Source organism: Talpa europaea (genome assembly GCF_964194135.1).
Source record: "Talpa europaea genome assembly, chromosome: 2".
NCBI classification, from domain to species: Eukaryota; Metazoa; Chordata; class Mammalia; order Eulipotyphla; family Talpidae; genus Talpa; species Talpa europaea.
In genome coordinates this window covers 73,600,997-73,673,085 of record NC_140068.1, presented here as the reverse complement: position 1 = coordinate 73,673,085, position 72,089 = coordinate 73,600,997, and positions in this window count along the sequence as shown.

Sequence of the window (72,089 nt, the reverse complement as noted above, 5' to 3'; positions counted from 1 at the left end):
CTGGTTGGTTTAATGATTTTTTTTTTTAGCTCAATGGAAAATTGCATGAAAATGAATTTGAATAAAGCCTGGGACAGCTAAAGAAACCTTATGTTCTGTTAATATTTCCACCTTCAGTTAATATATTGGCTTTCTCTTGGAAGCTCAATATCCATTGCATATTTCTCCTAACAGTAATTGGGGCAAGTAAAGGGTAAGTAGAATAACAACTTACATACTGGGGAAAATGAGAAAGAAGAAAGATACTTCATAGAGATTACTGTCTTCAGCTGAAACATAAAACCATTTCTCCTTAAGCTACTTTGTAGGTGATATGCATGCTTTTATTTTTACTGCCATTTGCCTTGAAATATTCCACAGTATACAAATGAGCTCAGCATAAATGATAAATATATTAGTACAATATCCCATGTGTAAGATGAAAATATCAGGTCATTTCCCCTGGGAAGTTAATTTGTACTACTTCTGATGAAAAGCTGCTCATCCTCCTTATTACAACATGGTTATTTTATAACACTTTAATACAAATGCTTGACCTTTAGAAAACTAGTTCTTTTGGAGAAAATCCCAGATGTGCATACACTTAGAACCAATGCTGAATATTTTGTGTTGCCAGATCACTAATTAAATTCCAGCACATAACCTTTTTCCTACTGAAATGCAACATTTAGTAAATTATTTTATAATTATGCAAACATTGTTTTGTATAGCTTTTGCATTTTAATGAGTTTGGGGGAAATCACAATTTAGAGTGGAATCAGAATCTGAAAAACATAATGTACTATAGCCTAAGAGTTGTCATCCAACCATATATATCAAGAGCAAAGGTCCACTGGAAAAGGGTAGGAGAAACTAACTGAACAGTGTTTGCAGTGATATTGGGACAGGGCAACTTACAAGAGTGAAGCCCGTATCCTCCAGTAGTTGACTCAGTAGCACATACCCACGCCAGAATTTTTGAAGAATGACTCTGAACTAGATAAGGGGTCACACACAGTTGGTATCCAGAAGAGAGAGTTATTATTGGAGAACTAGAAGAGTAAGGGTGCATAGTGATGATCATTGGCTTCAGCCTGAGGCTCCCAATTTGGAGCCTAAACCAGGCAGATAGAACCAAGTCAATCACATGTATCTCTTTATTGAAGAGACTATTATTTGTAGCCTGAGGTTGTGATATTTCAAACACCTGCCTTCTACCACTGGGGGCCAAAACTAAGACAACTGAAGTTTTATTCAAACCAGAGTTTAATTACTTGGATTTTTTTTTTTTTTGCACTTAGAGGAACTTGGGTATAGACCGGAGGTATGGGGGAATTTTCCTATTACCTCCCTTCAGTTGTTTCATCAGCCGCTCTGGTATCTACTAGCAATATTCTGCATTTGGGAAATTTATAAAAACTAATTTCTCTTCTCTATGCTTTTAAGATAAAAAATAATCAACAGTACTGAAGATACTATCTTAACGATGATGGAAATTAATAACCAAAGAATAAACAAAAGTCTTATCTTAAGAAAATCCTGCTGACTCAGATAGATTTGAAAATCAAGCCCAAAATGCCAGTCTATTTAGGAAAAAAAAAATGCAAATAAGAAAACTGCATCTCAAATTCTTAGGATACAGGACAAATAATACCCAGAGTAAAAATCCATAGACCCAAACTTTCCATTATTGATAATAAGGAAAACAATTATTTAATTAAGAGTTAAAGAGACAAAATTAAAAAAAAACATTGTAAACTTTAGTAAAGCTAAAGAAAGGAATTATTTCATTAAATATATAAAACACTAAATAAATGCTGGAAGAAAACTTGATAATGGATGATAACATGAAGAATTATTTCTTTGAAAATAAAAATGATAATATAAAACTAGTTAGTCTGGTTGAAAATACAAGAGCAGATGTATATGTATAAACATAATTTTAAAATAAACATTAATTCAGATAAATTATACTGCCAACTGAAATTTAAATGCCAATGCTATTAATGATCTCAAGTAATATAGAACTGTAAATTAACTTACTTAAGCCAAAAGGGTGTTGAAAAGAACTAACCTTCCTCAGAGTAATAAGTTAAAATATGTACTTGCTGATTGTCAGTAAACCCATTTTAGTTTTAATATTTCAGAGTATATAGTAAGAAAGTGTTTCAATGATTTTGCATAAGTAAAAAAAATAAAACCAAACTTCTAAAACCATATATAAAAGACTAATATTATGCATGCACATGTGTATAAATGTATATATAATGCATAATATCATTTATATATGCTAGTCTTTAAAACTATAAAAGTGAATGTCCCTCTCTTAAATGAATATTATGCCATATTATTACTTCCTCTCCTATTCCTAATCTGCTTTAAATTAGAAACATTCTACCTTATTTATCATCTCATAGAAATAGCCCAACAGCATATTGAATGATAACATCATCTAAATTATCATAAATTTCAGGAATAAAGAAAGGATATCGGTCTACTATCACTGTTAGTATTTTACTTTCTTGTAGAATTTTCACCAATGGTCTTAAATGACACTATAAAAACCAATTAAGTAAATTAGGGGAAAAATTACCTGTGTTATGATCAGATAATGTGATTATCTCCTTGGAAACAATAAGTGAAACTTCATTTAAATTATAAAGAACTATGAGAAATAAAAACAAAGACAAATGTCCTAATGGAAGATGACAGACTAAACAATTATTTCTAACAGAAAATTTCACTTTGTCAATACTCAACCTTTTTCACTACTCTATGAGATGGAAATCAAAATGAGATGTAACTTGCAATCAGATTTGAAAAAAAAAACTTTTAATAATTCATATGGTGAATGTATAAAAAAGTAGAACTCTTACATCCTGCTGAAAGGTATGTAAAGGAGAACTTGGTTGTACCAAAAACAAGCAAAATAAACAAAAACACACAAACAGTCCATATGTATGAATATTCCCCAATACAGCAATTCTACTTCACATTCAGTGTTTTCTTTTAAATCAATATTTGTAAAAGTGAGGAAATCTGCAGTGATGTTCACACTTATGTGTAAGCAAAACAAATTTATAAAGCTATGTACATGAACTCTAACATCAATCTTCTATAATGGAGGTTATTCTCCTGAAATCAGTAGGCAGTAGATGAAAATAAGTATATTTTTGGTGTTCACCGTTGAGAATTCAGGGATGGTTATTCTGTCTTCCAGAATGTTGAGCACTCAGGACATAGGTCTGCTCCCTTGTGATTTGTCATCAGGATCTACTAAAGGAATTATGCTGTTTGGGAGACCAGGCCCATTCTTGTAAGGTGCTGAATTCTCAGAGCACTGAAGCAGTATGGTCCTGTCCCTTCACAGATTATAAATCTGTACTAGCTGAGTGACTTAAGAGTCCCCAAAATACTACTATGATGAAAAGTGATGAAACTTAGTTTTGTGACATCCCACATGACTTGAAAACCCTAGCAGATACAAAAAGTTGATGGAATTTTTGTGAAGGGGGTTGTGTGTGTATGCATTTTCATGATATTATGAACATATCAGGCAAGAAATAGAGTACTTTAGGCACAAACTAACCTGAAATGTCTTATTGAAGAAAAGACATGTTTGGCTGGGTATTTACCCATGAGGGGTTGGGTAAATTTGGAAACTTTTACCTATTATTTCCCTTCTCTTTATTGCACACTAATTGTATTGAAGTTCCTTTCCATTAAATTTTGAATCATGGAATTTGATTTTTTTTATTGCCAAGATAATAGATCTTAAAATGATAAGTTTTCTAGCTAACGTGGGGGAGAACTTGCTAGCATCTACTAGGAACTACAAAGCTGTGCAAATCAAATTTACAACACATTAGACTACAGCAGACACGTTTGCTGTACGATATATCTATCACTACAGATGGAAAAACGGCACTAAATCAAGGAGCTCAGCTTCAACTTTCAGATACGAAAGCCTGGTACTAATTGTGCAAAACAAGTCCCTGCTAGATAAAGAAGAGCTTTCTAACCTCTTCCAGTTATTAAGACAACTAAAGAGTAGAAAGAGAACATGGTGATTCAAAACAGGAAATGATGAAATAAAGACAAAGATCTTTTTAAAAATTTAGCTGGCTAGCTTAGAGTTCTTATTTTGACTGTAAAGACTTTTAGTAAATGAGTGCTAAAATGTCTAGATGACACGAAAATTCTCCAAACAAAAAATCAAATTTTGAATCCAGCTCTAAAATATCATAGATAAGGATAACATGGCAATTGCAAAAAGAACAAAGCCTGAAAAAATAATGGTGATGGTACTCAGAGTTTAAAATTTTGGTGAAATTTCAAAATATCAAATTTTAATCACAGAGGGTCCACCTAAATATATAGCCTTACTACATGAGGACATCACCTTCTTATCCAGGGATCAGTGTTTACAGTGAGGCGACCAGGGGAAGGCGGGCAGAGAAGCTGGGAGCCTGGCAGAAACCAAGTTCCCCAGCCCCTGTGAATCTTTACTCTTTTTCTGGGCTCTCTCTGGGGTTCTTACCTCTTCTGTGGTCACTCTTATCCGTCTTCCTGTAGCCATCTCCCGTCTCTGAGTGATGCTGCCCTTATAGCCCTGACCTCTAGGCTCAGGTGTGCACACTTGTGCATGCCCACACCAATAAGCAACATGTCCATGCCCCCAAGTGCCTTTTGCATCAACACTATCAAGGCCACAGGTGATAGCCACAGAGGCTAATGGCATAAAAAGCTGATTAATTCATTTATCCTACAGTTCTCTTCCTAGGAAAGATCAGATTAGATGGATTCCTTATGCTGTAATCATTGGTAGTCTACACTTGAAGTTATTTTACATTTTAGTATCCCCACAAAATCTCTTCATTAATATAACTGAGTGAATTAGAAGAATGGTTCTCAAGTGTGGCTCACAAAGTAGCATCACCCAGACTACTGGTGGGCCCTAGAACTACAGAATGAAAAACATCTGAGTTGGGACAGAAGATCTAAATATTTAACAGGACCTCTGATGAGTCTCAAAAGCACTAAAGCTTGTTATCCTGTGGGCTTCAAGTTATGGAGATGACACCTAACCTAGAAATTTGAGTGAAGAATCAAAATCCCTCAAAAGACAACAGAAAAAACAAACAGGTGATTATACCTGATATGAAGTTACACATTTCTGTGGGAAGCATGTGAGTTCATAGGTGGAGCGGGAGAGGAAGACCCAAGAGGAAAATTAGATGGGGTGTTAACTCTAATAGATGGAAAACGGAGAAAGGAAAAAAAAAAGTTAAACAAAATTAAAGAGAAACCAGGCAGAAGAATAGAAGCTGGGGAGAGGGGAGACACAGATGAAAGGAAAGAAAACTGATGAAGAGGGAGAAACAAGACAGAGGAAGAGAAAGAGGAAGCAAGAGAGGAAAAGGAACATCAATTTTAAACTGTCTGCCAAATATTCTGCTTCCAGTGGGATTAACTCCACATTTAGAAGAAAATCTAAACTGAACTTAAATAACGGGACCCACTTTTCAGCAAATACTATGCATAAGTGTTTTAACTATATGAAAAGTATGTATGTGATACATATTAATTTTCATATATTACTTAACCAAGGTGTTGGGGGTTGTAGGCTTAAAAGCTCAGTCTCTTCCTTGCCTTTTGATGTGGATGGGACATTTTGATCAGAAAAAGGAAACAGAAGAGTAACGATGGGAACCAGGCCTGAGACCTTGGGCAGATAAGGGAACAAAATGGTTGTTATTAAAACTGGGCCATAAAGCTCACCTGTGGCCACTAAAGGCTGATGTAAGTTCTAAGGGAATGCAGGGACTAATCATGGTCTGGCACTGCACTAACAACATGGTCTGGCACTGCACTAACAACATGGTCTGGCACTGCACCAGCACAGATTTGTCTCTTAAATCTTAGAAAGTTACAAGTTCAGAATATAGATAAAAAAAAAAAAAAATCCTTCAAAACTTCCCTCACTGCTACACAAGACACTTTCCTCTTGTCCAGTTTCTCTTGCAGGGTAATCGATGAGTCTGTCTTTTCTACTTTACATACTGTCTCTGGTGAATTATTTTTCCCCCTTAAAGGCCACCGATCTCCCCTACATAACACAATACACATCTTGACATATAAAATGATACATTGCTTATTGATACTGATGGAAGATAAGGGTAGAAAAGCTGGAAAAAAGGTGCCACAAGACCAGAAACCTGGCTCATACATGCCAAGAACTGGAGGGGGGGGTTATAAGGTATTGACAGCGATTAACCCAGCTATAGGAACCAAGATCCTTAGGCACCAATGCCTCAATCACAAAGCACAGACCCAAACGGATATCAGACTGCTGTAGGGGGGTGACAGGAGCACACACCTTAAGGTGAAGATATGGAGATTAAGGGTCATTGAAGAAATCTGGCCCCTTTCAAGTTCTACACATTTTATGCAAAGTCAACAATAAACAAACCACTCCATGAAGGAGTGAGTCCTCCTAAAGAAAAGACTATATCAGTGCAATCTCAGCACTGGCACTGGGCAGCAATCCTCTGCCCACCTGTGCTTTTGCAGGTGCTCCTTTTCGCCAACTCTCCGTCCCTCTGCAGGGCAGCAGCCTGCCTGCCTGCCCATGACTGCACCATGCCGGGTCTTCTCTACACTGACCTCCCTCAGCAGAGCAGTTCTCCTCAAGGCTGCCCACCTGTGACCATGCAGGACTCTCTCTTAGCAAACATGTCCCTTTTGGGACAGCCCTTTCTGCCTGTTTGTGTCTATGCAAGTGTCCTTTCTTCTTCTCCCTTTTATAATAAGCCTGCCCTTTTGGATATAACTAACTTCGCTCCTTGTGGAGAAACTCACCTGGGAACTTGCCAGTGCTGGTAAAAGGGGAGCACTGGTGAAACCTTCCCCAGAGTGAACAGAAGGACCCCGCTCTCTGAACCCAGCAACTCCAAAAACAACATCAGATATTACATGCACACATAGACATATGGATATATACATGTCAAGTGATTATGGATCAAGTATCGAATGACATTTTCTCATAGTAATGGTAGAAATAAGTTAAACTTTATTTCATGTGTAATTCATGTTTAATATTTTCACTGAATTTTATAGGTTATCCTATGTTCTAAAAACAAATGTACATAGAAATACTATTTTAAGGCATATACCTACATTTCAACAACGCTTGCACATTTCATGTTGTTATATTTTTAATAAGAACAGGTCTGAAATGTGAAACGTGAAGTAATGGGACCAACTTTTTAGCAAGCTTACCAGAATTTGTACACTCAAATGTATTTTCATCTTTAAAAAGCTAATCTGGATGGCCATATGTTTATTCCAATGATATCTCTATTTCCTTTTTTGGAACTTATCTTTTTAAATTGCCTCCAAAACCTTCGGCACATTACTTTAAATACCAAATGAGGAAAATATTTTTCATTTTAAGATGGAAATCCAAATAACTTTTTGAATCGGTTTGGATAAATAATATAGTATATAAAACTGCATAAAACTTTTTCTTATTATTTTACTTAGTGTTAGGTATGATTTAAAATTGACAATATTATCTACTTCCTGTGTGGTTTCCATATTGTCTTATATACAATGATTATAATAAAGAAGTGAAATTATTATGAACAGTCATTTTAAGCATAAAATTTGAAGAAACATAAATTTGAATGTTTTATTTATTTGATATAAATTTATATCAAAAATTGCCTTCTTACTATGTAAGGGACTGTGAATTTTGTCCTCTATGACCTTTACAGAGGATACAGTATAATTGTGATTTTATGTGGTTGTTTTTTAAATCCTATTAATGTCAGGGCATTAAACTGACTTTGAAAATACTGAAACCAAGTTTCATTTTTAAACTAAGAAGACATTGGCAGGCAATGTGCTTAGGTAGCTAAATAGGAGGTTGAAGGGCAGTACTGAAGCTTTTTAAGCAAAATTATTGGGAGGTAATTATGGCTGCCTGTTTTTCTTTTCAGAACTTTGACATACACATCATATTCTCAATGATGCAGTCTGGTCTTATTAGCCTAATTTGCATGAGCCAAGACTGTATAGTCAGCAATGTAATTGCCTGAAGATGCAATCCTATTTCCAAGTGAAGAATATTTTTACTTTGTCAAATGAAAAAACAGACTATAATACCAATCATTAGACACATTTGATATATGTTAAATAAAGGTACAAACAGCTTTATCCACTAGAGATTTGATTTCTCAGGAAATACTTGTCTGTAAATCATGGGACATATTTGCAGAAGATACAGCCACTTAAATGTGTACTGGCTGCTCCATTTTTGCAGGGCACAGATAGATCCTCTTCATTTCTGTTTCACAGACAGTTCTTTCATGTCTTTGCAGAAACTACAGTTGTAATTGTGCAAATGGATGAGGCAGAGACCATGAACTGATATACACTGGTTTCCTAAGCAATGTTCACTGAGAATACAGATTCTGTCACTGTAACCATGAGAACAGCTGTATCTAAAACATGCAGAAACAAAAACCCAATTAGTCATATTTATCTCACAGTTAATTAAATACATAGGACAAGAAATATAATAAATATGATTATGGGGTATGCTTTTAAAATATTATTATAGAGAGTATCCATACTTGACAAACAATTTTGCAGGAAAAGTAAAAATAACTTTGGCAATATACATAGCTAGACTCCAGCACAGTTTCTGTATTTAATTGTTATATAATGTAGGGTAACACCATCAACCCTTCTGAACCTAAGACAAGGGAGGTGTGTGTGAATGTGCTTAGTATTTCTGTAAAAATATGAAGTTTCATGCGAGTGCCTGACATCAGCTTTATTGAGCATAGCATGAATGCCCAACATTAGATTTTTGAACACTAAAAAAATCAATTTAAAGACATTAATCTTGAATGAGTGGTTCAAAAAGATGTGGTATAGATGTATATATATATCACACAATAGAATATTAGCCTATGATCAAAAATGTTAAGCTCATGATATTTACAGCAACATGGACAGAGCTGGAAGGGATAGTGCTAAGTAAAATACATCAAAAGGATAAAGATAAATACCAGTTGGTGAATAAACACACTGTCAGAGAGATAACTTGATAAAGACCCAGGCTGAGCCACCTATGAAGTTCCCCTATTTAGAAAGCTCTGGTTGATCCAGGAACTGACCAATTGAATGACCCCATTTTCCTTTTACTGTTGCTTAATTTATGTTCTTGTCTTTTAAATTCACCAACAGAGTAAACATACAAAACCCTAGACACTCCACCCTCAAATCCAATAAAGGCAAAACACAGGGTTTGCATGCTTTTTCTCTATCCCCAAAATTCCAACTTACTGTATGACCACTGACAGGCTGTGTACCCTCCAGACATTGTGGTAATAAAATGTTTATTTCAAAGTTCAAATGAACTTTGTTGAAAGTTCAAATGAACTTTGGTTGTTGCTGAGGTGTCTCCCAATCATTGCAAGAAACACAAGGCCAGGTCTGGAAGCAACATTGGTTCTGATTGGGGAAAGTCTGTGGCGACTATCCAAATAGTGGGTCCCAGGTGAGTGTAAGAGGAATCCCTAACTGATATGGGAGTGCCCCAGGCATTTGTAGCCTATAGCATTACTATTGATTAGTTAATACTGGCACAAAGCAAATTTAAAATACATAATCTATGTCTAGGAAAAACGGGGTTTTAATTAAAATAGTTTCAATTGATATTATGCAATCATTCTTATACACACATATATGCATATATGTGTATATATAGGTGTATGGATGTACATATATATATATATACACACACACATCTTTCTCTCCCTCTCTCTCTCTTTATATATGTATATTTATATATGTATATTTGTACTTCTATGAGACTAACATTGACCTAAAGGAAGTAATTCTGAGGCTAACAAGTGTCTGACTTTACCTCAATGGAGGTGCCCTTTTCTTACCTTAACAGAATGCTATTAATGTTTTATTGAAAATGCTTAAATATCTTAGTTCTCAAGCAGCCTATTATATAAATTCTCCAAAGGCAGGGGCAATAGTTGTTTCACTTACGTTAAATTCATATCATCTTTTTTTTTTTTTAAAGATTTACTTATTTTTATACAAGACCTGGGGTACAGGCCAGAGGTGTGGGAAGGTGAGAGGATTCACAGGGACAGAGCAGGGAACAAACAGGCAGACAACAGAAATACACTCCTGAGGAGAGTAGCGGGCACAACAGGAGAGGTCTGCTTCACCATGTGGGATTCTCACTGGCCGGCTGGGATGGAACCCGCACTGCAGAGGCTGTGGACAGCTTCACAGCACGGCGCGCAGCCCACGGAACCACTGGGGAGGCCAAAATTCATATCATCTTAACATAGTGCCTAGTATGGTCCTCACTAGAATCCAAGAAAATTGTTCAATGTATAGTGATTGAATAAATAATTGAGGTGCTGAAAAGAGACAGTTCTCGAGGGGAATGGGAGACTGATCAGTAGTAGATAAAATTGGATTGAATACAAATAGTCTGGACATTTTTAAGAAAGGAAATATACCTATTTTTATGTGATGAGACAATGAGGCAAAGGAGTATTATGATATAGTCTCTCCATATGTACATACTATTGATACTACAATTACTCTAACTCAGTTTTTCATTGTGATTATTCATCTAAGACATAAATGAAGGACAATACCCGGTATCTTTTTGATTTTTTTTAAAAAGATTCATTTATTTATACAAGAACCGGGGTACAGGCCAGATGTGTGGGAGGGTGAGAGGATTCACCAGAGACAGAGTGGGGAACAGAACAGGCAGACTGATGAAATACACTGCTGAGGGGAGCAGCAGGTAAGACAGGAGAGGTCTGCCTCACCATGTGGGCATCTCTGCGGCCAGCGGGGATCAAACCCACATTGCAGAGGCTGCAGATAGCTTCACAGCGCTGCACTCAACTGCCTGCACCACCAGGGAGGCCCTCTTTTTGATCTTATAAAAATGTTATATTAGTTTGAATTTTTCAATATCTCTATCCTTGAGTGCATGAATGCATCCATGGATTCATTATTTTTATGTTTTTAAGTATATTTGAATATTACATATTCAATAGAATGTCTGAATATATATAAACGTGTGATTTGCATAACTACAAAAAATTGAAAAAGTAAACTACATCACAGTGATAATTTTAGGTCTAAAGTGTTGTGATTTTTCAAGTATCCTTTGCCAGCTATCTGAAGGGCAATTAAGATATTCATATAAACCTGTCAATGAGTTGAGAAGAGCAATGTCATTTCATTTTTTTGTTATTATTAATAAAAATTAGCCTACTGAACTTAAGTCATTATGCTCATAAATTTATAAGATGCTAAGTGTTCAGAGCCAACAAGAATGTTAAAGGTCAATTACTTCAAACATTGTTGTAGTTATAAAAAGTTTAGCCATTTAATGCAATTTAGTGAGGATCACTGAGATTGTTAAGGGAAAACTGTACAGTTGGTGCTTTGATATGGTCAAGGCACTGGACTTGAAGAAGAAATTTTGGTTCTAATTATATTCTGTTATTTATTTCATATCTGTGTCCTAGTTTTCTCTTCTGTAAAATTATCAGTAATACATCTATTTCACAAAAGAGAATTAAGTACATTCATTTCTGGGCAGTAATGTCTCCAACCACATGTATTTGAAATAAAGTTATAGAACACAAATAGTTCCCTCCATGTTGACTTACTCTCATTCATACCAAAAAAAAAAAAAAAAAAAAAAAAACCTGGGTAAACTCTAAAATAATTGTCACATGGCATATGATCAGGCCATGCCATGCCCTATTTAGACAAACTTTTTGGATTAATTAGAAATAGTGGTCTTTCACTTTCAAAAGTACATGGGGGTGGTATGATGAGTTATATGGTGCCCTAGTGCAATGGTGTGCCTTGTGGAAACCATTTTGAATTAAAGATTCAATCTTGTCTTCAGCTGCCATGTTGAGACTTCTAGCTGAAAATTAAATAGCCTAGCTTAGCAACTGAGTAACAATGAAAAACAAAAGATATCTACTTATCACCAAAACAGATTCCACACTGTAGGTCTCTGTCTGAAGACTCTTGTCAACTGATCATGGACAGATAGCTGGATTTAAAAACAACCCAAAATGTTTTGCAACCAATGACCTGAGATCAGACTACTTTCCTACTTGATAATTTAAATTTCCTCTATGACCTGACCCTCATGCAATTACCCCTTGAATGTGCATCTGGATCATGATTTCTATAGTCAAAAAATGTCCTTAGACTCTATTACAACCTTACTAATTTTAGATTAGCAACTTTACCATTTTTAGTCATTCTACTGAAAACTATATAAGAATGCATTATTTGCACTTTTTATGATGGAGAGAAAAATGCCATACTCATAGTCATTTCATTTTTAATTATGATAAATCTAGATTGCTAAATAACAAAATCTTGAAAAAAAGCAATGTTTAATAAGAATGGCATAAAATTCAGAAGATGGCAGAGTAGTATTTGTTTAATTATATATTTTCCTTCACGCTGTATTTTTAAACAAGCTATTATTAGTATTTACAAAAATCTGAAGGAACTTAAATAAAACATGTCTGATGGATTTTCCTTAAAATGATATCTCAAAAACTCATTATTCTTTGTCTTCATATTGTGACATGTATTCATAAATTACATCTAAGGTTTTGTGAAGTTACTTTTATATGCTGAAAGAGGTTAATTCTTCTAAGCTGCAATTATTTTCTATATCTAGAGACCATTCTAAGTAACTTATGGCACTAAAATCCACTTAATTTGGTATCTCAACATGGTTTCTCACCTGTTCATATAGTCTAGTCTTCAATTCAGATTTAGATTTTCTATAATTAAGTTCAGAGATAAGAAGTCTTTCAAAAAAACTTACAAGAAGATAAATTATATCAGAAGCTACACAAATTCCTGAGGATTCCTTCCATATATGGGGGAAATGTCTCTTGTTTTTGAATCTATAGAGAATCAAAAAATCCATGAAGGGAGTCTATTAACACTTTGAAAGTTGATGCAAATGAATGTTGTCATGTATGGATATGTTGTAAAGGGACTGTTTTTAGCTTTCATCAGTGTTTCAATATGGTATTTGATTAAAGAAAAAGATTTAAATGTGTTCATGCAGGCCTAAGATTAGAGTAAAAACTGTAACTTTAAATAGAAATTTCTCTGGAAAATTCTGTGGCCATATATAATATAATATACAATATATCAATACTTACATTGTAACTAATACAACAATATGATTATAGCAATGATTATATTAATAATCAATTTTTATTGATCATTTTTCAAAAAAAACCACTAAACTACACAAAATATGGAATGAGATATTTGCTGTTATTAAAATGTTTATTTGATGAAACAATGTAATGAAATTATAAATCAGCACAATGCATTACCTTTTCTTTTTGGGGTGATTATATAAATAAGTCAGTAAAGACTTTCTGATTTTGGGCCTCCCCAGTGGTGCAGCGGTTGAGCGCTGGGCTGGGAAGCTGCCTGCAGCCTCCACAGCGCTGGTTTGATTCCTGGCCCCAGTGAGGGACCCACATGGCACGCAGACCTCTCTTGCCGCCTGCTGCTCCCCTCAGCAGTGTACTTCGTCAGTCTGCCTGTTCTGCTCCCCGCTCTGGCTCTGATGAATTCTCTCATCCTCCCATGCTTCTGACTGTACCCAGTGCTTGTATAAATAAATAAATAAATAAATAAATAAATAAATAAATAAATAAATAAATAAAATATATATTTTAAGACTTTCTGGTTTCACTTATGTGGAATATAAACAAAAAGCAAATGAACCAAGAAAACACAGCAAAAACAGGCGTAGTCTTGGATAAAAAGGGGTGGTTACCAGAGGGGAATCAGGATTGGGATGGGAGGAATGTGTAGAGGGAGTCAATTTGATAGTGGTGAATGGTACTAGAAATTTGGTAATGGATACAATATGAAGACATATTTTGCAACTTACATAGATTGTAAGCTAATGGTAAATAAATAATAACAAAATAAAATAAATTTTAAAAATATCCTTTCTCTCCAGTAAGTCATGATATTTTTGTAGCAGGTATATAGAAAACAAGATTTAAAAAAAAAAAACTGATTATATATGTGCTTCCTTTCCAAAGTACTTACCTTTATTTATTTTTTTAAATAACTGTGTCACCATTTTAATATTTATTTATTTATTTTTATACAAGAGCTTGGGTATAGGCCAGAGGTGTGGGAAGGTGAGAGGATTCACCAGAGACAGAGCAGGGAGCAGAACGGGCAGAAGGACCGAAGTACACTGCTGAGGGGAGCAGCGGGCTAGACAGGAGAGGTCTGCTGCGCCATGTGGGAATCTCCCTGGGCAGCAGGGAATTGAACCCGCACTGGATTGCTTCACAGTGCTGCGTTCAACCTACTGTGCTACTGGGGAGGCCCAGTATTTACCTTTAAAAAGGACCCTTTTAACCCAAAGATGCAAAAAAACACTTTTGGAATTTAGTCTTTGATGATGAAAACTAAAATGAACCTAATGACCTGGTCTATGTTAAAAAACAAACAAGGGCCTCTCTGGTGGCGCAAGGGGTTAAGCACCACACTATGAACCAATCTGCAGCCTCTGCAGCATGAGTTCCATCCCTGGCCAGCTAGGGAGCAACTCACATGGCACAGCAAACCTCTCCTGTCTAGCCCGCTGCTCCCCTCAGCAGTGTATTTTGCTCAGTCTGCCTGTTCTGTTCCCTACTCTGTCTCTAGTGAATCCTCTCACCCCCCTACATCACTGGCCTGTACCCCAGCTCTTGTATGCATGAATAAATAAATCTTTAAAAAAAACACAAACAAAAAAACTTTAGAAGAAGCAAAATAACATACTTTCTTCTTCATGAAATACTTGCTCTTGGAAAGCAAAAGTGTAAAACAACTAAAACATTTATCTAGACTTACATCTCACTTTAAGAATTTCATGTAGTCACCCCTACAAAGTTTTATTCATGAACACTAAGCAATGCTTATAGTTACATCTCTTACCACATACAACCTGGTTCTAAAGCATATAAATGTCTTCCCATAATTTCTCCCTTGAGATATTAGTAAGATTCTATTATGATGTTGCTTTCCCTTAATGTGGAAATTATATAAACTCAAAGTTCTGCAAAGATGCAAAGCTCAAAAGCTGAGTTTACAAACAGTTCACTACTTTGAGACCAACAGATAGAACTCCATCCAAGTATGAAAGAAACAAGGGGACACTATCAGGTCTGAACACAAGTTTCTTTTCATCAAATTCCCAAATGTTGAGTTAATTTTGTTCCTTAAAAATAAGAAACCGCTTTGGGGATTCTTTGATTATGTGACTGAATTTATTTAGAGTGAAAGGGAACATCTGTGTCATTATTTCCCCTTGTGAGTCCTTAACATGATGTTTAGTGAGGTCCAATAGCTTCGTCATCAGATAACTTAAATGAGTGATGGCTTAGATGTCCAATCTGCATTGGACAAAAGTGTCCTTTGTTACTTTTTCGATATCTTGTAAATACTTTTGTCAGCCTGCATTTGGGACTGACTGCTTTTGGCAAGTCATAGAGATATGACAATTGCACAGTGCTTACATGTTATAAGGGTATCCTCTCAATCCCTTAGGACTGGGCGCTACATATTCCTTTCAATTGTAAGTCATACACATAGCTCTCTAATTGAAATAATTTCTCAAAGGACAATCTGAAATTGCTTTGGCCGCTATGGAGAAATTTTGACATAAACAAGATTGTTCATTTGACAGATGCATTAGAAGCAAAAATAAAATTCTCATGAGTAGAGTCTTAGTCCTGTGTGTCTAATAGAGAGATTACTTGTTTAATGCGCAAGAACCCTTCTTTCATTTTCATACTTTCGGGATTAATGAGTACTAGATTTTTAATTATATGGCTCTATGGAACTGTCAAGAATGTGCGTTAGTATTTAAGCTGTCCATAATAATAACTTGTGTTTGTATGTGAGTGAAATGAAACTTTTTGATTATAAATCTCTCCTATTCTTTGCACAGAGGAGATAAAAATCATGATTTTGTATCTGCCTGAAGCTAGCTCCGTTCCATATCTTCATCTGTGCTGTTTCTTCCTTTTCATTTTGCTTGAGAATTTGAAAAAAAATGAATTGTTTATATATAAATACTGCTTTTATCTACCATTATATGCACATTCTAGAATCATCATTCAGATCAATATTTAAAAATTGAGGGGCAGAGCCTCCCTGGTGGCACAAGTGGTTAAGTGCAGCACTGTGAAGATATCTGCAACCAGAGTTCGATCCCCAGCCAGGTAGATTCACACATGGTGCAGCAGACCTCTCCTGTCTCACCCGCTGCTCCCCTCAGCAGAGTATTTCTGTCACTCTACCTGTTCTGCTCCCCACTCTGTCTCTGGTGAATCCTCTCACCCTCTCATCTCTGCCCTGTACCCCAGTTCTTGTCTACATAATACACAAATTTTTTTTTTTAAATTAAGGGACAGTGAATTGATGAACTATGCTTTACTTATGTTTTCCTTCACTAAAAATTTAACAAAGAAGTAAAAGTTTATTTCCATGTATGGGTTAGTCTTCTAGATGTAAAGAATACTAGACTCTTAGAGCTTTGACATAAACTTCAAAAGTCTTAATTTATTGAATAGACGAACACAGAGGTTTATTTATATTAACAGTAGTTTATGTAATTTCCCCCCAAAAAAATGACTAGAAAAATTAGAATGATTTAACTTTAAATGAAGAATTCTATCATTGTTGACCTATGATTATAAAGACATGTAATTGAAATTAAATATAATTTAAATGATACTACAAATCATGGGACTTCTGTTAGAGGAGGTCATGTGAAGGACATAACCACCTATTGAACCGAGGTGGACACTGTAAATGGGATGTTCCATATCTTCTCCCCTCTCCTAGGAATGCATCTTCTATTTACTTCCAGAATAACAAGTTACTTTAAGCAAATGGCCTTGAGAGAATAATGTGCTAATGAAATCATCTGTAAGGTCTGCAGGACTAAAACCCATTAAGGACTCTATAAATACTTAGGATTCTGGCCAAAATGATGGACATTTACTTTTCTTGAGACCACCCAAGGCAAATCTTTTTTTTTTAGATTTATTTTTATTTATGCACACAAGAACTGGGGTGTAGGCCAGAGGTGTGTGTGTGGGGGGAGGGGCAGTGATAGGATTCACCAGAGACAGAGTGAGGAGCAGAACAGTAGAACAGGCAGCAACAGGAGAGACAGGAGAGGTCTGCTGCACCATGTGGGTTAGCTCCCTGCTTGGGGATAGAACTCATGCTTCAGGGGCTGTGGACAGCTTGATAATACTGAGACTTTAACCCCAGGGGGGTCATTCACCAGGGAGGCCCTAGGCAAATCTCCTAAATTAGTTCCTTTTCTTATTAAACCTGCCATCCACCAATCTAAAGTTGTCTCCCTCTTTCATCGGTTATTTCTTGTCCTCCATGTGTGAGGATCAAGTTCACATATCACCTGGGGAACTCTTATAAACCACATACTTAATGTCATGATACAAATTGCAATTTCCACCTCTTTGGTCACATCAGCACTGTACACTGATATTAAATTGAATGAAGATGCTCGAAAAACTTTTAAGAAAAACATACAGACAGTAGATTCTAAATATAGTTTTAAATTATGCCTGTTCCTTATGGATGGAAATTAGGAATTGAAAATGTTGCTAACTAATATATATTTGATTATATATGTATATCTATGCTTTTCTTGCCTAACATAAAAGTATTCATATTATAATAAAATGTGTGATCATGAAAAAATAAAATAGTTAATACTGTCTGTTTTCTCTGGAGTTCAATAAAACAAATGTTAGTTACTTTTTTAAAGTTGTAATTATTCTAAAATAATACAGAGAAATAGAAATATGTACATAAGATTATTAAATGTGATTTGTTTACTTATTTCCTAAGAGAAAGCTTATGTTTCTTAATAAGCTGATATAGTGAATCACCTATGTGCACCTATGTGCAATTGGCTAAACACATATAAGCATATTAAGCTTAAGCCACATGTTTAAGAATTTTAAAGTCATAATTCCTTGAGCATAATATAATAAAATATCTGAGGAATTTGTAGTCTTTTTGCATATATTTGCAATGCGTCTTTAAAAGACTGTGTTCTGAAGAAAACACTGATTTGTTTAATTTTTTGATAACATTAATTCAATGCTAATAGATTTACATAATAAAAACAACTTGTGAATCTTCACTAAAAAGTCATATGAATGGCCTAACAAATACAAAATTAGCATATGGCTTTGTTTCTATAAAATTAAGAAAATAGGTTATGTCCAGATAAGTTATTGTGTTACATTTCTAAACTCTGGAAAATTCTGAATTATTTTGAGAAAAAAATAATTATTTGGTAAGTTAAGGCCCTAACATTTTGATATATTTTTGTCATTTGCTTGGAAATGTTTTCTAATTTGCACAGTATAAAGTAAGATGAAGATAAAGAGGGCCATATTTTATACATTTGCATTAGGCCAAACTTTTTGTTTTCTTTAAAGGTTTATTTATTTATTTATTTACACAAGAACTAGGCTACAGGCCAGATTTCCGGAGAGTGAGAGGATTCACTAGAGATAGAGCGGGGAACAGAGCAGGCAGACTGATGAAATACACTGCTGAGGGGAGTAGCGGGCTTCAGGAGAGATCTGCCACTCCATATGGGACCCTCACCGGCGGGCTGGGATGGAACTGGCACTGCAGGGGCTGCGGACAGCTTCACAGTGCTGTGCTCAACCGCCTGTGCCACCAGGGGAGGCCCAGGCCAAACTTTTAATAGTACCACTGCAGAGAAATTAGATATCTCCAAGAAACTTTATTATTTTTCAGAGCAGAATTATAGTTACTAATGATATTTAAACAAAAAGTATATAATCAAAATAGTGTTTCAGAGGCTTTCTTCAGCCAGCAAATTATAATATGAATAGAACACAAGGAGACTTGGGGCAAAATTATTCTATTAACTCTTTATATTATCAATATAACAGAAACTGTTTCCATGTAGATTGTAGAGGATTTGTTTATGAAATTATATTTAAAGTATGTATATCTTGAACACTGAATTTTTAACATTAATATTTCTAGCATTTTAAAATCAGACAATTATGAATTAAAGAGACATGAAACTACGATACAAATTTACCTTCCCTTCATTGTTCCTTCACATGGGAAACAATGTACACATCAGGTTCTTCAGATTTGTTCACATGTATTTTCAGTGTATTTTGCAGCAAGAAACAAGTAAGCATCAATACCTACTTCACAAGAACTTGACCTTCAAGTTCTTTCAAAAAAGTGATGAAAAATTAAGTAAACTTTCACAAATCTGAATTCATATTGAATTATTAAAGACATCTGTCAAATTATTTGATAAGATCAATTTGGCAACACCTACCAGAAAATAAACCTCCATATCAATACAGTATCAATGAAAAAAGACTTATGATACAATTTGGCCCAACCCTCCCATTTTAACAATTAAATGAGAGAAAAAAGCATCAGAACAAGACACAAGTTCTAGGTCAATGCATTGTTTAAAATAATCAAATAGCAAATAGACTTATAATAAATGATTATAAAATAATATAATAACAATATACATAATAAATTTTATATAGGAAAAATATGTTATATAGTGTTGTAAATGAAACCATTTCAAAAGTAATTCAGGGTTAAAAAAACCTAAAATAGAAAAATTATTGGCACCTCCTCCTTGTCAGTCCTTTGGAAAGAAGGAAGAAGGGGAGTTATGTGTGTTTGAATAGGTAGGTACAGATATACATGTACATAGTGTGTGTATAGAGTATAGCTATGCTATACTGTAAAGTTAGATAAAGTATCTGCGATACAACCAAACAACACATTGCCATAAAGCAAAAGAATGTCATCGATACTCAGCAGAAAACTTAGTAAAAGCAAACTGATGGTTCAGATTTAGCATAGTCAGATAGACTGAAAAATAATTATGAGAAATCTATTGAACTATCCGTAGGAAAATATGAATACAATAGTTAAGCAGGAAGCAAATTAAGAAATGAGAGATTTAGACGCTTACATAAAAAAAGGGAAATGCCAGAATTATGTAGAGAAAGGAGTTTATTAAGTTGAAAATCTCTTATTTTTCACTAATAGAGGTAATAATCTCAGGTAATGAAAGAACACAGAAAACCTAAAACAGTCTCCTTTTAAATATAACTAAATCATCTAGAAAAGAGATCAGTAATGTTTGTTAGGGAGATAGGATTTGTCCACAGAATCTTCTAGCAGATATTCTGAGTTTAAGATTGTTAATGGTCTATAAACCTAAAATCTATGGCCTGTGTGGTATGACTTCCTAGAAAATATCACATAAGCTAAGCAATTATAGCTGAATTTTAAAGTAGAGCTGTTTCACAAGCTGAAATCTCCCTGCTGTGTGCAGACCTCATTTAGAAATCTCACATTTTATTCTGGGGGGAAAAAAAGAAAAAAAAAAAAAAGGAAGATTTAGGAAGTCATGTTGAATGATCCAAACATTTTCAATATTACTGGTGTAAACGTGTTGTTTATCATTAAAATCATAGAAAATAATTAATATAATAAAAAGATGAGAGTATAGCACACAAGAAACGGGGGAAAATAGTAAATTTTATGCCATTAAAATCATAATGTTGAGAGAAAACTCAGATACAGTTAGTTACTTCAGTCTCATATAATAAATTATTTTCTATATTTTCTGGAGTTTATGACATTTATATATAATTTCCACTGACTAGGAAAACTTGGATAGAAGACCATAACCTATATCCAGTGTTTTTATTTGTGGAAAGATTATTAAAAACTATTTTATTCAATTACTTCAGAGCTTATAGGATTATTCCATTTCTATAATTATTATTTAAATAGCTTGCCAACTAGTGTTTTTCTAGGAATTTATTCATGTCATCTAAATATTCCAATTAATAAACACAGTTTCTGTAAAGTTGTATACTATTAAATATTCAGATTTAACTCAGATATTATTGTCTATTCTTCCCAAACCTTCAAAATAAGATGATGAAAAAATAAAAGAAATTCTTTATCCTATAAAGAATCAAAGGGGAAACAATAGTGAGCAGATATTGCCAATACATTCTGAAAAGATGAAGAGATAGTGTTTTCACTAATTTAACAGAATAGCAGTAGTTAAAACACAAAAGTCTCATCAGTGATCATAATTATGGAAAGTAAAATCTTTTATCTAGCAGAAATCTTGAAAAGCTTAGGCCTCTGATAATGCTGGACTGGAAATATTCTCATAGCTTTTTCTCCCGTCACGATCCAGATGATTTCTGACCCTTCTCTCATCTCCCGCAGGGTCACAAAAAGATAACTCTAACTCTTTTTCTCTGAAGAAATAGAATTTAGAGGATCCTCCATGAGGGATATCAAGATCACTGGAGGGCCCTGCAATGAAAATGAAACATTAAGGCCAGCTGCAATCATGCATCATCTTATAGAAAGCTCTGGTCATCAGTCTGTATGTGACAAGATTCCAATCAACCTTCTTAGGTCCTTACATCAAATTTGTTACCCAAATTTTGGTGAATAATTGCAAAATTTGGTGAATTGGGAGATTTAATAAACTCATAAAATATTACAGAAAATTTAGACACTGAACAGAAAAGAAATTTAAAATGACACAAAACTATAAAATATTTATTTATAAGTTATTTTGAATTCATAAAGGAATGGAATGTCATAAAAACATGTAATTTGGACAATAGAAAATGCTCTAAGAGTTACAGATGTAATAAAACAAATCAAAAATTAAAACTTAGAGATAATTAATTGGGTGATAGATTACCAAATAGAACAAAATAAAAAGAAATGAAAAATAGACAAATTATGAGAAAATCCTGACATTTTAACTTTGAATGGTACCTATATGTCTTCCCCACCCAAATTTATAAATATATAAATATATATTTCTCCAATGTTTTTATGATATTTTTTATCAATTCATTGTTTGCTATATGAATCTAACTCAGAGATTGGTGTCAGACACAAATCAGACATTTTCCCTCAAAAAAACTATTCAGTTGTTCGTTGTTGTTCAACATTAATTATTAAAATGTCCTTATTTAACCTAACAATTGAGATGACATGTTAAATTTTCTGCACGAATTGGATTTATTTTAGACTTTGTAGTTTGCATATTTAACATCACTGCAATGGTATCATACTTTTTCTAATTAAAACAATATAATATGCTTTATTTATTTTTTTTAGATTTATTTATTTATTTTTACTAGAACTGGGGTACAGGTCAGAAGCATGGGAGGGTGAGAGAGTTCACCAGAGACAGAGCGGGGAACAGAACAGGCAGACAGATTGAAGACACTGCTGAGGCGAGCAGCGGGTGAGGCAGGAGAGGTCTGCCACACCATGTGGGTTTCTCCTGGTCCAGCAGGGAATTGAACCAGTGCTGCAGAGGCTGTGGACAGCTTCAGAGCCACAGCGCAGCACTCAACCACTGCGCCACAGGGGAGGCCTCAATATGCTTTAATATCTGTCAGAACTAGTACTCTAAATCACTTTCAAAAAGGATCACTTTTTTCCGGAGTAAAACTGGCTCTATTTTCTTAGTTTCTATGGACTAAGAAATAAGGCTAGTATAGAATTTTGTAGTTATTTTATGGAGCCAATGGATAGATGAAGTTATATGAATAACTGAAGTCTTTAAAAAGTTTTCTCTGCAACCCAATATAGCTTCAGTTTTATTTATTTATTTTTTTGTTTGCATGGATGTTTTTATATATCTATGCCATAGAGATAGTTACTTAATTTTTTTTCAATTTATTACTTTTTTTGTGAATTTTAGCGGTAGGTATTTTAACAATTTAACTGTTGTTTTCTTCCATTATATCTTTAAATTAGCTCTTATCTGTATGTGTATGTTATTTATTTTTATTTAGTATATTCATTAATAGAATTCTGTCACTATCATAATTTTATCACTATATATAGTATTAGAAGTAAAAAACTCTAAACTATATTTGTTTTTCAAAACTCAGAGATTTTTAAAAGAAAATTTGAACTGTCCTTAAAATCCTAAATGGATATAGAAATAATAGCAGGTATTTTCTTAGTTAAAGACTACACCTTCTATATAATACAGACGTATAGATGTTAGCAACTAAAAGCCATATGCAATTCTTATTTTTCTAGACTCATTATTGGTAATTTTTGGTATACTTTCCTGAAGAATTTTTTTGTTCAAACACAGATGCAAAGTTTTGATGGTGGAGCAACATGGTAAGGAAAACAAATGACTTTTGATGAAGACTGCCTTGGAAAAACAGAATTTTCTTCTCACAATAATTATTATAAAATTACAAAAGCAATTTATAATATATACCTTGTAATGACGTCTACCACTATTAAGATTCACTTATCACACAGGAAAATAAAAGAATTGAAATGATTAGTTTGCAATATGAATTTACAAATTCAGCAACTAATCTTCATTTAGGACAAAAGTGTACTTTTTCAGAGTATATCTGGTTTTCTTAGTTAGTTTTTTAGTTTACTGGTAGAAATCAAATATTTCAAATTATTATGTTTAATTTAGTTAACTAAGCTTCTATAATCATAAGCTTAAAAAAGATATTCAAAGAGAGCTTATCACCTTTTTTGCTGTGATTTCATTTTTTTAAAGATTTATTTATTTATGCATACAAGAACTGGGGTACAGGCCAGAGACACGGGGGTTGAGAGTATTCACCAGAGACAGAGTGGGATCAGAACAGGCAGACTGACAAAAGTACTCTGCTGAGGGGAGCAGCAGGAGAGCCAGGAGAGGTCTGCTGCGCCATGTGGGTTGCTCCCTGGCCAATGGGAAGATCAAACTTGTGCTGCAGAGGCCACGGGCAGCTTCATAGGCTATGTCTTAACACCTTGCTCCACCAGGGAGGCCCTGATTTCATCTTTTAACCATGATTTATATTATTTTATTTCACTTCACAACTCATTATCCACTCTGTCAGTATCTCCTTTTCTCAAACCTAATAATACATATAATGAACATAGATGATGACACTGAAAAGAAACAGTGCATGTCAGCTCTTTCTCAAGTTGTGCACTGTAGACCAATTGTCCTTGAAAGGACTACTTCTAATTAATTACCATTCTTTCTTTGTAGAGCAATCGTATTGGCAAGAATTGATTGGGCGTATAAGACACTTCATTTAGTTGGTAGAAAAACCTCTTAATTAAAATAATTTTACTGCTGGTAAAATTAATGCATCCCATGCAAATTTATCAGCTTGATTTCAATGTTCCTCTTCAATTATGTTTTATAGGGAAAAAATAAAATAAGTTCTTAATAGCAACAACCATGAAAAATAAGAATTACATAAAATGTGTAATTATATTTACATTTATTTAGTTATCCAAATACTGTGGCTTTGAACACTTTTTTGAGAGAATTTTCACAGTTGATTTTTTATAATGACATTAAAAATAGAATGTGGGTGGTTCATGCTTAAATATTTATTGATTATTGAGTGTTATACTGGCTTCTTTCCCTTGAACAGTCCTAATCCCTTCGATTCTTAGATATAGGGGTCATATAATTCTAATTTTTGTAGTAATTACCTATGTTAAGTAAACTCTGACCATAGCTTCATGAGACTAACTAAATATGCTTTAATTGCTTCAGTGGCAATTTCTCAGAACTAATTTATCATGAACAAATTTGACTCTATCATATCATGTCCTAAAAAATGTATTTTATTGCCATTAACAAAATTGATTATTTATTGATTTTTTATTCTGTCATTCACAGAGCTAATGTAGACATAAGCAATTAGATTTCTGCCCCACCCCTATTTTTCCTAAAGAATACATTCCTATTTTTATTATTTTGAATATGTTCTCATATGTCATTTTTAGTTCTCAATTAATTGCATTATTTTTTAAAAAGTACATGTATACATGCATTATTGCTACTTTGAAACAAAAGGAAACCAAGTATAAAATTGATTAGAACAATGAATTCCATGAACTAATACGGTTTATAACAGTGAATTGTCTTTCTCAATGTACACATCAACAATGTCTGGGGAACTCTGATATATCTCCAGTGGCCACTTCACTACAATTCCAGTTCAATTGGTCTGCAGAAAAATCCAGTGGTAAGGTGATGTAAAAGGGCCTCACGTGGTTACAAAATATGACTAAGGTTTTAAGCCACTGGGTAACACAAATCCTAAATAGTCCCCAGATCATATACTTCAGATAACCTCTCCAAAATCACTTGCCATTCTTGTTTGTTTGCTTGTATTATTTGTAAGTAGTAAACATTCATAACAGTATTTGAAGTTCCTTTTAACACTGATACAATATAATCAACAAATCATTGTCCTCTTCTACCACTTTTGGTTTTGGGTGTGATTTACTTAATGAACCGATAACTATTTCTGTCATTAGGAGTTGCTAACTCTCCAGAATACCATCTTATGAACACGATGAAATAAATTATCACGCCGTCTGTTTAAAGGCTAATTTGCTAGTTTACTTCAACACTGTTTTAATGTAATAGTAGTTTTGTAAGTGCAGCCTCTGCCAGTTGAAAAAAATAAGTCATTAGTTTAGAACAGAGATACCAATTCTACTAATTCCTTGCTTGTTGGTAAACTTTAATGTCACATATCATCAACAGAGTAAGTATTCTTTAAAATAATTAATTGAAGTACCATACAATTTTAATAATGTGAATTGATTTGCATGTGCTAAGTTAGATGACACTCAAAGTGTAATGAAAAAAGAGAAAATTATGCTCATTAAAAGCCATTTGAAATAGGAACTTTCATTGTATAAAACAAATATATATTTGATAAAATGATTGTTGGAATTATTTCAAGTGTTAAAGAATTATTCCAAGGGAAACTAGGATTCCCACTGACACTTACACTTGCTTTTAGTATTTAATACACACACAAAAACTTTATTTCAAGCACTCATTTCACAATATGGCTACAGATAAATCTCTACCATTTTTCCATTCTCATATTTATTTTTCTCCCTGATCTCCTTTCTTTTTCAATCTTTTAAATTCAACAATGATTTATTATTTTTTTAATAAAATCAAAACATTTAACCCAGCATTTAATTTCTGACACTGCCCTTTCCCCAAAATCTTATTTTTACTGTTGTTCTCATAGTTCCAGACAAATCCTCAAAAGATTCATCCATTCTAACTTATGTTTTTATTTTTTAACATACTTATCGTTATTGTTGATATATAAAAGGTTACATATATTTTATGTATATAACTCGATGTGTTTGGGGGGTATGTGTATACCTGAGAAACCATTATCTCAATCAGTGCCATAAACTCAAGTCATCTCCTTTATCTTTTTCTTCCACTCCCTTTGATTTTGTCTGTTTGCTTATTTTATCTTTTTCACTTCATATTATATGAACATTTAACATAAGACTCCTTTTTAGAAAATTTAAATATATAATATATTTTTTAATATATAAAAATAAATGTATGTTTATTATACGCCCTATGTTGTTCATTAGATTTCCAAAATATATTTCTCTTGCATAACTGAAACTTTGTACTCCTCCTACATAGCATTTCTTCTATCTAGAAGGCTCTCTTCTCAAGCTTTACTATCGTGACTTCATTCTCCCTATCTTTGTTTAAGGGTCATTTTATCTTGGAATCCTTATCTAACCTCTCAACTTATTCTTCTAATTGGCAATTTTAACTTACTTTATTTTTTTTCAAAATAGGTTATTTTTCATAAGCTTTCACAAGAGGATATATTTGTCTGTAAGAACATTTTAATTTAAATTTACGAATTATGTATTTATCACTGAATTTGCCCAGCAAATCCCCTCCAACAGTTTCAGATCTATGAGAGTAGGGAATAGTTCTAGCTTTCTTTAAAATTATATATCTCATGAGACAAAGAATTTCTGAGCTGTCATAGGTGTTAAACTTGTTTGTTAAATGAGCAGTAAAAGAAAAACTCAAATTTGATCAGACAACAGGTGCACAAATCTATATACTTGTGTTTCAAATACCATCATCATATACTTTATATTTTATTTCCTCTGTATTTGCCAATAGAAGTATTTTTGTTTGACTGAAGCATAGGTAAACCTGATTTCATTTGTTTATCAGTTGTATGAAACAATGCTTATATTCCTTATTTTTCAGTGTATATTTTTGTCCTTAAAGAAAATTCAGGTTCTTGTTGGCGGCATATTACTCATCATCACATTTTCAAAAATCATGAAGGTTATTAAACTAGACAGAATAAGATATAGTGTAAAAAATAAAACGTTAATGATTTGTTGGTACTTACTTAAGATGGAAGAGTGAAGAGGAGATGGCATTCTAAGAAGGCTATGTTCAAAAACAATAAAATTTCAGATTTATTAAATTACATACTTCAATTTTTGCATCTTTTAAAATGTATGTTTTATTTATTTTTCCAATTGTATTATTTTTATTTGACATACTAGTTTACAACACTGTATATGATTTAATGTTATAGTTTCATACCTCTTTAAATATATGCTACCACACTACAACCACCACCCAAGGACTGTATTGTTTCTTTTGTGTCGGTCAATTAACATCTGTATTAGCAATACTTCTACTAAACAGTAAAGAAGAAACAAAATGTAAAGTATATGATGATGGGATTTGAAACACAATTATATAGCTTTGTGCCCAGCCTGATTAATATTGAAGTATGTGAACTTAAAAGAAAATTAGGGCCTCCCCGGTGGCGCAGCGGTTGAGCGCTGGGTTGCAAAGCTGCCCGAGGCCTCTGCGGCGCTGGTTTGATCCCCGGCTGCTCCCCGGCCACCAGAGGAGGGTCCCACATGGCACGCAGACCTCTCCTGCCGCCCGCTGCTCCCCTCAGCAGTGTACTTCGGTCCTTCTGCCTGCTCTGCTCCCGCTCTGGCTCTGGTGAATTCTCTCACCCTCCCGCGCTTCTGACTGTACCCAGTGCATGTATAAACAAACGAATAAATAAATAAAGCATGCCTCTATTTAAAAAAAAAAAAAGAAAAGAAAATTAGCAACTGTTGTCTTATCTGATATACATTTCAGTATAATAAAATGTTCTCTATTGGGGCTGTTGAAAATTCAAATAAAATGAATTAAATGAAATAATTATTTGGACTCCATTTGAACAACGTTACAATTTATATATGGTAAAAGTCTCTCTCTCTCTCTCTCTCTTTCTCTCTCTTTCTCTCTCTCTCTCTCTCTCTCTCTCTCTCACACACACACACACACACACACACACACACACACACACGAGCTAAGAGAAGGAGAGAAAGGAAAAGGCAGAGACAGGAAAAGGAAGGTTGGAAATCCCTATTATTTTATATTCATCATGCAAAGGGAAACGTTTTTTTCTTACATTTTCTTACACATTTTCTAAAAACTGGTGTTTGAATGTAGAATTATCAGAGAATATACATGCTGCGATGAAAGATATAAACCATAATTTTGGGATATAGTTTCTCTGAGAGAGAAATGCTAAGATGCTGAATACAAGACAAGAAGCAGACTATCAAAAAGAACTCATTATCTTGCCTAAGAAGTGCAGTTGTTAAAATAAGAAATCCACATCTAAAGTTGTTTTTAAATCCTCTTCATACTATCAATCAAAATTGGTTTCCCGCCATCAAAAAAAAAAAAGTAATAAGCCTTAAGGAAAACATCATTGGATACATTTTGTAAATTAAAAAAAATATATAAATCTGTATTTTGTGTCAATCAAATAAAATTCTCAAAATTTTGGTAGTGTAAAATTTACCCCTTACTGATGTAACATATTGACATATGACATAAGAAATAGATTGCTTTATTTTTATGGATGATATCTTTGCATCGCTTCCTTGTTTTTACTGTCATTGTGAATCTACTTTATCATTGTCTTAATTTCATTGTTTGCTTACCAAAATTATGCTCTCACAAGCTTATTAAAGTTCAAAGTCAGTTCAAGTTTAGATTTCTAATATGTGCCAGTTAATTAGTTCACTGTCAACAGTAAGATAGATGTTCATTTCTAAATGCATATTAGTATATCCTTATCCCCTTGCATCCCACTCACTTTCAAAAGAAATATTACAAATGCTGAATTGTTTTGCTGTTTTCAATTTTTATATATAAATTAGGAAGTCAAATGCAGGATAGATTGACTGCGATTTTCCATGTATATTTTTATTAGAACTTTATCAATACCTATTGTTCACTTAATGAATATACTAATTTTTCTTACAGAAATATAAACTGTATATTTTGTAGGATAAGGATCCATTTTTTTTTTATTTATTGTTAACTGAAGTGCCTTTATTTTACTTACTTGCCGGTGTTTTGACAGTATAGGATTTCCTCCTCCGTTATCATCACCATACACTTCTAGCACTGAGGCCACCCACAGTCCTCCAAATAGTCCATTTTGTTCATCCCCCAACCCTGTTTTCATCTCTCTCTTGTTCCTCCTCTCTGAAAGCTAATTGTCTATGTTCATTTTTTCAGGGTTGGTTTTAAAGTTTGTCATTAACTGACCCTTTGTTTGATTTCTCTGTATTACACATATAAGTGATACCATCCAGTATTTATCCTTTTTTCTTTTTTTTTTTTTTTTTTACTAATTTCACTTCCAGTCCCATCCATGTTCCTATAAAGGACACGAGTTTATCTACTTTGATCACTGAATAATTATTTCATTTTGTATATATACTGCATCATCTTGATTACTTATCTGTTTTGGGGTATTAAGGTTGTTTCCCTCTTGGCTATTGTGAATAGTGCTACTAAAATCATGGGTGCACAGTTTTCCTTTAAAATTTAGTGTTTTCATATTTTGGGGGTAGATACCTAGAGTAGTATTTCTGGGTCCTTTTTTAAGCTTTTTGAGAAACCTCCACACTGGCCCATTTAATGCATTGGATAACCATTTCAAATATGAAACAATCCTCCTCCATGACTGAGGTTAGTCTTGCCTTTAGTTGAAGGAACCTTTAGACAAGTATGAAAGGCAGTTCTGCTGTGGTACTTAATTCCCATTTACCCACAAAGATATTTCAGAGACATAGAATAACAAAAAAAAAAAAATTCCCTTCTATCACATGCCAATTATAGCTCTGTTCCTCATCTTCATTCATTTTTCATTTTTGGGAAAGGACTTGGAATGTTCACTTAAGGCACCAGCTATCTGGTCTTTTTCTAGGACTGGCTGACTTCACTGGACATAGAAATTGCAGTGCTAAAATGGTAAAGTACTAGGTAAACAAGTTGGTGACACTAAAGTCACTCTACCATAGCAAATAAACGCAACTTTTATAAAGAAATTCTATTTCTATTTCATGGATAAATGTTGAAACTATTAAATTCTGAAATATTTTCCCAGATCTTTCAAATATTTATTGCTTAATCAATGTGTTCATAGAAAAGGTATTTAAACTATGGTTTATTTTAGAGCATTAGTTTAGAATCATAAATTAGTATAATAATACATTAGTATAATAATAATGAATCATTAACATTTTGTTTATTTATAATATATCTTATTCTATCTAGTTTAAGAATCTTCATGATTTTTGAAAATGTGGTGATGAAAATATGCTGCCAACAAGAGCCTCCATTTTATTTAAGGACAAAAAAAATAAACTGAAAAATAAAAATAAATATATATTTCATACAATTGATAACCAAAGAAATCAGGTTTACCTATGCTAAAGTCAAACAAAATAAATTTTAATAAAAATGGCTAAAAAGGCATTTATGGTATAGTGGTGAGTATAGTTGTCTTCCAAAAATGATTAAAAAGAAACTGTCATTATATATTGATATAAACTGTCATTATATATTGATTTCTTTCATTATATATTGATAAAGGAATCAATTTATCAAAAACAGACATACATATTTTGTAAATATGCATGCACCAACATTGGAACACCTAAGTATATAAAGTAAATAATAACAGAAATAAAAGGAAAAACAAATAGCAACAAATTAATACTTGAGAAATTTAACACTCCAGTCTCAACAACAGATAGATCAGACAAAGAATAAATGAGGAAAAAGCATATTTGAGCAAAACTGTAGACCAAATTATCTAACAGATATAAACAGAATAATCCATCCAATAGCAGCAGAATGCACATTATTCAACAAGCACATGGAAGATTTTCTAAGATAAATCATAGACTGAAGACAATCTCCACAAATTCAAGAAGAATGAAATTATAATAAGTGTGGATTGTCTAATACTTACTATTTTTATTGATCTCTTACAGTGCTGGGTGAAAATACTACTTAACAAAGATAATACCAGAATCATGTAGATCCTAGTTTATGAAAACTGGACGTCCATAATGGGTAGAACACCAGTTAGTGTACTACGTATAAATCAGAGCTAGTTCAATGCCTATATATCAGTCAGGTAACCAGCAGGACTCAGTTTCATCTCTACAATGTCCTGGTGTGTATGATAAATTAGTAAATCCTGTACAAATGCAGGATGTGGCATTTGAAGAGCTATCCCTGTCTTAGGGGAAAATGAAGCCTGTGGCTTCTCTAAGTATTTAACAAATGAACTCACCAAACATGCTCACTATTTCAAGGTAAATGCAGACTTTTAACCAAGAATTGTTAATGAGACAGAAACAACCAATAATCTGCCAATTTTCTTTCTCTGATCTATACAAATCTACCTTTGTCAACTAATAAAGAGGTCTCTTAAACTCAACTAAAACTAGAAATGGCCACAATAATAAAATCTGGTATGCTTCTTTTTGCATTTCATGTCTAGCCTTTGGAGAGAATCTAACATCATTCTTATATTCACACTTTTGTGTTTAGCTGTATATATTCCCTAACCGTCTTCAGTTTGCAGAGCTATTTTTGTGTTAAAAGTAAATTTTCTTGAAATTTCTATCCTTATTTTCTGTTTCTGGTTTAATCAGTTACTATTAAGGCAATTAGTAGCTTTAAAAGTTTATTTTCACTTTTCTGGAGGGCAAAAGTCAGAAATCAGTTCCACTAGGTTGAAGTCAATGTTTCAGTTGGGCTGGCATTTCTCCAGCCTCTGAGAGGATAATCTGTTTCTTTGCCTTTTTCAGTTTCTAGTGGTGACCTGTAATCCTTGACTTGAGGGTTCTTTATGTACAAAGATAATCATTCTAAGGGGCCTCCCAGGTGGGACAGGGGTCAAAGACATGGCACTATCAAGCCATCAGCAGCCACTGCATCACAAGTTCGTTCCCTGGCCTGCCAGGGAGCTAACCCACATAGCACTGCAGACCTCTCTTGTCGCACAAGCTGCTCCCCTCAGCAGTGGATTTCAGTAGATCTGCCTGTTTGCTCCCTGCTTTGTCTCTGGTGAATACTCTAACCACCCCACACCTCTGGCCTATACCCCAGATCTTGCATGCATAAATAAATAAATCTTTAAAAAAAAGATCATAACTATAGACTCTGTTAATGTCATCATATCACTTTCTCTGTCTCTTTCTGTAACCATTTTATGAGAGAACCTCTGTCATTACATCAAGCCCATTTGGAAAATCTGGATATTTCTTAGATCAATATATTTATCTCAATCACATCCTCAAAATCTCTTTCTTTACATAAGATAACACTTGTAGGTTCTGGGGATTAGGGCATAAGCAAATTTGGGGTGACATTATTCAGCTAACCATACTCTGATTACCCAGAAATTGTTCATGAGCAGTAACTTAAGTATATTTCACATCTACTTTTGATACCCTTTTTAGATATTCAGCTTTAGCATATTCACAGATATCATGGCACAGATTCCTGTTAATAAGCATCTTGGGAGGAATGTTGACATCTTAAATAGTTATTCTCACACAAATGACCTTACATTTTTACAGTTTCACCAATGATTTATTCTTAAATTTTAAACCTCAAGCAATTTTTAAAATATTTTTTCTGTTTAATTATTAAAGAAAACATATTATCTTTGATTTATCTAAATCATTTGAAGTGTTTATATTTATTCCTTTAAGTACAGGTATTTCGTCCACTCACAAGAATTGCACAAACTTAGAAGAAGTATACTCCCAATTTAAGCTGCTTTAATTCATCACTTGATATAAAAATTCTGCTGAAAGTAAACAAGAAAACTGATAAAAGATATGCTTTCAACTCTCACCATTATTAGTCTTATAAATGAATAATAGTATCAAATCATATCAGAGTGGAAAATGTGAGAGAATCTTTTGAATATATTTCTCATTTAAAAACTCTTTAAATTTCTCCCTATGACATAACTAGTATAAATTATTGTAGTCAAACTAAAAGTACATGGAATTACAAAGTACTACTCATTGGAAATCAGCTAATTTAAATATCTTGCATATGGAATTTATACTGACATAAGCAATAGTCCCTGAGTATTTCTACTTTTGTCCTAGAACTACTATTAAGACACACCTATAAAGGTGTTCCACACAAAGTCCTTGACATATAACAGAAGCTGTATAGTAGCTTTAATTTCTATTAATCCATAAATATTGGAATATCTGTTGCTGATTACAGCTTATTCCCTACAAAGGTATAGAGGACTTGGATAATACTGAAATTGACCATAAGAGAAGTTTCTTTCACAATTTGTGACTAAAAGTTGTTGAGAATTACTTAAGTGTGAATCCTAGGAAATTGCATCTTCTTAGGTCCTTTGAAAAATGTCTTCCAAGGTAGTATATGTTTCTGTTTGCTTATTTAAAATATCATAGTGATTTAAATGATTAAAATATATTGGAGAAATAGAATGAAGAGTAATATGTGCATAAAAAAGACTTAAAAGTCAACAAACTCTAGTAAAGAGTCTATTCTCTTTCAAACACTACTTTAGGCAAGAGTCAATTTTCTCACCAAGTATCTGAACAAGAGCAGGATAAATTAGCCAAGGCTTAGGTAGACTAAGAAGCCATTAAGAACTAGGTCTATGGAAGAGAAGGGAGAACAGAGGAAAGACAATATGTGCTGCCCTAACACTAAGATGCAGGGCTTACATACACCAGTAAAAGAATTTTTAGTCTAGAATTATCTTACAGGTAGCCTCGTTTGATGAAGTAAGAAACATCTTTTTTTTTTTTTAACTTTGAGGTTCTTAAATTTTTCATAAAGTCAGTTTTTCAAGTATAGCCCCTTAAGAGTTTAGTTACATAAATCTTAAAATTTGTGTGTGTGTGTGTATCAGAGAGAAATGTTCTGTTCAGATTTTTTGCTGCTGCAACTAAAATTTAAAAACTCTAAATCCTACCCCAAATGCAAATTGTACTCATATGGGATTCTAATTTGAGTTTTACTTCTTTTAGTGTGAGCTTGCATAAGTCACGCTTGTTGAAAATAATTGTAAAAAAAAAAAAAACACAGAAGATTTAACTAGAGGATGGAAATAGAGGAGAAAAATAAAGCAGATGGTAAAGTTAAACTAGATGAGTTTTAAAATTTGTTTTCTGTTGGTTCTCCAACGAAGTCTTATAGGAGATTTTTAAAATGAGAGAAAATGTAAACTGAATATTTGTATCTATATTCCTAGGCCTGCTGTAAAATAAGGGAACCAATGGAGCTATGTATAAAGCTCTTGTGGCATTTCTTTTTGATGGAATAAGAACCAGAAGTCAACAATTCTAAGTGATAACTACAGGAAGTAATAAAATATTTGGATAGACACAAACAAGAAATTGTGGTTCTAACTATGTGTATCTTCTATTAAAAATGAAATGAAATTTTCTTGTGAATCACTGACAGTCTAAGAAAAGAAATTCTGAATCATTGCTAGGAGACAATGTAAATAGTTTTCAAATACATAGTGCTTGTGCTTTATGTTATAACATCAATCATATTTTTCAATTTTGTGACTGCTATTTATTTCTATAAATACGAAAATGACAATAAGATTTTTTTTGCCATGAGCTCTTAATTTCCTCAATGATTTATTCTTATGTGGCAGTTATTAAAAATCTGACTCATTCAATGGGAAAGTAACAATTGCATTATCATGGGGCCCATTTATATTATTAATATTGAGCATACAATTGACATTGTGAATGTGTTTTATTAGAAATTCCTCATTGCAGTTTCAATGAGAAAGCAGCATCCTTATGCCACTTTAATTATAAAGAAAATGAGTTTAAAATAGGGAAATTTAACTTATGATGAAGAGCATGACTTAGAATTAATAAGGTTCTAACCTATAGTTTTTTTCTAACCCTAATATTGTCCAGTCTTATAGTCATCATGGGATACATTTTATTCTTTATATTACTTCAAGTAAATGCATATTCAAAAGAAATACATTATTTTTTCTAAATATAAATTTAGTCTAATTATATCAACATGAGTGTTAAATGTAACACCTACAGGAAGCAGGATGGATGCTCACAGTGCCTGTACAAGTACAAGCCCAAATCCATGAGCAATCCTGAAGTTTGTCAGTGGACACTGCGGATATTCATAAGCACTCTTCCCCTTTAGATATGTATTCCTGGGAACACTTGTATCATCACAAAAGTGTGTGATCATACTCTGGAGTGCCCTGTAAGTAAACAGAAACACTGGTTCATATCTGATCATAACTAATGGATAATCCCTCAAATAGGACCATGGAGATACATGTGGTTCCATATATACAAACATACATATATATACACATACATATGTAAATATATGAATATATTTCTCTGACTTAGATTAATAAAACATTTGAAATGCAGACTGCCTGAAGCTATTGTATTTTGAAGTGCTAAATTACCTTGCCATGTATTAAATTACTTACTCTGAATCTTCCAATTATATTGAAACATCATCCTTCATTCAGACAGTTGATGCTGTGCAGTCATCAGTGGTCAATTACTTTCTCACAGTTTTTTCCAGTAAATCTTGACATACAACTGTAAATATATCAGAATAAATAAGAAAAGGCACAATTTAAATATTTTCACAAAAGTCTTTAACAGTCTGACAGAGATAATAATGCTTTGTTTAAATTATATACAATAGCTATTACTTATGACATTTCCATTCATTAATTTATCTGTGCAAACTTACTTTATTAGGAAGGGGGAAATTATTTACTCATTTAGAGGGCAGTAAAGTAATATAATTTTTTTATTGAATGGTTTTAATATTATCTTTTGAGAATTAAAAGAATAAAGTCACTTTAGCCTAAACAAATATTGAACAATTAAATATGTTGAAGAAACCTGTTGATATAGATGAGACTGCATTTGAATTGTAAAAAAAAAAAATGACAAGTGATATTTTTAATGCTGAGTAGAACCATCAAATGCTTATATGCTGATGATGTGCTAGCAAAAGATAATGATGACAGATATAGTGTAAAGAGTTACAGTGGACAATAATGTATGATCTTAGTTGGTTAATTATAGTTTTGGGTTTGTTGTCATTTAACATTTTTTATGAAGCAATCTTGTAGTGTGATTGCCTGGCAGAAAGTTTTGTGATTGTAATGCAAGTGCCTGACTTGAATCTTTTTTTTTTTTTTTTTTTTATAAATTTTATTGTTATATTCCCCATACAATTGCAGCCCCCCATTCTGACCCCAATCCCTCCCCTCCCGCCCCCGCCCCCCTAAAAGTGTCTCTGGTTCATAGTTTTTTGTTGATTTTGATTTTCACTTTCTTATAGTTATTCATTTTCCTGGTCCCTTATTTAAGTTTTCTAGATTCCTGCTATGAGTGAGACCATCCAGTATTTTTCTTTTTCTTTTTGGCTTATTTCGCTGAGCATGATCCCTTCCAGCGCCATCCATGTTGCAGCAAATTGCATGTCTTTATCTTTTTTGAATGCTGAGTAATATTCCATGGTATATATGTACCACATCTTCTTGATCCAGTCATCTATTTTTGGGCATTTGGGTTGTTTCCAAAGCTTAGCTATTGTAAACAGTGCTGCTATAAACATAGGGATGCAGGTGTTCTTTGGAATTGATGTTTCTGTGTCCTTTGGGTAAATACCTAGCAGTGGAACTGCTGGGTCATATGGAAGCTCTATGTTTAGTAGGTCCAGAAATCTCCACACAGCTTTCCACAGTGGTTGGACCAGTTTGCACTCCCACCAACAGTGCAGAAGAGTTCCTTTTTCTCCACACCCTCGCCAACATTTGTTGTTGCTAGTTTTTTTAATATGTGCCATTCTCACTGGTGTAAGATGGTATCTCATGGTAGTTTTGATTTGCATTTCCCTGATGACAAGTGATGTTGAACATTTTTCATATGCCTGTTGGCCATTTGCATTTCCTCTTCAGAGAAGTTTCTTTTAAGCTCTTCTGCCCATTTTTTGACTGGATTATTTTCTTTGTTGTTGTTGAGACTCATCAGCTCTTTGCAGATTTTTGTGATCAGTCCTTTATCATTAGTGTTGGGTGCAAAAATGTTCTCCCAGTTGGTGGGGTTTCTCTTTGTTTTTGTTATTGTCTCTTTTGCTGTGCAAAAGCTCTTTAATTTGATATAGTCCCAGCTGTTTATCTTTGCCTTCACTATCACTGCTTTGGGTGATGTGTCTGTAAAGATGTCTTTGATGTGCAAATCACGTAGTGTTTCGCCTATATTTCCTTCTATATATTTTATGGTTTCAGGTCTTATGTCTAGTTCTTTAATCCATTTTGAGTTGATTTTTGTGTATGGTGTGAGGTGGTGGTCAAGCTTCATTCTTTTGCATGTAGCGACCCAGTTTTCCCAGCACCATTTATTGAACAAACTTTCTTTGCTCCAATGCATAGTCTTTGCTCCTTTGTCAAAGATTAGTTGACCATAAACCTGTGGGTTTATTTCTGGATTTTCTATTCGATTCCATTGGTCTGTATGTCTGTTCTTGTTCCAATACCATGCGGTTTTGATGATTATGGCTTTGTAGTATAGTTTGAAGTCTGGGAGTCTGATGCCTCCATTCCCTTCTTTTTTTTTCAGGAGAGCTTTGGCTATTCGGGGTTTTTTGTGATTCCATATGAATTTCATCAATAATTGTTCTATTTCTTTGAAGAATGACATTGAAATTTTGATTGGAATAGCATTGAATCTGTATATTGCTTTTGGAAGGATGGCCATTTTAATAATGTTTATTCTTCCAATCCATGAGCAGGGGATGTCTCTCCATTTCTTTGTGTCTTCTTCTATTTCTTTTAACAGTGTTTTATAGTTTTCTTTGTATAGGTCCTTTACCTCTTTTGTTAGATTTATTCCCAAATATTTGATTTTTTTTGTTTCAATAACAAAAGGGATGGTCTTTTTGATTTCTTCTTCTTCAGATTTATTGTTTGTGTATAGGAAGGCTACTGACTTTTGCGTGTTGATTTTGTATCCTGCCAATTTACTGAACTGATTGATGAGTTGAATTAGCTTTTCTGTGGAGTTTTTGGGGTTCTCTATGTATAATATCATATCGTCTGCAAATAGTGATAGTTTGACTTCTTCTTTTCCTATTTGGATTCCTTGGATGTCTTTCTCTTGTCTTATTGCCCTGGCTAGGACTTCCAGTATTATATTGAAAAGCAATGGTGAGAGTGGACATCCTTGTCTTGTTCCAGATCTTAATGGAATTGCTTTCAGCTTTTCACCATTGAGAATGATACTGGCTGTTGGCTTGTCATAGATGGCCTTTATGATGTTGAGGTATGTTCCTTGTATCCCAAGAATTTCAAGGGCTTTTATCATGAATGGGTGTTGCACTTTGTCGAAAGCTTTCTCAGCATCTATTGATATTATCATATGGTTTTTATATTTCTTTTTGTTGATGTGTTGGATAACGTTGATTGATTTTCGGATGTTAAACCATCCTTGTGCCCCTGGAATGAATCCAACTTGGTCGTGGTGAATTATCTTATGGATACATTGTTGGATTCTGATAGCTAAAATTTTATTCAGGATTTTTGCATCAGTGTTCATTAGGGAGATTGGCCTGTAGTTTTCCTTTTTTGTGTTGTCCTTGTTCGGTTTTGGTATTAGTGTAATGTTGGCTTCATAGAACGTGTTTGGTATTGTCCCTTCCTTCTCAATTTTTTGGAAGAGTTTGTGAAGGATAGGCACTAATTCGTCTCTGAATGTTTGGTAGAATTCATTTGTAAATCCATCAGGTCCTGGGCTTTTGTTTTTGGGGAGGTTTTTGATTACCATTTCAATTTCGCTAATTGTAATTGGTCTGTTTAGGTGTTCTATTTCTTCTTTATCTAGCTTTGGGTGATTGTAGAGTTGTAGGAATTTGTCCATCTCCTCTAGATTGTTGAACTTGTTTCCATATAACTGTTCATAGTAGTTACTGATTATTCTTTTGATTTCTGCTGTGTCCGTTGTGATTTCTCCTCTTTCATTGATGATCCTGTTTATTTGTGCTTTCTCCCTTTTTTCCTTTGTGAGCCTGGCTAGGGGTTTGTCTATTTTATTGATTTTTTCAAAGAACCAGCTCTTGGTTTCATTGATCTTTTGGATTGTTTTTTTAGTTTCAATTTCATTTATTTCTGCTTTGGTTTTTATTATTTCTTTTCTTCTACTGGTTTTGGGGTTTTTTTGTTGTTCTTTTTCTAGATCTTTGAGCTTCGAGATTAGGTTGTTTCTTTGCGTTCTTTCTTGTTTCTTGATGTGAGCTTCTATTGCTATATATTTTCCTCTTATTACTGCTTTTGCTGCATCCCATACATTTAGGATATTGGTGTCCTCCTTGTCGTTCAATTCAAAAAATTTTTTAATTTCTTCTTTGATCTCCTCATTAGTCCAATGGTCTTCCAGTAGTGTGGTTTTTAATCTCCATGAGGTAGGAAAGTTCCTTGCCTTCTTTTTATGGTTTATTTCTAGTTTGATGCCTTCATGGTCAGAAAAGATGGTTGATATGATTTCAATCTTGGTGTATCTGTTGATGTTTGTCTTGTGCCCCAGTATGTGATCGATCCTGGAGAATGATCCGTGTGCGCTTGAGAAAAATGTGTACTCCGTTTTTTTGGGGTTTAGTGTTCTATAGATGTCTGTTAAGCCCAATTGCTCTAGGTCTTTATTTAGAGCTTTGGTTTCTTTACTTATTTTTTGTCTTGTTGATCTATCCATTGTTGATAGTGGTGTGTTGAAGTCTCCCACTACGTATGTGTTTTCTCTGATGTCTGTTTTCAGAGAGGACAACAGTTGTCTGATATATTTTGGTGCTCCTTCGTTTGGTGAGTATATGTTAATGAGTGTTATTTCTTCTTGAAGTATTGTCCCCTTGATCATAATGTAGTGACCATTGGGGTCTCTTTTTATCTTTTTGAGTTTGAAATCTGTTTTATCTGATATAAGTATAGCTGTTCCTGCTTTCTTTTTTGGTCCATTTGCTTGTAGGATTGTTTTCCATCCTTTAACTTTGAGCCTATTTTTATCTTTTGTAGCTAAATGTGTTTCCTGGAGACAGCAAAAGGTTGGGTTTTGTTTCTTAATCCAGGCTGCAACTCTGTGTCTTTTTATTGAAGAGTTTAGTCCATTTACATTTAGAGTTAATATTGATATGTTAACATCTGTATTTGCCATTGTGTTTGTCTTTCCTTTGATTTTATTTATTTATTCTTTTAATAACTTTTTTTTTTTTTTTGGCCTTCTTTCATTGTTATTCGTCGCTCTGAGGTTCTGGCTTTAGGACTCCTTGTAGTATTTTTTGGAGTGGGGGTTTAGTTGCAATGAAATTCCGGAGTTTCTGTTTGTCTGGGAAGGTCCATATTCTTTCTTCAAAGAGGAAGGAGAGCTTTGCGGGATAGAGTATTCTTGGTTGGCATCTGTTTTCTTGGAGTCTGTTGACGATGTCCCTCCACTCTCTCCTTGCCCGTAGTGTTTCTTCGGAGAAGTCTGATGTCAGCCTGATTGGTTTTCCTTTGAATGTTATCTGTTTCTTCCCTCTTGCCAGCTTCATTATTTTTTCCTTGTCCTGGATTCTTGGGAGCTTTACTATTATGTGTCTTGCTGTATTTTTCCTTTCGTCGTGGAAGTTTGGTGTTCTTCTTGCTTCTTGTATATCAATTTTCAGCTCCTTCTTCACATTTGGGAAGTTCTCTTCAATTATCTCTTTGAATATTTTCTCTGTTCCTACATCTCTCTCCTCTCCTTCTGGTATTCCTATAACTCTTATATTTCCTTTCCTCATGGAGTCAGATAGTTCCCGAAGTCTTTCTTCGTTCTTTTTCCTTCGTACTTCTCTTTCCTTTTCTGTTTTGGTTCTTTTTATTTCTGTGTCTTCAAGATTACTTATTCGTTCTTCCATTTCATCTATTCTGCTTTCATTGCTTTACCCAGAATTCTTTAGTTCTTCCATTAATTCTTTGATCTCCTGCATTTCTTTTACTTCCCTCTTTAGGGACTCAATTTCTTTCTTCTGACCATTGTTTTCCCTCTCTAGGGACTCAATTGCATTCTTCTGATCGTTGATTATTTTTCCCTTATCATTGTTTTCCTTTATGACTTCTGTCAGTTTTTTAATCACGGCAATTTTAAATTCTCTTTCTGGAAGGCTCAGAAATTCTTCCAAGTTATTGTCGTTGCAATCTGGGGGCTGGCTTTCTTTTTGTGGTGTGCTTTTTCTCTGGAGAGTTGCTAGGTTGCGTGTGGTTCTTCTCCTCCCTACTGTCTGTTTTCTAATTTGCCGTATGCGTTGGGACACTGTGTTGTTGGGACTTGCCGGCATCTTGGGTGGGCTTCTCTGTTCCCCTCTGGTTCTTCCAGGAGTCATCTGTCAGTTTCAAGCAGCCTTTACTGGAGAAAGGTCCCTGTTCTAAAATGCCGATGTGGGGACACACTCCCCTGTGCGCCTGGTCTGCCCCGGCGGTGGGTTCCTGCTCCCCTCTGGGCTTGGACTGCAGGCCAGAGGGGGTCTGGCGTGGGCGAACTTCCCCCGCTCACCTCTGGCTCCTGAGGAAGCCTTCTGCAGGTAGTCTTTACTGAAGAAATGTCCCTGTTCTAAAATGGTGATGTGGGACACACTCCCTGCGCTTCTGGTCTCAGGCACACTCTTCTGCGCGCCTGGTCTGCCCCGGCTGTGGGTGCTCGCTCTCCCTGTGGGCTCAGTCTACTTGTTCAGAAGGGGCCCGGTGTGGGCTAACTCCCCAGCTGGCCACTAGCTCCTTCAGTAGCCTGTGCTGGGGTCAAGTCGCTAGGTGGCACCAGAGATCTCTCCTAGAGCCCTTGGGGAGCTGATTTTCCACCCCGTGGGACAGGGAGCAGAGCGGGGATGGTAGGGTACACCTCAACGGCTTTGGGGTGCTGTGTCTGCCTTGTGCCCCACCGTCGTGGGGAACCCACGCCCCTAATTTCGTGCCCCGGGTCTCAGTTCCAAAGCCCTCAGTTCCAGGACGTGGGCTGTAGCCCAGATCAGTGGCGCGGGAATGGCGCCTTTTGAATCCCGCTCCCCTGCCTGGGCGCCTTGTTCCTGCTCACTCAGGGAGGGCCTCCGCCCGGGTCTCAGTTCCAAAGCCCTCAGTTCCAGGACGCGGGCTGTAGCCCAGATCAGTGGCGCGGGAATGGCGCCTTTTGAATCCCGCTCCCCTGCCTGGGCACCTTGTTCCTGCTCACTCAGGGAGGGCCTCCGCCGTCTCCCCGCAAGCCTAGGTCGCAGGCGCAGGGGCCTGGGCAGCTGCAATCCGAGCGCTGCTTTAGCGCAAGCTTACCGGGCGGCTGGGGCTGTGTGCTGGTGCTGGTCTCCTCCTGGTGGGCGGGGCTCTCTTTAATGGCGCGTGGAGCTCACCTCCGTGGCGGATCCTGCAGGGTTCGCCTCAGCTCCCGTTCACGGGGTGTGGTGGCTGAAATAGTTCCTTTCCACTCACAGTCCCGCTTGCTGCATCCGTTTTTCTTGTTGGGCGTTTTGGTTTGTTGTTTCCCTCGTCTCTGCCGGTCGGAGAGTGCCGCCTCTGTGGGCGGGGGAGGGGAGCAGGGTTCTGCGCTTCCCTCCCTTCTCGTCCTCTTTTATGGCCACTTTCTTCTTCGGGTAGTTTGCTGGAGTTGTCCGTTTATCTTCCGTGTCCCAGTTCTCACTGGGACCTGCCGCTTTTCCTCCCTATTAACTTTTTTTAATGGGAGATCTTACTCGCAGCGTCTCCTCGCCGCCATGTTGCTCTGCCCCTCTCTTGACTTGAATCTTTGATTACAAAGGTATCCTTTTCAAAAAAAAAAAAAAATCCATTTTGAATAAACGTATTGCTGCCTGTAATGACACAGCTACTAACTCTTCAATGGACAAGAAACCAGGCAGCCCCACCATGAAGTTCACTCTTTAGAATGAGTGACCCAGATAACTGAACCCTTGGATGACCACACTTTTCCTTTCCTGCTCCTTAACCTTCCTCTTGTTTTAAATTCACCAATATAAAGTATACCTGTGAAAACCTAGGCACCCTACTCTTAACCCAGGTAAAGGCAGAACCCCAATCCCTCCTCCTATTTCCTGCTGAGATGTTGCTGTGTGGGCCTGGACATGAGTACGCTTTAGCACCTATGACTCATAAACTCATGATTAGTTTCCTGAAGGCTGTTACTAAGGTGTCTTGTGACCATAATGGAACAATGTGCCCCTGCATTGGGGAAATGTGTGTGTGGGCTAACCAGTAAGAGTAAGAGTCTAGCTTAATGTTCTGTGTTTTCTAGCCAATAGTATAACTGAGTCAGATAGGAAGCACATTTGAATTCCAATCCACTAAGGTTCATTAGCAGTGATCAGTAAAATGCTAAAGAACTCATACTTGTATTCTGGCTTCCTTTGATCTCACTTTCAAAAATGTGTAATAAAAACTCCTGTACTAAAAATCACATTTAATGAACTTCCTATTATAAAGTAAATGGTGCACCAAATTAAATGGCCATATGCCTCTCTAAAGTAAACACCAGAGATTTTAAGTTATCAAAATAATATTTCTTAATGCAAAGTATTTACAAGCTGATTTGATAATGGAATGAACTCTGCCAGATATTGGTTATTTTAAATTACCTATGAGAATGCAGGATAATTTCATGAAAAATGGAATCAAAGGCCATGTTATCATAGTTCAACTGAAATAGCATCAATAACACACTAGTAATTTACCTTTCCTGCTGTTCGAGACATAGGTTTTTTGGTTTTTGTTTGTTTTACATTGAGCATTGAATCATCACACCCATTTTTTTTTTTTACCATGTGCCAGTCACTAGATACATACACACAATTTTCTTATTTTATTTTAGCATTCACTTTTTCCCCCTTTTTAAAAAAGATTCATTTATTCATGCATATAAGAACTGGGGTATGGGATGCACAGGAGGGTGAGAGGATTCACCAGACAGAGCAGTGAGCAGAACAGGCAGATGGACCGAAAGCACTGCTGAGGGGAGCAGAGCGTGAGACAGGAAAGGTCTGCCACACAATGTGGGTATCTCCCTGGCCGGCCAGGAACTGAACCTGCGCTGCCAAGGCTGCGGACAGCTTCACAGCGCTGCGCTCAACCTGCTGCACCACCTGGGAGGCCCTAGCATTTAATTTTTATAAACAGCACGCGACCTAGATTATAAATACTGTGTTATAAATTAAGAAATATGTTTAGAGAAACAAAGTTAGTTGTTTAAGTCATAATACTAGTGTTAGAGATGATATTAAGTACAATCTAACTTAAATATATTTAGTCTCTATACATTGGAGAAACCTGTTGATATATTTATCTTCTTACTCTCATTCTGAGATCCTACTAGAGATCCAAAAATCACTTTGTTAAGAGAGGTGTCATTCCCACCCTTTTCTACTAAGGGTAGATTCTGGTGGAAAAAAGTTAACACTAGAATATTCTCAAATGTTGGTGAGTTATTATGTCTCAATTTTCATTTTGAGTGAAAATTAATTAAATCGGCCAACACTTGCTAATGATATTTTCATAACTTTAATTTGCATTATTGTGGAGTCTGGTTTCTGGAGAGAAAGGTCAAAATTGGGAACTAAATGAAGAGAAAATATTCAGGCATTAATGAGATCAGAGCAACAGGTTGCTGGATGAATATCAGGCAGAGGCAACTGCTGACAGAGGTACTTCTAAATGAAGGAGGGTTTCACTGATCATGAAAAATTGAGCCAAATTGTTAGCACTCTAACTTCATACTAGGAAGGAAGCCCCAAACACCATCTCTGACACTTGTGATGGGGAGGTTTAATCCATGGGCAGGGGAGACAATAATGAAAAAATCTTCCTGTTAAGTTATAGGCAGTCAACACCCCACACCTCAACTCATACTATGGCTTGACATCCTACAGGGATTTCTGGATTTCATCCACAAAGAAAATGACATTCTATCAACTCAGCCTACAGTCAGAGAAAGAGAAAACTTAAACACTACTTTTGTGACTTAAGAATTTAAGATTCATGTCATCAGCAGAAACATGCATAGAGCTGTAAGGGATTAAGCTAAGCTAAGTAAATCAGAAGAGAAAGGTAATACCAGATGGTGTCACTTGTATGGGGAATATAGAAAAACCAAACAAAGGGTCAGATAAGATAAACTTTTAAACCAATTCTTGAAAGCTGACCACAGATCCGAGGCACCAAGAGGGAGAGAGCTATTTCAAATTTAAAAACATAAACCACAATAGTCTAATGCATTCCCTATGACATTGCAATAGAGGTATGTGTTAAACATAAATTTTTTCCAGGACATTTACAGTGACGCATACTTTTATTCTAAATACAGCATTAGTGATAAATTACACTGTATTTCATGTCAAGAGAAAATACTACAATTAGCATGACCAGAGTCATTTGTTTAAAAGATCATGAGAGAAATATTCTCTGGAAAGTATAATTAAGAAATCAAGATAGAACACAAATATACAAAAGTAAAAATGCATAAGGGAATGTGAACACAAAGGGAGGCAAATAATTCAAGCTACTCCTCTGTGCAAACACACAAAAAATAGGTAATAAAACATGAGTTTCTAAAATTAAGTGAAAATAAGAATAAATGAAATAAAATTCTTGTGGGAATTAATGCTAAAATATTTTGAGTTTACACGTAGAGTTATGAAATAAGACATGGTATAAGACAAGGATATCCACTGTTACCACTACTATACAATATAGTATTGGAAGTTCTAGCTAGAATAATTAGGCAAGATAAAGATACAAAAGGGATCTAAATTGTGAAAGAAGTAAAGCTATCATAATATATAAAGAGATAGTATATAGCTAGAACCCTAAAAAAAAAAACACAGGAAAACTAATTTAAACAAGACTAATATACATAAATTTCCTCTGTTGAACAGTTTTAGGCTAAGAACAAACTCATTTTAGCAACTTCAAGGTCTCCAGGAGAAATTGTGGTCAAAGAAGTTAGTAGTTTTAAATATGGGAAGAAGTGAGAACAATGCCTTTCAGGTCACCATGTCCCTAGAATAGCTAGGTATAGTTATATCATTGGGAAAACCTAACTTTTATAATAAACATGAAAATGCCAGGGAATGGTAAGTATTTCTGTGACACTGGTTAGTAAGAAGGAACTAAATTATTCTGATAAACATTTTTTAGCTAAAAATTTTAGTGGTAAAAAGGGGATAATATATTAAGAGCAGAGAGGGTCAGCGAAGTAAGGAAATATAATGGAGATAAAATATTTTAGTGGAAAAGCTAGGATGAAAGAAAACCTGTATTTACCCTCTTCTCCCTTTTCTTCCTGAAATATTTCACTATTACTCTGATAAAACCTCTCCATAATTGTGTTACATTTTGTCAATTAACCAATATTCATTAGACAATCAGTTTCACTCTACTGAGAATACTCAAAACTTTATTTGGTGGCTCATGGAATACATGATATTGATTTCAGTGAGAAGTGGCAAGTTCTTTTAGGGACTAAGCATTGAATAGAATTGAGTAATGAAGTCAACATCAGAACAAAATTCCATCAACAACATTTTGGTGAATGTCTCTTATAATATAGATATATTGTTATATATTAAGTTTGTTATTTCTAAATTATAAATAAAATTAAATTAAAAATCAGTGAACCTAAATGTTTAGTACATTTACAATGCAATTGTTTTCTATTTTTTCCTAAATCATTTTATTATTATTGAGGTAACAATGGTTTACAAAATTGCCTATGATTCAAGGGCACACAGATACATACTTCTTCAGATGTACAACACTAAAACACCCATAACCCTTTCAAAATATCCAAGGAAGCATGCATTTAATTAAATTAAAAAGCACATGCATAGTAACATTGGAAAGTCACTTGCAGGAACCTATTAAAGTAATGCATTTTAAACAGTGGAATAACCTCTCCAAAATATAAAAAAAAAATGAAAATTAACATTATTTGATTTTTTTGAAAAGCTAGTTTCAAAGAAAAAATGTCAACATTGCCATTTTTGATAGGGAATATATTCTTGTTTCAAGTTTTCAAGTTGCTGAAATAGCTCTTCCAAACTCTACACTATTCTAGGAAATAGAAAGTTGTAAAGAAACTCCAAATAGTTTTCTCTGACTCTGTTATCTTGAAAAGCTCTCATCATTTCTATGAAGACTAGGTAGTTTGGGGTATCCCACCCAGGGTTTGAATTGTAAATTGTAAATGAGCTTTATTTTTTTTCCTCAAATAAAGCATTGTGGTTCACATTTCTCTTCTCTGCTTAATCATGTATAGATGGAGATTCTGATGCAGTTACTACAATCAATTTCAACTCTATCACATACCTATCCCACTTCTTATTTTTATTTGGAAAAATATTTGAAGCCAATAATGATATATTGTTACAATAGGAGTTTTGCAATACCACTGTATTACTCTGAATTATATGGGCATAGAGAACTGTATAATTTTGAGACACCTCATTTTATCAATTTACCTTTTTTTTTGTATAAACTTGATGACTGTCACTGCTTGAATTACAAGACAAAATGATCCATACTCCATAGTTATTTAAAATTTACAGTTATTGAACCAAATATCTGCATTTTGGTCATTAAAATTTACATGCTATTTCAGTTCAAGAATATAGAAAATCAGTATTGAAAATATCGAAACAGGAAATTCTCTGCCTTGATATATGTAAGCTTTGGGGTAGAGAAAGTCATCAATGCATAAAAATAGGACATAGTGATAAATTCTATAATGCCAATAAAAGAAAATCAGGTTAGATTGGAAAGTGTAATTGAGAACAGGTATTTTCAGAATGTCAAGAACATCGGGAAAGACATCTTTGAGGAGATGCTTTTGAACAAAACCCTTAATGATATGAACATCAAGTTCTTTCTTTCAGGTAGGAAATCAACAAAAGCACAGGTCTGAAATGGGGTATGCTTGAGGCAATCAAGAAAAACTCAAGACCAAAGTGGCAGGAATTGAATAATCAAAGAGAATACAGGATATAGTGAATAGCTAGGTAAGAACAAAATATGCCCCTTACCTTAGATGCATTTAAAATACTTTGAATTTTATTTGAATGTTATGGAAACTCACTGATTATTAATGGAAATAGAGTAACATGATTTCAAAACATATATACTAGTGAGGACAAGAGATGGCAAGAAAGCAAACCACTTCAAATTTGCTTTATTTGTAACTTTCACAACTACAGACCAATTATAATTAATCATTTTCTATTTAACCCAATCATGTATAAGGTAATATATTGATTCTATTCTCTCTCTCTCTCTCTTTCTCTCTCTCTCTCTCTATATATATATGTGAATATAGGGGAACCAAATAAGACATCAGTGTAAAAAAATAATAACAGTACAAAACACGACAAAGCAAAAACAGACAATTATAAATCAGAGACATCCTGCAGGGGAGGCAGAGGGAGAGGGTTCAGGGGGAGGGAGGGAGGAGCACAGTGGACTGAGATGATGGTGCACGGGTGCCTTGGGGAAGGAGATTCTATAGGGACTCAACCTGAGGGGGTGGAGGGAAGCAAATTATTGTTTTAAAAAATTAAAATTTAAAAAAGATTTAAAAATATATGCCCATAACTGAAGTACTTCTTACTATGTCCTCATTTTTATCCTGGCTCAAGTCACTGACATCTCCTATCTAAATCACTACATTAGGTCATAATAGGTTTCTTTGCATGTATCTATGCTTCTTTGCATTTTTTAAATATAAAACACAAATCATCTCTTAAAATTATAATCAAGATAATAGCAGTCATGTAGCAGCAACACTGCAATGTTTCTTATTTACTGTAAAATTCAAAGACATTAAAATGGCAAATACCATTTTACAACTGTCTGCATTTGTTCTAATCTCTGGTTTCCTCTTTCATCCTTACTACTTCCCCCTTCCTTTTTTTAGTCCACTTTTACTGACCTAATAAGCATGCTATGAATAGTCCAGGGAGTTTTCATTGTTTCCTATCTACTACGCTATGGACATTTTTCTCCTTAGCAGCATCATGTCACTGAACTCACTGCCAAAACACTAGATTTCTAAATGAGGTTCTCAATTCACTATTCTGCATGTACTTCAAAGAAAGACCAAAGCAAGGAGGTCAAGTGGGAGGCTACTGTACTGTTTCAAATGATAATTATTGGTGTTTTAAATAAGGGTGTTAGCTTTGTATTTGCTCATACCCATGGCATGTATTTATGGGAGAGTTAAAGCATTTGCTGATGAATAAGATTGGGATGAGAGGGGCCTCCCTGGTAGTGCAAGAGGTTAACATGCAGCACTATGAAGCTATCTGCAGCCACTCCAGCACGAGTTCAATCCCCAGTCAGGGAGGTGAACCACATGGCACAGCAGACCTCTCCTGTCTGCCCGCTGATCCCCTCAGCAGTGTATTTCAGTAATCTGCCTGTTCTGTTTCCTACTTTGTCTCTGGTGGATCCTCTCACCCCCTTCACCTCTGGCCTGCACCCCAGCTCTTGTATGTATAAATAGATAAATCTTAAAAAAAATCAGGGTGAGAGAGATCAGAAGTGAATCTAAAAACCAGCAACATTTGCTGGTTTCTGGCTTATCCTGGGATTTAAAATCAATCATTAATTTAGAATTTATTAAGTTTAAGTTGTCATTTCAGGTACATATGAAAATGGATATAGGCTTATACCTTGTGATGCAGAAATAAACAGTTGTTTTCAGGTTAATAGAAGAAAGGAAAAGAGAGAGAGAGAGAGTTTGAGAGTGGATATACATGTATGCTTTGTTAAAAGGAAAACAAGGACCTCCTGAGGGTAATGGACAGAGGAAAGCAAATGCAACCAAATAAGTAGAAGTGTCTTTTGGTTGCAGAAAAGTATTACAAATATTTTTGGTGTTTGAGTAAATGAGTGACTGAGTGGTGATCAGAGAGTGGGAATACTTAGATCAAGTTGTTAAAAAGTGTGTAATTAAATGTCATTACAAATTACAAAATGTGACCACAGGGAATGAGTCAAGATTAGAAGAAGGGAAAGATCATTTTAAATTTATTTTCAAGGGATGTAAGCAACTGACATGGGTGGATTGTCAAAATGGACATCTAAGTCATCAAAGGACTGACAAAAGTGGTAGCGAAGAAAGGATGGCAAGACAGGTGCTAAAGTCTTTGGTGGGGATGGGTAGGGACTGAGAAAAGAGAACATTCTTGAAAAAGAGCCACATGAGAGAGAAACAGAATTAGTGAGAAAATGGTATGTCTGAACTCATATACTAAAAATGGAGAGGCTTTTCAAGAGAAGGAAGAAAAATGATCTATATATGCAACACAGGCAAGGTCATCTATTCATTTCCTTACCAGTGGTACACAGGCCATGGAAAAATGAACAGTAGTCAGGTAGCATGATTACACTTCAGTTAGAAAAAGAAAAGGAATAAACAAAAGAGATTATAGTGTTAGAGAATTTAACATGGAAAATATGACATCTGAGGGCACAGTGGAAGAGAATCGCATTTTAAGAAATCCTTCCACAAATATTTCACCAGCTCAAAATTACTCTGATACTAAAAGCATACAAAGATATCCCATAAAAAATAAAAGCACAGGGCAATATCACTGATGAACATAGATGCCAATATCCTCAACAAAACCTTAGCAAACAAAATTCAACAATGTATTAAAAGCATCATGTATAATTATCAAGTGGGGGGGGAGTTATTCCAGGAATGCAAGGGGGGTAAATATCCAAAACTGATCAATGTAATTCACCACATCAATAAAAGACAAAAATCATATGATCATTATCAATAGATGTAGAGTAAACATTTCTTAAGATTAAACATCCATTTATAATTTAGTACCTTCAAAAATGGGGATAGTTGTGATATATTTCAACACAATAAAGACCATACATGACAAATCCACATTAATAATAAAATACCTAGGATTAAACTTAACAAAGGCAATGAAGGAATTGTACAATGAAAACTATTAGACATTGTTAAAAGAAATAGAGGAAGACACACACACACACACATACATACACACAACGGAAATGCAGTCTTGCACCTGAATTGGAAGAATTAACATTGTAAAAATAACCATTATACCCAAAGCAACATGCAGGTTCAATATAGACTCGTCAAAGTTTCTATGTCATTCGTCAAAGAGAAAAATATGTAAACAATGAAATTCAAATGGAAGCACGAAAGACACTGAGTAGCCAAGGCAATCATGACAAAATAGAATTATAGTATCACACTCTTAGATTTTAAACTATACTACAAATCTACAGCAATCAAAACAGCATGATGTGTTAATAAACATAAACACAACTCAATGAATTAGAACTGAGAGAACATAAATAAACCACACTTATATGGACAGTTAGTGTGAGAAAAAGGAGCCAAAGGTATCACTGGAGTAAAGAATGTGTTTTCAACAAACACTGAGGGAAAAATTTACAACCTTATAAACAGATGAAAGACTTGGAGATGTAATACCTGAAACCACCAAATACATAAAATACTCCATAATATTGGCTTCCATGATGTCTTTATGGGTTGATCTCTAATGGCAAGTGAAACAAAAGATATATAAACAAATGATGTATAAATCAAACTAAAGTGTTTCCATAATGAAAGAAACCACATTAAAGCAAAAAAGTACCCTGCTGAAAGGGAGACTATATTTGCACAGCATATGCCTGACAAGGGGCTAATATCCAAAATCTATAAAGAATGAATTCATAATACTCAACAAAAAATAAACAAAGAATCCAATTTTTTTTTTAAAAAGGAGTGTTAAAAAGATACTTCTCCAGACAAAACACACAGATGGCCTACAGGTATATGAAAATGTTCATCATCACTTAAAATCAACGAAATATAAATCAAAACCACAATGAAATATCATTTCAATCCCCATGATATGTCCTACATCAAAAAGCCTAGAGATACCAAATACTAGTGAACTTGAGGAGAAAAGGACAGGTTCATACACTGTTGGTGGGAATGTAGAATATTCCAGCTCCTACATAAAGCAATACAGAGGTACCTAACTGAAGAATACAAAAACACTAATTTGAATGGATAAATATATTCCTATGTCCATTGTACAAATATTTATAATTGTGAAGTTATGGAAATACCCAAAGTACACAAGGACAGATGAACAGACTAGGGGTACGTGGCATATATGAAAAATGGAGTATTATTACTCAGCTATAAATAAGATATACTTTTGCCACCTGCAACACATGGATGGAACAGGAGGGTATAATGCTAAGGAAAAATAATCATAAGGAGAAAGAAAAACTCAAGATGGTTTCATTTTATGTGTAACACAGAGAAACAAAACAAATGGTCAGACAGAACCAAACCCAAAACAAACTAGACTTCTCACTGTAGAATTCAGGTTACCAAAGTGATATTGGGAGGATGAACCAGGTATAGAAGGAGCCTGGTATACCATGGTGTAGGACTATAAGTGTGTTGGTTGTTAGTGTAGTGTGGGGATAAGTCTGAGGAGATGCAATCCTATACTTCTGAATCATATATAGTGTCATAGACCAACGTCACTGCAAGGAAACCAGAACTGTTGGAAAATGTACACAACTTTATGAGACTAAGCTTCATTTACTGAGGTATGCCCCGTAAAAATCAGAGGTCACATGGTGTTATTTCAACCTTTATATATAAATTTCAACCTTTAAATATAAATTACATACTACTTTCTTATTTACAGAGAAATCGATAGGTCCAGGGCTAATGAGAGAAAGGTTATACTGATATGAGCATACTTTTTTTTTATTTTTTTAAAGATTTATTTATTTATGCATATAAGAACTGGGGTACAGGCCAGAATTGGGGGGCTGAGAGGATTCACCAGAGAGAGAGTGGGGAACAGAACAGGCAGATTGACTGAAATACACTGCTGAGGGGAGCGAGTCAGGAGAGGTCTGCTGCGCCATATGGGTAGCTCCCTGGCTGGCCAGAGATCAAACTTGTGCTGCAATGGTTTTGGATTGCTTCACAGGTTGCATCTTAACCCCTTGTGCCACCAGGGAGGCCATGAGCATATGTTTTTAAAATGAAAGTACCAGATTTGAAAATGACTTGTGTCAAGTGTAATAGTACCTGAAAATAATAATTTCCATTAACAATATAAAAATATTTTCTTGATAAGGAAATGCCAACAATAGCTTAGATATATTCTATTTTAATTTGGTGTGTAACCAGAACCTAAATTACAGATACATTTAAAATTTCACAAACCATTCTGTTAAATTTCAGAATTCTTTATTCAAAAGCAAAAGTTATCATTATACATACAAATATGATTTCAAGTAAAGAAAATGTAGCAGTGCAACTTTTGATATAATTAACACCAAGAGATTGAAGTTTTCTATGAGTTGAGAATTACAGAGTGACCAAGTGGAAGCATTCTGTTAATTAACAGATTACTCATCCAAATGTGTGAATGCTATTTTTAGAACATGTTGCAAAATTGATGTGAAAATATAACTTTATTACATGTTGAAAGGAAATATGTTGACCTATGGATTTCTGTTGATAAAATGTATTTCAAAGTCGCAGCGCATGCTTAATTAGGTTCACTTGTGACAACAACTGAAAACCCTAACTCTACCTATGGCTGACATACTAAGACATCACACATACTAATGAAATGCTGAAACTAGCTTGCGGAAGAAAAGCATGTTAATACATTGATTTGACATGTAAGTAGGCAAGCTATAATTGCAACACAGTGAGCAGGAAACAAACAAACAAAAAAATAACCTTAGAGAATAAAACAGAACACCGTTATTCCATTAAATATCTCAGAATTTGTGTGGAGAAAGTAAAAGGCTTAGAAAGCAAAAATCTGTGTATCACTAAATTTTGGATTTTTTAAAGATATATTTATAGTTTGCTAGTATGTAGTCTTCGGTGTCTTTTAAAAAGATGATTTTTTTAGGTTTATTTTTTTATGTATACAAGAACTGGGTACAGGCCAGAGGTGAGGGGCTGTGAGAGGATTCACCAGAGACAGAGTGGGGAAAGAACAGTCAGATCAATTGAGATACACTGCTGAGGGGAGCAGCAGGCGAGACAGGAGAGGTCTGCTGCGCCATGTGAGTTGCTTCCTGGCCAGCTGGGATGGAACTTGGGCTGCAGAGGCTGGCAATAGCTTGAGAGTGCTGTGTCTTTAACCCCGGTGCCACCAGGGAGGCCCCAAGCCCATTTTATCAGTTACCACAGATACCCTAAGAAGCCAGAGGTTTCCAAGTCGTTCCTCAAGACATGGATCTTCCCCCTGATTAAGCAATGTGCACAGTTTTTATTATGACTGTTTCATTTTATCTGGTGCCTCTCTTTCCCCCTCATCCCTCTCTTTTCAGGGTCTGGCTATTAGGTAGTGGTATTTTTTCCCTTGTTGTGACATTGAGAGTATGTCCTTTTCTCTCCCTTAAAAACTCCAGTTATTGGAAGATAATTCCATCAATTGTCTAATACATATATCTTCCTATTACATTGACAGCTAACTATTCTGGATGTTTTGTCTAAACTTTTAAAGTTTATAAATTTGCTCATTATATCTTTTTTAATACAATCCTGGTTTTATTTAGTTATTTTATTATCTGAAGAGTTAATGAAGATAAAAATTTGGCATCTCAGAAGAGCAGGCTGCCTTCATTCAAAGTCATATTTTTATCCTAACTTGCCTCTGTGATATTTTTTAAATTATCACTAACATAATTATATTCCCTCCATAAATTTACCTTTCTTAATCTTAATTTCAGGTATCTCATATTCCACCCAGTCTCATTTCCCTTTGCAGCTCACTCCTTGCAGTCTTCTTCCACCCAACAAATATTCATCCCATAATCCATTAACACTACCATTCCTTTAATGACTTGCATCCCCATTTAATATTCACTTTCTTATTTGACTAAATTCGATTATATGGACCATTTCTATGTTCATATTTTGCACACACCCTCAAATCACTTGTTCCTTTCCCTCTGTTATTGCTGCCTGGTCATGACCTAACCCTAGTTTAATTAAATACCCAAGTTATTTCAGGTGAACACATGATTTGAGGGTGCTATCCTTTACTACAGACTGATTTAAATTTAAATTCATGTTGACTAAATTTAAGTAGACAATTATTGCTGTGCATAAATAATATTATATTACCTCCTGTTTATCTGTATAGTTATTTCAAAACAGTTTCTCTTGCTTTGCTTAATATTTCACTTAAGGAAAAAAAAATCAGAAGAAGTTTCCAAATGATTGTACACAAAATACAGCACATATATGGTAAAAATATTCTACTTTTCCTCCAATTACAATTGATGTAACATCTTTTATGCTATTAAGACAAATATTTTGCTTAAATACTATATTATACCCCATCTTTCCTACTATTTAAAAATGACCTAACTTGAACTTCCTTCAGTTGTCACTCAATTTCCGTATATACTGCTACTGTTCACATGAAAAAAAAATATATATACTGCTTTCCTTTCCTTCACTTGTGAATGAGGTCTAATCAATATTTTTTCCCACCACTTTGTCAAACTGCTCTTTTCAAGATTGTTTCTCCAATTGCCAATTGCAAAGGTCAATTTTCTCCTTTCTTTATCTGAATTAATCATGTACTTTAGACAATCAAGCATTGCCTTAATATTCTTATTTTATAGTTGCTGTGATGATTCTCTCTATTTTTTCATCTCAACTCACTGATTCCTACTTCATAATATTATATGCCAATCCTTCAACTCTTTTAATTATGAGTGTCCAAGGTTTCAGTCAACAAACCTCTCAGTCACTTACCTATAGACACTAATCTCATTCAGCTTTCTGGTTTTATGTGCCATGTCTCTGTCGTTGGCTTTCATATGTATGTATGTAGCCCAGATGCCTCCTCTGAAGTGGAAACTAGTATAACCTGAATTCCCCTTATATCTGTGTCTTCACTTAGTTATATTAGGTATCTAAATTAACATGTTCTATACTGACTTCTTGATTTCTATCTCTCCAAACTGTGAATCCCTTTCTATATATATTCCAATTTAGAAAATTATATTCCACCATTTCAATGACATAAACAACTTTGGAGTTATTCTTGACTTATTTTTATCTCACATACAGTCTTTCAGCAAAACATTGAGCCTATAGAAATGTATTACCATTGTGATCCTTAAACACTATCATTACTGGTCACCTTCGAGGCAATGCAACAAGCACTAACAATAGCTGAGCTCCCTTTTTCTTTCCACAGGATCAAACAACAATAATCTACAAAATGTTTCATTAAAACAGTGTCTACATAAATACTAGAATGTTAGTTTATTGAGGGAGGGACGTTCATTTGTTTTTATTTTCTATTTCTATTTTCTATTGTTATGGAAGAATTCATTACAGTAGGAAACTTTTGGGGAGAGTAGACAGTAAATAAATAGTCATTGATGAATGAATGAGTCATTTCATTTTACATCAATGGTTAAGACATTCCATGATTCTCAGTGAACCCAAAATACTTATAGAAACATTGAAATAATGAATTAAAAACAATTTTGAAAATAGCCTATGTGTTACAAAGTAAAAAAAGTTTTTACAAAGTAAAAAAGATATAGAATGTATTAAAACTTTTGGTCTCTTAAATGTCTTAGAAGAGTAGACTTTCAAAGTAATTCAGCTGTTTATAAATTTGACAGATTTACTGTAGGAATATTTTGCTTTCTTTTAGTAGATAACTAAAATTGGGTGAACATATGACTATAAGTATGACAAATGGTTAACCATTTAGAATGTGATTATGCGATCAAATGAAATTAGTGGTTTGCAAAATTTTCCAATGTATTTCAGTTGTAAGTAATATAATGCCAACTCAAACAGACTAAACTGATACAGAATTTATTGCCACATATAATCAGACTGTTCAGAGGTAGTCCTTGCTTCATGTAGAGTTGGGCTGTTTTAGCTGCTATTTTAAATCCTCTCATTTCTACATTTATTTGTATTTTGGCTTTGAGTTCTTGTTTAATTTCATGTTTGCAAGATGGCTTCTAGCAGGAACATGATGCAAGACAGTGTTTTTTGATATCACTATAGAGCTTCACTGTGTCACTTGCCTTTAAAACCACTAGCAGTGGGCTTCCCTGGTGGCACAGCAGGTTGAGAGCAACGCTGTGAAGCTGTCCACAGCCTCTGTAGCATGGGTTCGATTCCCGGCCAGGGAGATACCCACATGGTGCAGCAGACCTCTCCTGTCTCTCCCGCTCCTCTCTTCAGAAGTGTATTTCAGTCAGACTGCCTGTTCTGTTCCCTGCTCTGACTCTGGTGAATCCTCTCACCCTCCCGTACCTTTAGCCTATACCCCAGCTCTTGTATAAATAAATAAAATCTTAAAAAAAAAAAAAAAAAAAAAAAACAAACACACTAGCAGAGTTAAGTGTCACTCAAGTTTAGAGTTTTTGAGAAAGATCTTTAAAGTATCAAAGTACAAAAATATGGAACATAACTTGAAAAAATTAATCTCCTGTGGTCAGACAAAAAGGGGTAGAAAAAAACCTTATATTTTAGTGAACAGAAAGGAATGATGGTTAAGAGTGGTAGTAACTCTCTGATTCTTGTTCTCTCATTTCTGTGGTTAGTCCTGGTGCTGGAAATGGGGAAGGTTACTACAGTATACTAGACACCGTGAGTGATTTCATTGTCTAGCCAGTGTAGACTCTTGATATCAGGCCACTCTTTTAGTTATTTTCTTGTGTAGTTCCCAAGTCTTCCATATTTAAGCCATGAACTCAGAATATAGTCTTCTTGTGTCATCATACTAAAATTATTTTTAGAGGGTCCTCCGTGGTGGTGCAAGGGGTTAAGAACGCAACCTATGAAGCTGTGCGCAGCCACTGCAGCATTACTTAGATCCCCGGCCAGGGAGCAAACCGCATGGTGCAGCAGACCTCTCCTGACTCACCCGCTGCTCCCTCAGCAGTGTATTTCAGTAGATCTACCTGTTCTGTTCCCCACTCTGTCTTTTGTGAATCCTCTCACCCCCCGCATCTCTGGTCTGTATCCCAGTTCTTGTATGCATAAATAAATAAATCTTTAAAAAATAAAATGAAATAAAATAAAATTATATTTAGAGTCATAGCTGCCTCCTTGAGGTTTTCCAATGTTTTGCTTCCCTGAACCCACAGACAGCTAACTATTCAGTCCATCTTACTTTCTGAGATCTCTTTCCATTTCCATGCACTTCTCTTTTTTTCCTCTTTCAGCATATTCCTGTCTTATGTCTTATAACTTATATTTCATTATTTTAATTTCTTACACAGTTTGACATGGTACTCAATAGTCTCCACCAGAAGGTTTCTCCACCCTGTACTGTACTTTAGGCTTACTGTACTTAGACCAGTGGCTTCTGAATTGTCCCTGCTAATGTGTTATCCAGGTAGAATATCAGAACATGTGAGCAGAATAAGCTCAAGTATTTATCCCCTCCACCGCTCACTGTTAGGCTATAGATTTACTGTCACTGTGTTCATCTACCCTGGTTTATAGTTCATATCAGGATCTCTATACTAAAGTTGCAGGTCTCTCTCTATTTACAACAGCTAATAACTACATTCTTACTCTGTCTCTTCAGCATAGGGCAAGGAAACAGCTCCCACTGTTTCTAGTTGCTGGATGATTAATCATGCATTGTTGGTTTTCCTTAAGTCTTCTCACACCTTTTAGTCTATTCATTTAACTCCTTCAAATTACTCTAAGGGAACCATCTGTTTCCTGACAGAATCTTAGCAGATTCCCTTTTAGCCCTAAGAGAAACTCTCAAGTTTTCTAAATTATTTCTTTCATGTTTTGAATTACTGTAGCTCACAAACTCCACTGTATTTTAAAACGATTAACTAACATAATGGCCAAAAACAAAATATCCCTCAGTCATTTTAGAGAATCTCCAAAGTTATTTTTACCTGTGTAATGACTCCAAGACATCAATTGTCCTTATTCTTTCCCCAGCAGATTCCACTGAGCCCCATCTGCTTCCAACACTGCTGCTTTTGATGATTTACTACTGTTACTCAGTGCTCTTAAAAATAAAATTTTATGCCAAATTTCCAGACACTAAAGCTTTCAGTCCTCTGGGTGTTAAGGAAGATGCTAGTTTGTAGACATAATTAAAAATTAACTACCTTTTAACGCTGTGCTGCCGTGTCATTAGGTACCATGTATGACTCATACCTATTGTTTTACTGTCTCTCAAGAGTCATGATTTGTTTCAGTCCCTCTCTCATCTAATCATAAAAACTTAGATCTAATCCATACATTCACGCAGAGAAACGGATACTATCATCACCACTCTATTCTCCTCTTTGACACTTTACCCAACCTGTTTTTTTTTTTTTTTGTTTTTGTTTTTTTGTTTTGCTTTTTTTCCCCACGCTCTGAGATTTAGAATAGAAGAGTGAAAGCTTGGTTTGCAATGGATGGTAAAAGTAGCAGAAAAAATTATAGGAAGATTTCCTGAATTGCAGCTATTTGAGCTCAGTCTGTCTCTCTTAATACCCAAAATGTGGACTCCAGATCAGCTACATCAATATTTCTTGAGAATTTGTTAGAAAGGCACATTTGCAACCCCACCATGGACCTACTAAATTAGAAACTTTAGGGGAAGGGAATAACAATTTGTGTTTTAAGCAGTTTTATGAAATGAAAATCTGATGTAGAAAAACATGCCTTCTAAGGTAGAAATGTTGTAGAGTCAGGAATGGTCACTGAGCAGGTTTTCTATAATCCAGCAGACCGGGTAAAGGAGGAGTCAGAGTCCTCAGTGGCTTTTTGCAGGCTTTTATTGGGGTTTACCAGGTACACAGCAGGCAGGGGTACTGGGGGGCCAGGAGGCTGGCAGCTCTTGTATGCATAAATAAATACATCTTAAAAAAATTAGAACACATATAGTGGCTTATATTAATTTCATGAGTAAATTTACTTCAAAGTTCTCACAACTGAAATATTCTACCTATCCAAGGGGCACCTAAAGATTTTTTACAACATTCATCCTAACTAAAACATGTTCATCAAATCTTTGCAGATCAAAGCTTTTCCATCATGTTAAAATTAAATCTATTAATTCACAATAAAACACCAAACAGGAATAGTAACACTCCCACTACTCATCTAGTTCTATTCTTGATGATGAAATTTAAAATAAAGCCTTCCACACTATCAGAATGCCTCTATTAATGACAAATGAAAGCATCATGGCCAATAAAAATAAAATGAAATCAGTATTACATATGAGTATGTATTTATTCTATTCACATTTTTAAAATTTGAATATTTTTCTACATAGATTCACCAATATACTAGAGCTAGTAAGGAGGCTAAAACTAGGAAGTATAAATCAAAAGGTCAATCTATTTTAAGGGATTATAGTTGGGTTTATTGGGAACAAATATAAGATTAAAAGCAAATATAGGTTTGACTGGATGAGTTAGATCTTCAAGATCTAGATTTAATGATGAGGCTTTTCTTCATTCTCTTTCAAAATGCCAGATTTTAAGAGTTTAGTATGCTTTTTAAGCATTATATTAAGATATTACTAAAATGGGAATTCCTTTGAAAATATACTCCATTGTGCATCTAAGATGTGTATGCATATTCCAAGCTTATTTTAGTGTGTTCTGTAGCTTTCCTGTGCCATAGATTTTAATTTTCTGCTTTTATGAATATTCTAAATTTTTGAGGCTGTTTACTACCCTTCAATAATGTCCAACAGAACTTACTTTTAACAGCCAGATAAAAGTCAAGCAAGTGTGATGAGTGCAAATTGTACTTCTTAATGGTGTGAGAAAGTATCTATAAAGCTATTTATAATGGACTAAAATTATAGGCCCAGATAACTAGGTCACTTCTGTCATTTACAAAAGGGCAAATTTTGGCAAATTCTTATTTAAATAAAGCACTATTTCCTAAAAGTTTGCCTAAAAACCCTAATTAAAAGCTGCCAGATGTGGTATGTGAATTGTAGGAATAGATGACTACTCCAAACTGTCAAAATATATTAACATTATATGTGTACAATAGAAATACCACTGAGTGCTTACATTCATCTCACTTTTCTAGAATTATCCTAACAATCTGCATTATAAAATAAAATAAAATAAAATAAAATAATATAGTTTATAATCGAACATATAAATTATGTCTGAGAATTAAATATTAATTTGAAACTAATATTAGAGTCAAGTAAATCAAAACACATTAAAAAGTTTGTAACTTGAAGGGGCCTCCCTGGTGGTGCAAGGGGTTAAGATGCAGCACTATGAAGCTATCTGCAATCACTACAGCAGGAGTTCAATCCTCCACCAGGGAGGTGACCCACACAGTGCAGCAGATCTCTCCTATCTCGCCCATTGCTCCCCGCATGAGGCAGTGTATTTCAGTACATCTGCATGTTCTGCTCCCCACTCTGTCTCTGGTGAATCCTCTCACCCCCCACACTTATGGCCTGAACCCCAGTTTTTGTATACATAAATGAATAAATCTCTAAAAAAGTTTGTAACTTGAAATACAATACCATCGTTAAATACAGTATAAATTTAAAACTGAACATTCTTTTATTTTTGTCCACATAGCTTTAAAAATACACATATTTTTGGTTTTAAAATAGGAAGTGAATTAACTATACCTGCAATAACAATTTTTCTCACATTTCAAACAAGTGGCATTATTCTTGCAAGAAAATGACTCAAGTGGTGTTTGGAATCTCTTACAATGCTTGCCTGTGCATATAGGTGAACACTTGTGTGTAACATCCTAGGAGAGATTAAAAAAGCATTTTTTTAAAAGATTTATTTATTTATTTATTTATTTATTTATTTATTTATTTATTTATTTATTTATACAAGCACTGGGCACAATCAGAAGCGCGGGAGGGCGAGAGAATTCACCAGAGCCAGAGCCGGGATCAGAGCAGGCAGAAGGACTGAAGTACACTGCTGAGGGGAGCAGCGGGCGGCAGGAGAGGTCTGCGCGCCATGTGGGACCCTCCTTCGGTGGCCAGGGAGCAGCCGGGGATCGAACCAGCGCTGCAGAGGCTGCGGGCAGCTTCGCAACCCAGCGCTCAACCGCTGCGCTACCGGGGAGGCCCCAAAAAAGCATTTTTTAACAATTTTTAAAAGAAATTTAAAATATGATATGAGGAGTCTTTCCTAGAGAAGTATGGAAATAATTGCCATAAGCATGTAGTAAAATTTTTCTATACAGCACTGTTGAAGATTCTATTATCTAACATGTCACAACATCTTCCGTATCACATACTCTTCCTACTGTTTAAGTGCAAATTTCTATTTGAGAGTCGGGGATTATATGTTATCCCCTAGAATGTAAACCAGTTGTGACTATGGAGAAAGTGATACTTGGTGACTTGGCATAAAGTCATAGAGTAGTTGTATAATTATGTTGGGACACTTGCTCTTGGAACCCAGCTGCCATGCGATGGGGATGTCCAGCCACTCAGCCGCTGCATTGCTACAGCTGAGGGTCTAGTTGACAATGGTATCAACCACCAAGCATGTTAGTAAGGAAGGCTTGAACATGAATATGAATTTTTACTGTAAATTTAAATAAGACCTTTCCTAAAATTAAAATGCATTGATGCATGAGAATATTGATGTTATTCCTAGTCTTATTAAAATAAACATTTCAAAATATAAAAATATTAAAATAATAAAAAAGAAAAAGCAACGACTCAAAAGTTTTCAGTATTACATTATTCACAGAGAAAATGCCATAAATAAGATTTCTGAAATGGTGGTTTCTGTTGAAAATGATAATAAGCAAGTTGCTTTTTTGATTTGTTTGAGTTTAAAATCCATAAATTATTAATGAGAACCTTTTTTTTGTACTTTTCAGTTTTTTAATAGCAACAACTACTTAAAAAACACTGTCTTGTAGGTTTTAATAGCAACAACTATTTTTAATAGCAACAAGTATTTTTTTAATAGCAACAACAATTTAATACCACTGTCTTGTAGGTTAGATACAGACTTATTTGGAACATCAACTTAGTACCATTCTGACAGGGGATTGATGAGCACTCACTGGCATCAGTTTCATGTTTTTGACTGAAAATGTTTCTAGACATTCCCAAATGTAAGCAGAACTTTAATTCTGGCAAATTCCTTCTTCCCAACAAGACAGGGAAACTTAACTTTCTGTTGACTCTTGATAGAATGGGCCTTAGAAGACCAAAGAAATAGATGAATATGAACATAGATATGCAGCAAAAATCAGCTAAAAAAATCTCTAGAAATCATTGAAAATATTTGTTTAAGAGGCTTATCACGGCATGATATACATACCATAGGATTCATGCACACCAACTATGTAATTCAATACCTTTTAGAAAAATATAGAGCAGAATTCACAATCACCACTACCCAGTGTTAGCACATTTCCTTTATCCAGAGAATAACTCTCCTATGATCCCAACTCTACCTCCTGGCAACCATTATTCTTGCTTCTTCTATAGAACATATTTTATGTAGAAAATAAAAAGACCAACATAAATAAAATAAATGTTTGGCTTCTTCTACAAGCATGAAATTCCACGAATATAAAAATATATTCTTTGTGGATATCTGTCCTGGCAGTTTCCAAAGTAATCTACAGGGTAAAATAGTGAACGGTGAAATACACATTTTTTAGCATTTATTTTGAAATACTGCATAGAAAGTTGCAAAGACAGTTTTGAGCAACCTCAGACATGGTTGCATCTTATACATCTATAATACAATATTGGAAGTAGGGAAATGACATTAGTACAATGTGTGCAAATGGTTCTATGTCAATGTATCTCATCTGTAACTTCAAGCACCAACACCTCTGTCAAAACACAAACTATTCATCACCACACAGATTTCCTTCATGCTACCTACCCCTTTATAGTTTCATTCCGTTTTTTTTTTTTAAAGACTTATTTATTTATTTATACGAGCACTGGGTACAGTCAGAAGCGCAGGAAGGTGAGAGAACTCACCAGAGCCAGAGTGGGGAACAGAACAGGCAGACCGACGAAATACACTGCTGAGGGGAGCAATGGGTGCGGCAGGAGAGGTCGGTCGCGCCATGTGGGACCCTCGCTGGCAGCCGGGGATCGAATTGGTGCTGCAGAGGCTGCGGGCAGCTTCACAGCCTGGCGCTCAACCGCTGCGCCACCAGGGGAGGCCCCCTACCATTTTCAGCTACTGGCAATTTCATTATTATATACATGGAATCATGTGTGACTTTAAAAAACTGTTTTTTTCCCCCACTTGTTATATCGTCTCCTAACAATGATAAGCTCATGCATTACATGCACAAAATGGCATTACCAAAGGAAAACAAAAGTCAAGAAATGTACATAAAAACATGATTTAACTGCAGAATACACCTTATAAGCAGAATAATAGATATTGTATAAATGTTGTAGCTGGTTTTATTCTGCTACCTTGTACAGTCAATATAGAAGTTTGAAGCTAGTCTGAGTCTTTCGGTTAATTGTCTATTATTGTGTTATTTTTCACAGTTGCTTTATTGTTAAGCCCTTCTAGAATTTACTAGAAATTTTAACATTTTTACCAAGTGTTTTAGAATGGCATCTCTTTGTTATCTTGCTTGATATTATTCTTATCCTTTCGATTTTTCTTCAGATCATACTTTTTCTATTCTATATTTCACTCATTTCTCACCTCCTAATTCTTGCTGCTTACATTTAGAATTTCTGCTATAGAAAGCTGATGCTTCTGCAAATCGTCTTTTATGAGACAAGATACCTTTTATTTTATTTTTCTATTTATACCATTTGCTTTATTATTAGGGGGTATACCAATCAACACAGTGATCATTGTACATGCTCTTTTGAGGTCAAATGTGTGATTCTTATATTGATGTTCAAGGATTTAATTTTTATGAAATCTAAAATGTTTAATAATTGCCACTGTATCATTTTGGATGCTCCTAAGATATTTTTTTTCCACCACTAGCTCAGCCTTCTCTGGATTTAGTCCTTATCTTTGGTGAATTTAGAATATCTTCTTGAAGTGGTGGTAAATGTAGCTTTCTGTACAGCACTTCACTGTATAGCACTGTGAAAAGTAAAACAAGGCAGGTCTACTGACACCTGATTTTTTCAGGGTGAAATCTCCTCATACAATGAGCCTAAAAGTTCATGAACTCTGATCTGCATCTCTAGCATATGCACTTATTTTAGGGTTTTCTTTCATCAGGGTGCTCATTTCTGAGACTAAGTCCTCAGTTCCTCTTTTTTTCCCATTCACCACTATCAAATTAACCACTACTCCCTTTTCCCTGCTTCTCTGGTAATGAACATTTTGTTGTGTTTTGGTAGTTCATTTGCTTTGTTTATTTATATACCACATAGAAGTGAAACTATTCAGTATTTTTCCTTCTTATTCTGACTTATATTACTTGTTATAATTACCTTATGTTCCATTCATGTTGTTTATAGCTGAGGAGTAATTCATTCAGTTTATGTATTACAACTTTATTTAGTCATCGTTTGATGGATATTTAGGATGGTTTCATGTCTTGACTACTATGGAAATGATTGCAATGAAGAGTGGGCTGCATATATCTTTTTTAATGGTGTTTTAATATTCTTTGAATAAATACCTAGAAGTGGGATTGCTGGATTGTGTGGTATTTCTTTTAAGTTTTATTAAATCTCCATACCGTTTCCCATAGGAGTTCAGGCAGTTTACAGTCCAATGGATAGTACACAAGGGTTCCTTTTTCTCCACACCCTGACCACGCTTGTCACTTCTAGTCTGTCTGATATCAGCTGGTACTTATTTCAGGAATGTAGGTTTTTAATCCTTTAACTTTAAGTTCTATGAAAAGACCATGAAGCAAATTGTGTTGAAATTTGTTACAGTCACATTTTTAAAAGATTATTACAAAAGATTATAGATGAACTAGAATGAAAATAGAGAGACCATTATTTTAGAATATTATAGTATTTCAGACATGAAATTATGAATGGGGAATTGGTTTAAGATGTTAGTGAAGAATCTAGTAAAATTGATGAGACTCTCAATATGTATTGAAGAAAAAGTCCTGCTAGATTTGCTGATAGATTTAAAAAATAGAGAAAATGAGGTTTATTTGCATGGATGGGATCAACCAGAAAATGAAGTTTATTTTTTTCTAAGTTGAGGACACAGGGCTTAAGGGACGAATTTAGACTTGTTTTGAGATGTCTATTAAATATATCTAAGTAAAGGTATCTCACAGGTTGTTAATCATATTGAACTGGAGTTTAGAGGTGGCTCTGTGCTGAATATTTGTGATTTCTTAATATATGGATGATATTTGAGATCAAGGGATTGTTTGTGATCATTGAAGGGAATAAATGTAGACAGAGAAGGAAGCTTTGATGTTTAAATCTTAGGTGCAGGAACTATGGAGATGAAGAGGTACTTAAAAGTGACTAAGAAGGAGCAACTGAGTGATTCAGCAGGAAAAACAAGTGTGTGTTGTGGAAGAAGTCCAGTAAGGAAAAACTTCAAATATATAAAGTGTGTAAAATGCTGCTAACTGCTAAAATAAGATGAGGAAATACACTAAATTAATTGGCAGTCAGCTTTAGCAATGGGGATTTAAATTTTAAGTGACTGAGATGATTCTAGGGGTGGGAGGATAAATACTTTTTGCATAGTTCCAAGGGGAATGAGAAGAATGTACATTACACCTGCCGAGACCCAGTACAGTCCCTGAACTAGTAGTAAGGGTTTCACCTGACTATATATATTTCTAACCCTATACTATAGAAATGCAAATATATATATATAAATATATATATATATATTTCTAACTCTATACTATAGGGTTAGAAATTCAGAATTCCTGTCCCTCCTCCAGACCTAATATGGGAGAATCTGATTTTTACCAAGATTCCCACATGATTCATATTTAAATTATAGTATATTAAACATGATTTAAAACATATTTTTTTAGTTTTATTTTACAAGAGAAAGCAATATGAAATAGCAGCTAGGGAGGGCAGTAGAGATTTTTAAGACAAGTATGCAAACATGCTATGGATGGATTACGGTGGTGTAAAACACGATGTTTCAGATCTCAGTGGGCTCATTTCCACCTTGGGAGAGAAGCTTCACTTTAGAAACCTCTATCACATATATTTTAGAATCAAGTCAATCACATATATTTACACAATGATTTATAAATGTAAATTACAATAATGCAAGCACAACATTCAATTGGCAGCAATAGGGAAAAAGATAAAAACTACACAGGTGAAGTTTCAGAGACTAGCATGCTAGCAGGTTGCTGCAGGAATAGAACTTCACTTGCAGTATCAGCTTTTCTGGGAGGGGAGAGCTGCCTCTCTGGGCATCCCGTTTGCTGGAGCTACCAAAATATGGAGATGGCTATGGAGACACCCATAGACATGGAATCTAAAGTGTCTCAAGCTGGCTTATTTCGGCTTGTGTATTTATACTGATTCAGAGATGTATTATTAGAATCACTTGCAAGTTTCTTGGGCTAGACATCTAGGCTCAAGGAGGCTTTTATCTATCCTTGCTTGGTATGTCTGTTTATCAATGACTTTGTAAACACTGGTTAATTTTGTTTTAAAACTAATTTATTCCATTTTTTATCAGTGGAAATCTTTACAGTATTGATATATATATATATGTGTGTATATATATATATATCAGGAAAGGAGTTTGATAACTGAGGCAAGAAAGAAGACGTCTTCTTTGAGTAGGCTAGAGAGACGTGTAGGATGATCCTTTCCACAGGTAGAAGAATTAGGAGAGAGCAATGTAAGAAAAGTGAAAATTGTGTTAGGTGAGGTAAGAATCAAATTTGCCTGGTAGCATGCAGGCAGACTCTGAGGATTTTCTGATTGCTTCTAGTTTTTACTGACTTGTGAGAGATGGACATTAGCAGAGTATGAAGAAAGGTGTGCATGCGCCAAGTGAAAAGAAAATTATTAAACATTTTTTCTGGGTATCCAGAGAAAGAATCCATATATTAGAAGAACACACTAAGCTTTTGAGAAAATGTATAGGTATTCCATAAAATCAGTTAATTACATTTAAAAGGAAAACAGGACACATGGTTGGTTCTATATATGTCTTACTGCACACAAGTTAAAGTACAAGTGTGGAAAACAGAGATAATTAGGTTTAGACTTTTGCATAGCAGGAATACAATGAAGAAAAATAGTAGTAAGGAATTTGAGGATTTGTGAAAGTAGAATAATGATAAATCACATAATTTTTTTTTGCATGAGAAGGGAAGAATATAAGTAGCCATGAAATAGAAAAAAAAAAAAGACTTACTAGAATTTAGTTCTTGAAAAAATGAAGAATTTGCAATTTTACAACAAATGAGTTAAAATAATATAGGCTAAGGTATTGTCCTGGAGTAGAAGGCTTAAAAATTACGGTAGGATTTTTTAAAATGGCATATTACCTTTTTATTGAGAGAAACTGTGAAATACAGACAAATAACTATTTTCACTTATGATTTTTATAACAAAAGAGAACTACAAGTGACACACATACACTATACATATATAACCCAAATGATTTAAAGGAATATATTTAAACAGTCATATTAAATCATGTAAGTAAAATTTACTTTGATGGAAATCATAATAGACTGTCTCCATAAAACAAACTATTTTTTTCTAACATGGTTCACATATCCATAAAAAATCACAGTGAATGGAAGATCATTTTAGCTTGCTATATTTCATTGTGATTTCAATAAGTTCTTTTGGGCAATCCTCTAATGAAGTGTCAAAAATTTCCAAAGCAGTTCTGTGCTTAATAATGCACTGCAGTTAGTTGAACATTTTATTCACGTAAATTCATTTTAGTCTACTTTCATGTAAGAATGAAGCTATTATACTCAAAGGATAGGCAATACAAAGACATCGCCAAATAGGAGAGCAATTTGCCTTTCATTCCTATGGGAAGAGAAAGGAATGGTTGCTAGGAGCTCTACTCAGGCACTAGAAAAAAGGAAATAGGCAGCAAACACAAGAAAACTGAAGAAAGTCAGCTGACTTGTTGACTTGTTTTTGATTATAGATTTAGTAATTTGTTAAACTGAGGATTGTTTCAAAACACTAAAGATATCTGATGCAAATAGTACTCATCTATGTTAAAAGTAATCGTGCAAGTGGTTGATAATTCAGAACTTCATATAGATGAAAATACTTTTAATGTATCCATTATATACATACCTTATCAAATACCATTTAAATATATTTATCCTCATGTTATTATATTGGTTTTCAATCACACATGATGTGAAATTTTAGCTGCTAAAATACTGACTTTGTTAAATCCCTGAGTATGGATCTTCTTGCTCTGTGCTTCCAACAAAATTAGCAGTGTTGAGACCATAAATTATTGTAAGGAAATAAATTCTTAATAGCTTAATTTACAGCAGGGGTCAGCACTTCTTTTTTTTTTTTTTTTCTCTACAGAGCTATATAATATTCTTTTAGACTTTCTCAGCCATATGGTATCTTGAGTAAATCAAATCTGCTATCATACTATCAAAGCATTTGCAGACAATATATAAATGCATGAGAATGGCTATTTTGTATTTTGATTTTATTTCTTTGATAAAAACAGACAGTGCTCTAAGCACTACACTAGTATTAACCTAGCTATTGTATGAAATGGATGTTGTCACTATACTCATTGTTATAGATTAAATGTCTGTGTCTCCCCCAAATTCATATGTTGAAACCTTACACCCTTTACTTGATATGAAGGCATTAGGGGGTGTGGCCTTGGGAGATAATTAAGATTTGATGAGTTTATGAAGTTGGAGCCCTCATGAATAAGGTTAGAATGACTTATAAAAGTCAAGAGAGTGCATGCTTCTGCTCAGAGAGCAGAGGATCCAACCATGTGAGGATGCAAGTCAGCAGCCTGTAATTTTGAGGAGGGCTTTCACTGAACCTCATCATACTGGTATCCTGCCTTTGACTTGCAGACTCCAGAATTGTGAGAAAGAAATTATTATTGCTCATACTGTGGGAGATAGGGGGATGATTCCACTTTGCTTTCTCAGTTCTAAACTGGCAAATTAGGGCCTCCGTCCCTGGTAGCACAAGGGGTTAAGATGCAGCACTATGAAGCTATCTGCAGCAATTGCAGCATGAGTTCAATCCCTGGCCAGGGGAAGTGACCCACATGGCATGCAGACCTCTCCTGTCTGGTCCACTGCTCCCCTTAGCAGTGTATGTCAGCAGATACATCTGTTCTGCTCCCCACTCTGTCTCTAGTGAATCCTCTCACCCCCCACACCTCTGGCCTGCACCTAGTCTTGTATGCATAAATAAATAAATGTTTTAAAAATAAACTGGAAATTTATAAAAATTAACATCAGAAAAATTCATAAGGGAAGAAAAAAGGTTTAATAATAATATATGTACTTACTGTACACATGGGAGAGACCCAGCAAAACTGTGAGATGACTTAAGTCATCTCCTTAAATAATTTCAGTTAAAGACAAAGGATGCTGGTGGAGAGAGAAGTGGGTCATTTACAGGAATTTACCAGAAAAGGCAGAGTAAACAAGAATTAAGGCTATTATGCAGATTTAAATTGTTGTCTTCTCCGCTGATAAGAGTTAAATGTACACCTTTGTATGCGGAGGCTTTATACCAAAGAGACATATTTTGGAGTAACAAATTTTTCACACTGCACATACAGCAGCTAATCTCTACTATTTTTATTATAGCAGTCTGAATTGACTAAGATCATCATAGCTGAGATAACTAAGGCACATGGAAAATAGTTCAAGAAATACACCATCCCTATATCCTGAATTCCCAAAACTAATTCCCAGAAAATAAGTAAAAATAATTTGAAGAGAATGAAAATATTCTAGAATATAAATAAAGAAAATAAAAATAGACAAACAGTATTTTAAACGATCCCTATGACAATATTAGATCACAAAATGCAATGTTGGAGTAATGTGATTCATAAATATATATATATATGTATATAATATACATATGTATATAATATACTCTCATATATCAGTATTTATAAACAAGTCATAAATGTTTATAAACAAGTCATAATTTGGAAATTATGCCAAACCTATGCTCTTTCCTCATTATCCTCTCTCTTAACATATTATGATGAGAAATAAGATGCTGAACTAATCACTTCACAGACATAAAATTCTCCTTTGTCTTAAACTCCACTTGCAGGTCTTGTGTAAAATTAAAAAAAAAGAAGATATAAAATATAGACAAGCATGCATCAGCATTGAGAGTACAGAGTCCTAAGGAATTTCTGTTAAATATAATGGAGGATGAATCAAACCGCTATAAAGATAGAAAAACCTGCCAAATGCATCAAAGAGATACCTTACTGCATTGTTAATCAATCCCCCTCCTGAGGCAGCAAGATGAGATCGTGGGCTATAAATAAAAGATGTTCTGGCACAAGAATTCTGGCAATAGTTAATTGGAAGAGAAATTACTAGGGGCCAAAGAATGGTGTGCAACCAGAACACACTACTTAGAATCCCCT